Below are 72,089 nucleotides of genomic sequence, written 5' to 3' on the forward strand. Positions count from 1 at the left end.
CACTCTCTGGAGTGGTAATAGTATTTTTTACCCCTGCGCTATCCAACCCTTTCCCTACTGTTGCACTCTCTGTTGTGGGAATAGTAAGTTTTTACCCCTACGCTATCCAACGCTTTCCCTACTGTTGCACTCTCTGGAGTGGGAATAGTACATTTTACCCCTACGCTATCCAACGCTTTCCCTACTGTTGCCCTCTGTGGAGTGGGAATAGTATTTTTTACCCCTACGCTATCCAACGCTTTCCCTACTGTGACACTCTCTGGAGTGGGAATAGTAAATTTTACCCCTACGCTATCCAACGCTTTCCCTACTGTTGCCCTCTCTGGAGTGGGAATAGTCATTTTTACCCCTACGCTATCCAACGCTTTCCCTACTGTTGCACTCTCTGGAGTGGGAATAGTAAATTTTACCCCTACGCTATCCAACGCTTTCCCTACTGTTGCCCTCTATGGAGTGGGAATAGTAATTTTTACCCCTATGCTATCCAACGCTTTTCCTACTGTTTCCCTCCCTGGAGGGGAAATAGTAATTTTTACCCCTACGCTATCCAACGTTTTCCCTACTGTTGCACTCTCTGGAGTGGGAATAGTAATTTTTACCCCTGCGCTATCCAACGCTTTCCCTACTTTTGCACTCTCTGGAGTGGGAATAGTAATTTTACCCCTACGCTATCCAGCGCTTTGCCTACTGTTGCACTCTCTGGAGTGGGAATAGTAATTTTTACCCTTACGCTATCCAACGCTTTTCCTACTGTTGCACTCTCTGGAGTGGGAATAGTAATTTTTACCTGTACGCAATCCAATGTTTTCCCTACTGTTGCACTCTCTGGAGTGGGAATAGTAATTTTTACCTCTGCACTATCCAACACTTTCCCTACTGTTGCACTCTCTGGAGTAGGAATAGTAATTTTAACCCTACGCTATCCAACGCTTTCCCTACTGTTGCACTCTCTGGAGTGGGAATATTAAATGTAACCCCTAAGCTATCCAACGCTTTCCCTACTGTTGCACTCTCTGAAGTGGGAATAGTAAATGTTACCCCTACGCTATCCAACGCTTTCACCCTGTTGCCCTCTCTGGAGTGGGAATAGTAATTTGAACCCCTACGCTATCCAACGCTTTCCCTACTGTTGCACTCCATGGAGTGGGAATAATAATTTTTACCTCTACGCTATCCAACGTTTTCCCTACTGTTGCACTCTTTGGAGTGGTAATAGTAATGTTTACCCCTGCGCTATCCAACCCTTTCCCTACTGTTGCACTCTCTGTTGTGGGAATAGTAATTTTTACCCCTAGGCTATCGAACGCTTTCCCTACTGTTACACTCTCTGGAGTGGGAATAGTAAATTTTACCCCTACGCTATCCAACGCTTTCCCTACTGTTGCCCTCTGTGGAGTGGGGATAGTATTTTTTACCCCTACGCTATCCAACGCTTTCCCTACTGTGGCACTCTCTGGAGTGGGAATAGTACATTTTACCCCTACGCTATCCAACGCTTTCTCTACTGTTGCCCTCTCTGGAGTGGGAATAGAAATTTTTACCCCTACGCTATCCAACGCTTTCCCTACTGTTGCACTCTCTGGAGTGGAAATAGTAATCTTTACCCCTACAATTTCCAACGCTTTCCCTACTGTTGCACTCTCTGGAGTGGGAATAGTAATTTTTACCTCTACGCAATCCAATGTTTTCCCTGCTGTTGCACTCTCTGGAGTGGGAATAGTAATTTTTACTCCTGCGCTATCCAACGCTTTTCCTAATGTTGCACTCTCTGGAGTGGGAATAGGAATTTTTACTCCTACCCTTTCCAACGCTTTCCCTACTGTTGCACTCTCTGGAGTGGGAATAGTAATTTTTACCTCTACGCAATCCAATGTTTTCCCTACTGTTGCACTCTCTGGAGTGGGAATAGTAATTTTTACCCCTACGCTATCCAATGCTTCCCCTACTGTTGCCCTCTCTGGACTGGGAATAGTAATTTGTACCGCTACGCTATCCAATGCTTTCCCTGCTGTTGCACTCTCTGGAGTGGGAATAGTAATTTTTACCTATACGCTATCCAACGTTTTCCCTACTGTTGCACTCTCTGTTGTGGGAATAGTAATTTTTACCCCTACGCTTTCCAACGCTTTCCCTACTGTTGCACTCTCTGGAGTGGGAATAGTAAACTTTACCCCTACGCTATCCAACGCTTTCCCTACTGTTGCCCTCTATGGAGTGGGAATAGTAATTTTTACCCCTACGCTATCCAAAGCTTTTCCTACTGCTGCCCTCCCTGGAGTGGGAATAGTAATTTGTACCCCTACGCTATGCAAAGTTTCCCTACTGTTGCACTCTCTGGAGTGGGAATAGTAATTTTTACCTGTACACAATTCAATGTTTTCTCTACTGTTGCACTCTCTGGAGTGGGAATAGTAATTTTTACCCCTGCGCTATCCAACGCTGTCCCTACTGTTGCACTCTCTGGAGTGGTAATAGTAACTTTACCCCTACGCCATCCAACGCTTTCCCTACTGTTGCACTCTCTGGAGTGGGAATAGTAATTTTTACCCCTACCCTATCCAACGCTTTCCCTACTGTTGCACTCTCTGGAGTGGGAATAGTAATTTTTACCTGTACACAATCCAATGTTTTCTCTACTGTTGCACTCTCTGGAGTGGGAATAGTAATTTTTACCCCTGCACTATCCAAAGCTTTCCCTACTGTTGCACTCTCTGGAGTAGGAATAGCAATTTTAACCCTACGCTATCCAATGCTTTCCCTACTGTTGCACTCTCTGGAGTGGGAATATTAAATGTAACCCCTACGCTATCCAATGCTTTCCCTACTGTTGCACTCTCTGGAGTGGGAATAGTAAATTTTACCCCTACGCTATCCAACGCTTTCCCTACTGTTGCCTTCTCTGGAGTGGGAATAGTAATTTGTACCCCTACGCTATCCAACGCTTTCTCTACTGTTGCATTCTCTGGAGTGGGAATAATAATGTTTACCTCTACGCTATCCAATGTTTTCCCTACTGTTGCACTCTCTGCAGTAGTAATAGTAATTTTTACCCCTGCGCTATCCAACCCTTTCCCTACTGTTGCACTCTCTGTTGTGGGAATAGTCATTTTTACCCCTACGCTATCCAACGCTTTCCCTACTGTTGCACTCTCTGGAGTGGGAATAGTCAATTTTACCCCTACGCTATCCAACGCTTTTCCTACTGTTGCCTTCTGTGGAGTGGGAATAGTATTTTTTACCCCTACACTATCCAATGCTTTCCCTACTGTGGCACTCTCTGGAGTGGGAATAGTAAATGTTACCCCTAAGCTATCCAACTCTTTCCCTACTGTTGCCCTCTCTGGAGTGGGAATACTAATTTTTACCCCTACGCTATAAAACGCTTTCCCTACTGTTGCACTCTCTGGAGTGGAAATAGTAAGGTTTACCCCTACGCTATCCAACGCTTTCCCTACTGTTGCGCTCTCCGGAGTGGGAATAGTAATTATTACCTCTACGCAATCCAATGTTTTCCCTACTGTTGCACTCTCTGGAGTGGGAATAGTAATGTTTACCCCTGCGTTATCCAACGCTTTCCCTACTGTTGCAATCTCTGGAGTGGGAATAGTAATTTTTACCACTACGCTTTTCAACGCTTTCTCTACTGTTGCCCTCTGTGGAGTGGGGATAGTATTTTTTACCCCTACGCTATCCAACGCTTTCCCTACTGTTGCACTCTCTGGAGTGTGACTAATAATGTTTACCCCTACGCTAACCAACGCTTCCCCTACTGGTGCACACTTTGGAGTGGGAATAGTAATTTTTACCGCTATGCTATCCAACGCTTTCCCTACTGTTGCACTCTCTGGAGTGGGAATAGTAAATTTTACCCCTACGCTATCCAACGCTTTCCCTACTGTTGCCCTCTGTGGAGTGGGGATAGTATTTTTTACCCCTACGCTATCCAACGCTTTCCCTACTGTTGCCCTCTGTGGAGTGGGGATAGTATTTTTTACCCCTACGCTATCCAACGCTTTCACCTATGTGGCACTCTCTGGAGTGGGAATAGTACATTTTACCCCTACGCTATCCAACGCTTTCCCTACTGTTGCCCTCTCTGGAGTGGGAATAGTAATTTTTACCTCTACGCAATCCAATGTTTTCCCTACTGTTGCACTCTCTGGAGTGGGAATAGTAATTTTTACCCCTGCGCTATCCAATGCTTTTCCTACTGTTGCACTCTCTGGAGTGGGAATAGGAGTTTTTACCCCTACACTATCCAACGCTTTCCCTACCGTTGCACTCTCTGGAGTGGGAATAGTAATTTTACCCCTACGCTATCCAACGCTTTCCCTACTGTTGCACTTACTGGAGTGGGAATAGTAATTTTACCCCTACGCTATCCAACGCTTTCCCTACTGTTGCACTCTCTGGAGTGGGAATAGTAATTTTTACCTGTATGCAATCCAATGTTTTCCCTACTGTTGCACTCTCTGGAGTGGGAACAGTAATTTTTACCCCTGCACTATCCAACGCTTTCCCTACTGTTGCACTCTCTGGAGTATGAATAGTAATTTTAACCCTACGCTATCCAACGCTTTCCCTACTGTTGCACTCTCTGGAGTGGGAATATTAAATGTAACCCCTACGCTATCCAACGCTTTCCCTACTGTTGCACTCTCTGGAGTGGGAACAGTAATTTTTACCTATACGCAATCCAACGTTTTCCCTACTGTTGCACTCTCTGGAGTGGGAATAGTAATTTTTACCCCTATGCTATCCAACGCTTTTCCTACTGTTTCCCTCCCTGGAGGGGAAATAGTAATTTGTACCCCTACGCTATCCAACACTTTAGTAATTTTTACCCCTATGCTATCCAACGTTTTTCCTACTGTTGCACTCTCTGGAGTGGGAATAGTAATTATTACCCCTGCGCTATCCAACCCTTTCCCTACTGTTGCACTCTCTGTTGTGGGAATAGTAAGTTTTTACCCCTACGCTATCCAACGCTTTCCCTACTGTTGCACTCTCTGGAGTGGGAATAGTACATTTTACCCCTATGCTATCTAAAGCTTTCCCTACTGTTGCCCTCTGTGGAGTGGGAATAGTATTTTTTACCCCTACGCTATCCAACGCTTTCCCTACTGTGACACTCTCTGGAGTGGGAATAGTAAATTTTACCCCTACGCTATCCAACGCTTTCCCTACTGTTGCCCTCTCTGGAGTGGGAATAGTCATTTTTACCCCTACGCTATCTAACGCTTTCCCTACTGTTGCACTCTCTGGAGCGGAAATAGTAATTTTTACCCTACGCTATCCAACGCTTTCCCTACTGTTGCACTCTCTGGAGTGGGAATAGTAAATTTTACCCCTACGCTATCCAACGCTTTCCCTACTGTTGCCCTCTATGGAGTGGGAATAGTAATTTTTACCCCTATGCTATCCAACGCTTTTCCTACTGTTTCCCTCCCTGGAGGGGAAATAGTAATTTGTACCCCTACGCTATCCAACACTTTCCCTACTGTTGCACTCTCTGGAGTGTGAATAGTAATTTTTACCCCTACGCTATCCAACGTTTTCCCTACTGTTGCACTCTCTGGAGTGGGAATAGTAAATATTACCCCTGCGCTATCCAACGCTTTCCCTACTGTTGCACTCTCTGGAGTGGGAATAGTAATTTTACCCCTACGCTATCCAACGCTTTCCCTACTGTTGCACTCTCTGGAGTGGGAATAGTAATTTTACCCCTATGCTATCCAACGCTTTCCCTACTGTTGCACTCTCTGGAGTGGGAATAGTAATTTTTACCTGTATGCAATCCAATGTTTTCCCTACTGTTGCACTCTCTGGAGTGGGAACAGTAATTTTTACCCCTGCACTATCCAACGCTTTCCCTACTGTTGCACTCTCTGGAGTAGGAATAGTAATTTTAACCCTACGCTATCCAACGCTTTCCCTACTGTTGCACTCTCTGGAGTGGGAATATTAAATGTAACCCCTACGCTATGCAACGCTTTCCCTACTGTTGCACTATCTGGAGTGGGAATAGTAAATTTTACCCCTACACTATCCAACACTTTCCCTACTGTTGACCTCTCTGGAGTGGGAATAGTAATTTGTACCCGTATGCTATCCAACGCTTTCCCTACTGTTGCCCTCTCTGGAGTGGGAACATTAATTTTTACCTATACGCAATCCAACGTTTTCCCTACTGTTGCACTCTCTGGAGTGGTAATAGTATTTTTTACCCCTGCGCTATCCAACCCTTTCCCTACTGTTGCACTCTCTGTTGTGGGAATAGTACGTTTTTACCCCTACGCTATCCAACGCTTTCCCTACTGTTGCACTCTCTGGAGTGGGAATAGTACATTTTACCCCTACGCTATCCAACGCTTTCCCTACTGTTGCCCTCTGTGGAGTGGGAATAGTATTTTTTACCCCTACGCTATCCAACGCTTTCCCTACTGTGACACTCTCTGGAGTGGGAATAGTAAATTTTACCCCTACGCTATCCAACGCTTTCCCTACTGTTGCCCTCTCTGGAGTGGGAATAGTCATTTTTACCCCTACGCTATCCAACGCTTTCCCTACTGTTGCACTCTCTGGAGTGGGAATAGTAAATTTTACCCCTACGCTATCCAACGCTTTCCCTACTGTTGCCCTCTATGGAGTGGGAATAGTAATTTTTACCCCTATGCTATCCAACGCTTTTCCTACTGTTTCCCTCCCTGGAGGGGAAATAGTAATTTGTACCCTTACGCTATCCAACACTTTCCCTACTGTTGCACTCTCTGGAGTGTGAATAGTAATTTTTACCCCTACGCTATCCAACGTTTTCCCTACTGTTGCACTCTCTGGAGTGGGAATAGTAATTATTACCCCTGCGCTATCCAACGCTTTCCCTACTGTTGCACTCTCTGGAGTGGGAATAGTAATTATTACCCCTGCGCTATCCAACGCTTTCCCTACTGTTGCACTCTCTGGAGTGGGAATAGTAATTTTACCCCTACGCTATCCAACGCTTTCCCTACTGTTGCCCTCTCTGGAGTGGGAATAGTAATTTGTACCCGTATGCTATCCAACGCTTTCCCTACTGTTGCACTCTCTGGAGTGGTAATAGTATTTTTTACCCCTGCGCTATCCAACCCTTTCCCTACTGTTGCACTCTCTGTTGTGGGAATAGTAAGTTTTTACCCCTACGCTATCCAACGCTTTCCCTACTGTTGCACTCTCTGGAGTGGGAATAGTACATTTTACCCCTACGTTATCCAACGCTTTCCCTACTGTTGCCCTCTGTGGAGTGGGAATAGTATTTTTTACCCCTACGCTATCCAACGCTTTCCCTACTGTGACACTCTCTGGAGTGGGAATAGTAAATTTTACCCCTACGCTATCCAACGCGTTCCCTACTGTTGCCCTCTCTGGAGTGAGAATAGTCATTTTTACCCCTACGCTATCTAACGCTTTCCCTACTGTTGCACTCTCTGGAGCGGAAACAGTAATGTTTACCCCTACGCTATACAACGCTTTCCCTACTGTTGGACTCTCTGGAGTGGGAATAGTAATTTTTACCTCTACGCAATCCAACGCTTTCCCTACTGTTGCAATCTCTGGAGTGGGAATAGTAATTTTTACCCCTGCGCTTTTCAACGCTTTCCCTATTGTTGCACTCTCTGGAATGTAAATAGTAATTTTTACCTCTACGCAATCCAATGTTTTCCCTACGGTTGCACTCTCTGGAGTGGGACTAATAATTTTTACCCCTACGCTATCCAACGCTTCCCCTACTGTTGCACTCTCTAGAGGGGGAACAGTAATTTTTACCCCTTCGCTATCCAACGCTTTCCCTACTGTTGCACTCTCTGGAGTGGGAATAGTAAGTCTTACCCCTGCACTATCCAACGCTTTCCCTACTTTTGCACTTTCTGGAGTGGGAATAATAATTTTTACCCCTACGCTATACAACGCTTTCCCTGTTGTTGCACTCCACGGAGTGGTAATAGTAATTTTCACCCCTACGCTATCCAACGCTTTCCCTACTGTTGCACTCTCTGGAGTGGTAATAGTATTTTTTACCCCTGCGCTATCCAACCCTTTCCCTACTGTTGCACTCTCTGTTGTGGGAATAGTAAGTTTTTACCCCTACGCTATCCAATGCTTTCCCTACTGTTGCACTCTCTGGAGTGGGAATAGTACATTTTACCCCTATGCTATCCAACGCTTTCCCTACTGTTGCCCTCTGTGGAGTGGGAATAGTATTTTTTACCCCTACGCTATCCAACGCTTTCCCTACTGTGACACTCTCTGGAGTGGGAATAGTAAATTTTACCCCTACGCTATCCAACGCTTTCCCTACTGTTGCCCTCTCTGGAGTGGGAATAGTCATTTTTACCCCTACGCTATCTAACGCTTTCCCTACTGTTGCACTCTCTGGAGCGGAAATAGTAATTTTTACCCTACGCTATCCAACGCTTTCCCTACTGTTGCACTCTCTGGAGTGGGAATAGTAAATTTTACCCCTACGCTATCCAACGCTTTCCCTACTGTTGCCCTCTATGGAGTGGGAATAGTAATTTTTACCCCTATGCTATCCAACGCTTTTCCTACTGTTTCCCTCCCTGGAGGGGAAATAGTAATTTGTACCCCTACGCTATCCAACACTTTCCCTACTGTTGCACTCTCTGGAGTGTGAATAGTCATTTTTACCCCTACGCTATCCAACGTTTTCCCTACTGTTGCACTCTCTGGAGTGGGAATAGTAATTATTACCCCTGCGCTATCCAACGCTTTCCCTACTGTTGCACTCTCTGGAGTGGGAATAGTAATTTTACCCCTACGCTATCCAACGCTTTCCCTACTGTTGCACTCTCCTGAGTGGGAATAGTAATTTTACCCCTACGCTATCCAACGCTTTCCCTACTGTTGCACTCTCTGGAGTGGGAATAGTAATTTTTACCTGTATGCAATCCAATGTTTTCCCTACTGTTGCACTCTCTGGAGTGGGAACAGTAATTTTTACCCCTGCACTATCCAACGCTTTCCCTACTGTTGCACTCTCTGGAGTAGGAATAGTAATTTTAACCCTACGCTATCCAACGCTTTCCCTACTGTTGCACTCTCTGGAGTGGGAATATTAAATGTAACCCCTACGCTATCCAACGCTTTCCCTACTGTTGCACTATCTGGAGTGGGAATAGTAAATTTTACCCCTACACTATCCAACACTTTCCCTACTGTTGCCCTCTCTGGAGTGGGAATAGTAATTTGTACCCGTATGCTATCCAACGCTTTCCCTACTGTTGCCCTCTCTGGAGTGGGAACATTAATTTTTACCTATACGCAATCCAACGTTTTCCCTACTGTTGCACTCTCTGGAGTGGTAATAGTATTTTTTACCCCTGTGCTATCCAACCCTTTCCCTACTGTTGCACTCTCTGTTGTGGGAATAGTAAGTTTTTACCCCTACGCTATCCAACGCTTTCCCTACTGTTGCACTCTCTGGAGTGGGAATAGTACATTTTACCCCTACGCTATCCAACGCTTTCCCTACTGTTGCCCTCTGTGGAGTGGGAATAGTATTTTTTACCCCTACGCTATCCAACGCTTTCCCTACTGTGACACTCTCTGGAGTGGGAATAGTAAATTTTACCCCTACGCTATCCAACGCTTTCCCTACTGTTGCCCTCTCTGGAGTGGGAATAGTCATTTTTACCCCTACGCTATCCAACGCTTTCCCTACTGTTGCACTCTCTGGAGTGGGAATAGTAAATTTTACCCCTACGCTATCCAACGCTTTCCCTACTGTTGCCCACTATGGAGTGGGAATAGTAATTTTTACCCCTATGCTATCCAACGCTTTTCCTACTGTTTCCCTCCCTGGAGGGGAAATAGTAATTTGTACCCTTACGCTATCCAACACTTTCCCTACTGTTGCACTCTCTGGAGTGTGAATAGTAATTTTTACCCCTACGCTATCCAACGTTTTCCCTACTGTTGCACTCTCTGGAGTGGGAATAGTAATTATTACCCCTGCGCTATCCAACGCTTTCCCTACTGTTGCACTCTCTGGAGTGGGAATAGTAATTTTACCCCTACGCTATCCAACGCTTTCCCTACTGTTGCACTCTCTGGAGTGGGAATAGTAATTTTACCCCTACGCTATCCAACGCTTTCCCTACTGTTGCACTCTCTGGAGTGGGAATAGTAATTTTTACCTGTATGCAATCCAATGTTTTCCCTACTGTTCCACTCTCTGGAGTGGGAACAGTAATTTTTACCTCTGCACTATCCAACGCTTTCCCTACTGTTGCACTCTCTGGAGTTGGAATAGTAATTTTAACCCTATGCTATCCAACGCTTTCCCTACTGTTGCACTCTCTGGAGTGGGAATATTAAATGTAACCCCTACGCTATCCAACGCTTTCCCTACTGTTGCACTATCTGGAGTGGGAATAGTAAATTTTACCCCTACACTATCCAACGCTTTCCCTACTGTTGCCCTCTCTGGAGTGGGAATAGTAATTTGTACCCGTATGCTATCCAACGCTTTCCCTACTGTTGCCCTCTCTGGAATGGGAACAGTAATTTTTACCTATACGCAATCCAACGCTTTCCCTACTGTTGCACTCTCTGGAGTGGGAATAGTACATTTTACCCCTATGCTATCCAACGCTTTCCCTACTGTTGCCCTCTGTGGAGTGGGAATAGTATTTTTTACCCCTACGCTATCCAACGCTTTCCCTACTGTGACACTCTCTGGAGTGGGAATAGTAAATTTTACCCCTACGCTATCCAACGCTTTCCCTACTGTTGCCCTCTCTGGAGTGGGAATAGTCATTTTTACCCCTACGCTATCTAACGCTTTCCCTACTGTTGCACTCTCTGGAGCGGAAATAGTAATTTTTACCCTACGCTATCCAACGCTTTCCCTACTGTTGCACTCTCTGGAGTGGGAATAGTAAATTTTACCCCTACGCTATCCAACGCTTTCCCTACTGTTGCCCTCTATGGAGTGGGAATAGTAATTTTTACCCCTATGCTATCCAATGCTTTTCCTACTGTTTCCCTCCCTGGAGGGGAAATAGTAATTTGTACCCCTACGCTATCCAACACTTTCCCTACTGTTGCACTCTCTGGAGTGTGAATAGTCATTTTTACCCCTACGCTATCCAACGTTTTCCCTACTGTTGCACTCTCTGGAGTGGGAATAGTAATTATTACCCCTGCGCTATCCAACGCTTTCCCTACTGTTGCACTCTCTGGAGTGGGAATAGTAATTTTACCCCTACGCTATCCAACGCTTTCCCTACTGTTGCACTCTCCTGAGTGGGAATAGTAATTTTACCCCTACGCTATCCAACGCTTTCCCTACTGTTGCACTCTCTGGAGTGGGAATAGTAATTTTTACCTGTATGCAATCCAATGTTTTCCCTACTGTTGCACTCTCTGGAGTGGGAACAGTAATTTTTACCCCTGCACTATCCAACGCTTTCCCTACTGTTGCACTCTCTGGAGTAGGAATAGTAATTTTAACCCTACGCTATCCAACGCTTTCCCTACTGTTGCACTCTCTGGAGTGGGAATATTAAATGTAACCCCTACGCTATCCAACGCTTTCCCTACTGTTGCACTATCTGGAGTGGGAATAGTAAATTTTACCCCTACACTATCCAACACTTTCCCTACTGTTGCCCTCTCTGGAGTGGGAATAGTAATTTGTACCCGTATGCTATCCAACGCTTTCCCTACTGTTGCCCTCTCTGGAGTGGGAACATTAATTTTTACCTATACGCAATCCAACGTTTTCCCTACTGTTGCACTCTCTGGAGTGGTAATAGTATTTTTTACCCCTGTGCTATCCAACCCTTTCCCTACTGTTGCACTCTCTGTTGTGGGAATAGTAAGTTTTTACCCCTACGCTATCCAACGCTTTCCCTACTGTTGCACTCTCTGGAGTGGGAATAGTACATTTTACCCCTACGCTATCCAACGTTTTCCCTACTGTTGCCCTCTGTGGAGTGGGAATAGTATTTTTTACCCCTACGCTATCCAACGCTTTCCCTACTGTGACACTCTCTGGAGTGGGAATAGTAAATTTTACCCCTACGCTATCCAACGCTTTCCCTACTGTTGCCCTCTCTGGAGTGGGAATAGTCATTTTTACCCCTACGCTATCCAACGCTTTCCCTACTGTTGCACTCTCTGGAGTGGGAATAGTAAATTTTACCCCTACGCTATCCAACGCTTTCCCTACTGTTGCCCACTATGGAGTGGGAATAGTAATTTTTACCCCTATGCTATCCAACGCTTTTCCTACTGTTTCCCTCCCTGGAGGGGAAATAGTAATTTGTACCCTTACGCTATCCAACACTTTCCCTACTGTTGCACTCTCTGGAGTGTGAATAGTAATTTTTACCCCTACGCTATCCAACGTTTTCCCTACTGTTGCACTCTCTGGAGTGGGAATAGTAATTATTACCCCTGCGCTATCCAACGCTTTCCCTACTGTTGCACTCTCTGGAGTGGGAATAGTAATTTTACCCCTACGCTATCCAACGCTTTCCCTACTGTTGCACTCTCTGGAGTGGGAATAGTAATTTTACCCCTACGCTATCCAACGCTTTCCCTACTGTTGCACTCTCTGGAGTGGGAATAGTAATTTTTACCTGTATGCAATCCAATGTTTTCCCTACTGTTCCACTCTCTGGAGTGGGAACAGTAATTTTTACCTCTGCACTATCCAACGCTTTCCCTACTGTTGCACTCTCTGGAGTTGGAATAGTAATTTTAACCCTATGCTATCCAACGCTTTCCCTACTGTTGCACTCTCTGGAGTGGGAATATTAAATGTAACCCCTACGCTATCCAACGCTTTCCCTACTGTTGCACTATCTGGAGTGGGAATAGTAAATTTTACCCCTACACTATCCAACGCTTTCCCTACTGTTGCCCTCTCTGGAGTGGGAATAGTAATTTGTACCCGTATGCTATCCAACGCTTTCCCTACTGTTGCCCTCTCTGGAATGGGAACAGTAATTTTTACCTATACGCAATCCAACGTTTTCCCTACTGTTGCACTCTCTGGATGGGTAATAGTATTTTTTACCCCTGCGCTATCCAACCCTTTCCCTACTGTTGCACTCTCTGTTGTGGGAATAGTAAGTTTTTACCCCTACGCTATCCAACGCTTTCCCTACTGTTGCACTCTCTGGAGTGGGAATAGTACATTTTACCCCTACGTTATCCAACGCTTTCCCTACTGTTGCCCTCTGTGGAGTGGGAATAGTATTTTTTACCCCTACGCTATCCAACGCTTTCCCTACTGTGACACTCTCTGGAGTGGGAATAGTAAATTTTACCCCTACGCTATCCAACGCTTTCCCTACTGTTGCCCTTTCTGGAGTGAGAATAGTCATTTTTACCCCTACGCTATCTAACGCTTTCCCTACTGTTGCACTCTCTGGAGCGGAAACAGTAATGTTTACCCCTACGCTATACAACGCTTTCCCTACTGTTGGACTCTCTGGAGTGGGAATAGTAATTTTTACCTCTATGCAATCCAATGTTTTCCCTACTGTTGCACTCTCTGGAGTGGGAATAGTAATTTTTACCCCTGCGCTATCCAACGCTTTCCCTACTGTTGCAATCTCTGGAGTGGGAATAGTAATTTTTACCCCTGCGCTTTCCAACGCTTTCCCTATTGTTGCACTCTCTGGAATGTAAATAGTAATTTTTACCTCTACGCAATCCAATGTTTTCCCTACGGTTGCACTCTCTGGAGTGGGACTAATAAGTTTTTACCCCTACGCTATCCAACGCTTCCCCTACTGTTGCACTCTCTGGAGGGGGAACAGTAATTTTTACCCCTTCGCTATCCAACGCTTTCCCTACTGTTGCACTCTCTGGAGTGGGAATAGTAAATTTTACCCCTACGCTATCCAACGCTTTCCCTACTGTTGCCCTCTATGGAGTGGGAATAGTAATTTTTACCCCTATGCTATCCAACGCTTTTCCTACTGTTTCCCTCCCTGGAGGGGAAATAGTAATTTGTACCCTTACGCTATCCAACACTTTCCCTACTGTTGCACTCTCTGGAGTGTGAATAGTAATTTTTACCCCTACGCTATCCAACGTTTTCCCTACTGTTGCACTCTCTGGAGTGGGAATAGTAATTATTACCCCTGCGCTATCCAACGCTTTCCCTACTGTTGCACTCTCTGGAGTGGGAATAGTAATTTTACCCCTACGCTATCCAACGCTTTCCCTACTGTTGCACTCTCTGGAGTGGGAATAGTAATTTTACCCCTACGCTATCCAACGCTTTCCCTACTGTTGCACTCTCTGGAGTGGGAATAGTAATTTTTACCTGTATGCAATCCAATGTTTTCCCTACTGTTCCACTCTCTGGAGTGGGAACAGTAATTTTTACCTCTACACTATCCAACGCTTTCCCTACTGTTGCACTCTCTGGAGTTGGAATAGTAATTTTAACCCTATGCTATCCAACGCTTTCCCTACTGTTGCACTCTCTGGAGTGGGAATATTAAATGTAACCCCTACGCTATCCAACGCTTTCCCTACTGTTGCACTATCTGGAGTGGGAATAGTAAATGTTACCCCTACACTATCCAACGCTTTCCCTACTGTTGCCCTCTCTGGAGTGGGAATAGTAATTTGTACCCGTATGCTATCCAACGCTTTCCCTACTGTTGCCCTCTCTGGAATGGGAACAGTAATTTTTACCTATACGCAATCCAACGTTTTCCCTACTGTTGCACTCTCTGGATTGGTAATAGTATTTTTTACCCCTGCGCTATCCAACCCTTTCCCTACTGTTGCACTCTCTGTTGTGGGAATAGTAAGTTTTTACCCCTACGCTATCCAACGCTTTCCCTACTGTTGCACTCTCTGGAGTGGGAATAGTACATTTTACCCCTACGTTATCCAACGCTTTCCCTACTGTTGCCCTCTGTGGAGTGGGAATAGTATTTTTTACCCCTACGCTATCCAACGCTTTCCCTACTGTGACACTCTCTGGAGTGAGAATAGTAAATTTTACCCCTACGCTATCCAACGCTTTCCCTACTGTTGCCCTCTCTGGAGTGAGAATAGTCATTTTTACCCCTACGCTATCTAACGCTTTCCCTACTGTTGCACTCTCTGGAGCGGAAACAGTAATGTTTACCCCTACGCTATACAACGCTTTCCCTACTGTTGGACTCTCTGGAGTGGGAATAGTAATTTTTACCTCTATGCAATCCAATGTTTTCCCTACTGTTGCACTCTCTGGAGTGGGAATAGTAATTTTTACCCCTGCGCTATCCAACGCTTTCCCTACTGTTGCAATCTCTGGAGTGGGAATAGTAATTTTTACCCCTGCGCTTTCCAACGCTTTCCCTATTGTTGCACTCTTTGGAATGTAAATAGTAATTTTTACCTCTACGCAATCCAATGTTTTCCCTACGGTTGCACTCTCTGGAGTGGGACTAATAATTTTTACCCCTACGCTATCCAACGCTTCCCCTACTGTTGCACTCTCTGGAGGGGGAACAGTAATTTGTACCCCTTCGCTATCCAACGCTTTCCCTACTGTTGCACTCTCTGGAGTGGGAATAGTAATTCTTACCCCTGCACTATCCAACGCTTTCCCTACTTTTGCACTTTCTGGAGTGGGAATAATAATTTTTACCCCTACGCTATACAACGCTTTCCCTGTTGTTGCACTCCACGGAGTGGGAATAGTAATTTTCACCCCTACGCTATCCAACGCTTTCCCTACTGTTGCACTTCCAGGAGTGGGAATAGTAATTTTTACCCCTACACTATCCAACGCTTTCCCTACTGTTGCACTTTCTTGAGTGGGAATAGTAATTTTTACGCCTACGCTATCCAATGCTTTACCTACTGGAGCACTCTTTTAAGTGGGAATAGTAATTTTTACCCCTACGCTATCCAACGCTTTCCCTACTGTTGCACTTACAGGAGTGGGAATAGTAATTTTTACACCTCTGCTATCCTACGGTAAAAAATATTGTGTATTTTTCATTAATATTATGTTAATAGATATGTATGTTTTAACAGATATGATTGCATTTTTTGTTTTATAAGTTAAATTAGTTACTTAAAATATTTTAAGTATTTTTAAATATATTTTAGCTATTTTTTCTAAATATTATTTTAATTTTACATTAATTTTAAGAAATTCGATATTTATATAATGTATATATATATAAACGATATTTTGGGGTCGATATTTTGGTACTTACCTGTTTGTAGATAGCAATTCGATACTTTGTCTGTCGATATTTTGGAATCTATATTTTGGGTAGTCTATATTTTGTCCCTCGATATTTAGTCAGTGATCGGCTCTCCACACCACTGGAGTCAGCTATCCTGGCTGAAGACGGCTGACAGCCAGAAACCAGTCCTAGGATGCATGATTCCGGTCCAGGGAAGACATGGCTTGGCAGTTCGGGCTGGACTCTTCCTATGAGGAACAGGGTCAAGGCTGATTTGCATATGGCTCTGCCTGAACTGGGGTGGTGTGGTGAGCAAACAAATGATAGATTTAGGCCCAGATCTTTGTACTGGGGTGAATGTTTGATATTGTTCTGCATTCTGTCCATCAACTGTTGTTTTTGCATTTTTCACCCTGAGTGGGACGGGTAGGCTCAGACGTGAGTCCTGTGCTCTCCACACCACTGGAGTCAAGCTATCCTCTGTGTAGACGGCTGATAGCCAGACACCGGTCCTAGAAAGCTTGATTCCGGTCCAAGGACGACTTGGCTTGGCAGTTCGGGGTAGACCTTTCCCATGAGGCACAGGGTCAAGGCTGATTTGCATATGGCCATGTTTGAACTGAGGTTGTGTGGTGAGCAAGAAAACGATGGATTTAGGCCCAGATCTCTGTACTGGGATGAATGTATGACATTGTTCTGCATTCTGTTCTTCAGCTTTTTTCGATAAAGGACAGTGTACAAAGAAGTAATATTCAGAGGACGTCCAATATCTTCAATTATTAAGTTCTTTATTATTCCAATCTTTTATTTAAAAGGCCTCAGCCAGCGCGTTTCGTTCCAATGGAACTTCGTCTTGGCTCGATAATTTTGTGAGATTTAGTACATTGAGTCCCAGCTCATAATAGGCCGGACATATTCATATGTTCCATCTTCACGCAATCTATATATAATTAAAAGATGAAGTTTGCATCTATTTCATCCAAGAGAAACAGCGGTGCCCAAGATCTGGCACACGAGCCGTCACACAGTTTTATATAAAGCGACAAGGAAAGTTGCATCTGTAACATCAATAATTCTCAGAGGTGCTCCAAGTCCAGGCACATGTACCTCCTATGATGTGGACTGTTGCAATCAAATTCAAAAGGGATGAGTAAAGAAAGGGCCTAAAATGTATAGTTCGACCCATGGGCCCAACCGTCCTCCGAGGGTAATGATAAACCCTCAAGGAAACAATAATCATAAAAGTCCAATGGTATAGAGCCACGTCTTCATCCAAAGCTGGAGTACACCATAAAATCAAAAAATTAAGTTCATCAGAGCGGCCCATCAGTCATGTGGCCATTTGACCTGGATGCGAACACAGGACCTGTTGTATTGGGAATTTGTGTTGTGAGCAGAAAACGATGAATTTAGGCCCAGATCTCTGTACTGGGGTGAATGTATGACATTGCATGACGACCAGCCGCCTGAAACTGAACTCTGACAAGACGGAGGTCCTCATCCTGGGCTCTTCACCCTCCGCCTGGGACGACTCCTGGTGGCCTCCCGCCCTGGGCACCGCACCCAAACCAACAGACCACGCACGCAACCTGGGCTTCATCCTGGACTCCTCCCTCTCCATGTCCAGGCAAGTCAACAGCATCTCCTCGGCGTGCTTCAACATACGTACGTCCCCCGCATCCGAAGAGCAACTTCAGGAGGAAGGTCCTTCTCCTACCTGGCCGCCAAGACCTGGAACTCCCTCCCGTCCGACCTGCGCCTGACCCAAGACCACCTCTCCTTCCGGAAGAAGCTGAAGACCTGGCTGTTCGAGCAGTAGCGGCACCCCCCCCCCCCCCCCCCAGCGCCTTGAGACCCTACGGGTATGTAGCGCGCTCTATAAGTGTCATTGATTGATTGATTGATTGATTGTCCTGCATTCTGTCCATCAACTCTTGTTTTTGCATTTGTCACCCCAAGTGGGACGGGTATGCTCAGATGTGAGTCCCGTGCTCTTCACACCACTGGAGTCAAGCTATCCTGGCTGAAGACGGCTGATAGCCAGAAACCGGTCCTAGGATGTTTGATTCCGGTCCAGGGAAGACATGGCTTGGCAGTTCGGGCTGGACTGTTCCCATGAGGCACAGGGTCAAGGCTGATTTGCATATGGCCATGTCTGAACTGGGGTGGTGTGGTGAGCAAAAAAACAATGGATTTAGGCCAAGATCTCTTTACTGGGGTGAATGTATGACATTGTTCTGCATTCTGTCCATCAACTGTTGTTTTTGCATTTGTCAACCCTCTAATAGCTTGGCACAAGAGCAGTCAGGCTTAACTTAGAGGCAGTGTCCAAAGTATTTATGCAACATGCAAACAGTAATGAATTGAAAACAGAAGATAAATCCAAATTCAATCTAGAAAAATCGAATGCAATGCAATAACTTTTTTGACGCCAAAATGGCAAACATGCAATTGTTTTTATTGGAGATATGACGTTTCAAACAATTAGGGTAAGTATAGTATCATAAAGCAAAAAGTACAGCTCTCAATTATCTAGTCATGAAAGACCGAATGAAAGTCACAAGTTTAGGTCGACCACAATGGAAAGCGGGTTGGATACAGGGACCAAATGAAATGAAATGAAATGAAAATGAAATGAAATGAAAACAATATTTAATAAAGCGCACTGCTGCCAAGCGGCTTCCTGGCGCTGGGGGACCTGGGTCAGAACTCACAGAGGGGGACACAAGGGGACCTAAGAAGGGAAAGCCAAAGAAAAAAGAAAAGTTTTTAAGGCTTTACGGAAATGGCTAAAAATAGGAATGGAGCGAAGATGAAATGGGAGACTATTGCAGAACTGGGGAGCCAAGACGGAAAGACGAGTGCCCCCGGATCTGGATTTGGAAGGGAGAGAGAGGAAGAGCGGAGGGTGCGACTAGGAACATAGGAAGAAATGAGGGAAGTGATGTAAGCAGGGGCAGAGCGAGAGTGGGCGCGAAAGGCAAAGCAAGCAAGTTTGAAAAGGGATCTGAAGCGGATGGGGAGCCAGTGAAGGGATTTCAAAGCCGGGGTAATGTGAGAGGATTTGGGGAGGGAGAGAATGAGACGGGCAGCCTGGTTTTGAATGGCCTGTAAACATCGGGATTCGTGGGAGGGGATGCCCACGTACAGGCCATTGCCATAGTCGAGGCGTGAGATGACTAAAGCCAAGACTATGGTTTTAAGCGCGTCGATGGTGAAAAAGCGAGATATTTTCTGAATAAGACGGAGGGAGAGGAAACATGAAGACACAACAGAGCTGATCTGGCTGTGCATGGTTAAGTCAGAGCTGACTTTAATGCCAAGGGTGCGAACAGAGGAAGAGGGCGTGGGGGGGCCAAAAGAAGGGGGCCAATGTGCAGGGGACCAAGGGTTAGAAGGGCCACCCGTGAGGACAAGTTCCGTCTTATCGGGGTTGAGCTTAAGATGGTTGGCGCTCATCCACTCAGAGATAAAGATAAGGGTGGAACTGAACTTGGGAATAGAATCGGGAGAAGAAGACAGATCAAAGACAAGCTGGAGGTCATCTGTGTAATTATATACAGAGACCCCCAGCTTGAGAAGAGAAGAAACAAGGGGACAGATGTACAGATTAAAGAGGAGAGGGGAAAGAGAGGAGCCCTGAGGAACACCACAAGTGACCGAACAGGGAGGGGCAGAGAAACCAGAGAGATGAACAGCCTGATGCCTATCCTGAAGAAAGGATGCTAGCCAGGAGAAGGCCGCGCCCGAATGCCCGCTGCGCAGACACGGTCGAGAAGAATGGAATGGTCGACCGTGTCAAACGCAGCGGACAAGTCGAGAAGCACCAAGGCTTGGGGAAGGTTAACATCTGCCTTGCCCTTGAGTTCATCCAAGACCGCTAGAACCACCGCTTCTGTAGAATGGCCAGGGCGGAAGCCCGCCTGGTGGGAAGCTAAAAGGCCATTGTCCTCGATGTATGAGGAGAGGTAGGAGGTGACGTGGGTCTCAAGGATCTTACCCAAGTAGGGGAGAAGGGAAATGGGACGGAAATTAGCGGGGAGGGAAGGATCTAGACCAGGTTTTTTTAGAATAGGGAGAACAACAGCAGATTTAAAGGAAGAGGGGACAGCACCGGAGGCCAGTGAGGAGTTGAGAAAAGAGAGGGGAGGACCAGGACAATTAGTGAAGAGAATTTTGAGGATACGCGCAGGAACACCGTCCAACGGAGAGCCAGATTTAACTTTAGACAGGTAGTTGTGAAACAAGTCAGGGGAGATAGGGGGGAAAGTGTCGAGGGAAGAAGAAGGGGGAGTGGCAGGGCTGGTGAGGGTAGGCTGAGGCACAGTAGGAATGTCAGCTTTAATTTTCACAATCTTGTCGATAAAAAAGTTATTGAGTGAAAGACAGAGGGGTTGGGAGGGAACCAGGCCGGGGGTGGAGCGATCAGAAGTGGCAAGATTGCAAACCAAAGAGAACAAGCTTGTTCATGTGAAAAGTTACCTTCTATAGTCAATGTGAAGAGTTCGGTTCACTGTGGAGGAGGCTACAAGGAGCAGAGAGAGCTTTGCATATGGTCCTCACTGTAGTGCGAAAAGCAGGCCAGGCACCATGGACGGTGGTTGCTCTAGTTTTAAGATCCTGTCCGGAGTCATGGATGGTCATTGATGGAGATTGGTGTTAGAGTCACTACAAGCTGTCAATACTCTAGCGAGAAGTGCAGATCTCTCATTGACTGTCAACAATGGTGGTCTCTGTAGTGCGAAGAGTCAGCTCTTTGGAGCTTTGTGTCGATGGTCGGCATGGGAGTCAGAATCTTGACACGGACGGGTCCATTCCTGGGAGCGAAGAGCCCAAAACTTCAGGATTTCTCTTTTTCTTCAAAGAGGAGCTCAACTGATGCCACACCAAGGGTGGCAGGCTTGAGACATATTTTAAACAGCTACTTAAGTGAGTAGCCCAATACGTACTCCAGGTCCTTACGTAATATTTAATTCACAGTCCCTGGGTACATGTAGTGCCACTGTACTAGAGATGAACAAGTAAATTAAATGTGTCCATTTCGTGTAACCCAATTTTACCATGTTTAAATTAGAGAGCATGAGCACTTTAGCAGTGGTTAGCAGGTATAATGCACAGAGGCCTGTAATGCTATAGGCAGTTATACATTGTGAGAAATAGTGTATTGACGATTAACTTCATTTTGTCTTAACTACATTTTGTGAGCATGGTTTCATCGTGATGAAGGGAGGGAACGTTTCTAGAAGTCTATCTCCATGTTCAAAGAAAGCATAAAGACAAAGACCAACTGAGGCTTTGACAGGAAATCTCCTGTGGAGTGGATGCATTGCCCAGGGATATTTCTATGTGTGCTCAGTGTAGATCTCCTGCCTGAGACTATCAAGTGGTTCCCCAGTCGTGCTGGTGAGGAGGATGCCAAACAGACAGCCAGTGAAGTAGTCTAAGTTCTAATTACTTATTCTTGTGAATTTACATTAACTGTATGCATTTAACCTACATATATATTATGGCCATTTTATATATGGGAACTTGCTGCAATAAATATTTCCCTTTACTTTGCAAATGAATGTTGAGCTTTGTTCACATTGTATTTTGGTATTGTATTCTAAAGTGCTATTTTGAAGAGTGTTCAGGTTGTGCTCTGGTATTTTGAAGCCTTGCCCAGCTGCTCTGAAGAAAAAACTCTAAAGGCAACACAAACTAATTCTGAAATCCAGAGGGGTGAAGACAAAACCTTTGGGGTGAATATGCAGAGAGCGGCAGGTCCAACACAGATGTCCCTATTCCACAATCATTGCATCTAAAGCCTGTAATGCAGGAATTGCATTTTGTATGTTTAAGAAAATGTTCTAAACAAAGTACAAATAATGAGGAAGATTATAGATGACCCTGCATTGTTCCATGAGATAAATTCTAATTAGAATAAAAGCATATATTTACAAAAACATTTCCTCTTGGAGTAGAGTATGACAATGTAATAAAAGAATGTTTAACAAGAACCAAAAACAAACTAATGATGAGTCCTAAACATACAATTCCAATACAGATAATTAAATGCTCTTTAAACATCAATAGATAAGTTGTGAGTGGGATTTTAGCTTTGAAGACTAATTCGATAGCATTTAAAAATGAATGTGAGGATGCATTTTGAGCTAAGAAAATAGAGCTACATGGACAACAACATAAACAGCAGCACAGGCAGTGCTTGCGCTAGCTAAAAATGCTCTTGCTGTACAATATTTTCCCCTCAAATGAATCTTCATTACGCAAGTAGGTGCAATCATCAATATTTGTAAATCCAGGTCAAAGAGTAACATGGAAATTCAAATATTACTTTGACTACTCAGTTGTATTTGAAGTTTCACCTAGGCCTATCTGCAACTCTAAACTCCAATCCCATGCACCCCTGTATGAGCAGCCCAAAAATGAAGCTCCTCACGTTTGATTTCATGATGTCATGGTAAATCTGAGCAGCTCAGACACAAAAGACACTACCTACCCCTTGGCATTCATCAGAGGCAGGAAGACCCACGCTGTCAGCCTCATCACTAGGTGACATTCACTGCTGAGTGAGGCACATCAATTAGACATTACATGATTATCACACTGGAAATTTCCCACAAGTTACTTATACATTACTTTACAAAATCCACTGCAGTAAACTGGAGGTGCCTTCTCCAGCCCTCCAGTTATGCCTACTTGGGATATCTCTTGATCAACTATGGCTATTTGCTCCTGTGGATGGTATTTTGCCACACTTGCCACCCTCCATTGCCACCATCAGCGTCCTTCTGCCCCCTGTTATGGTGAAGATCTGAAGATCACAGAAGGACTGTGTAAAACAATTTTGGAGCACTACTTATTATCTGAATGCCAAACCTAGATGCAAGCTAGTTCTAAATGAATACCATCAGCTTATCCTTATTATGAAGACAGTTTTTTAAGTAAACAAATCTAATTGTCACGTAACCCCAGTAGGGAAATCGTGTCTATTGTTATAAGGATTTGCATCCCTGGCCTGCAACAGGAACATTCAACATCAAAGTGCTTTGCTTCAATATGTTCTCATTCTTAACAGAATCTCAAATCTGCAAGCAAATGGTCATGCCCAACACAGCACTGACACTATTTTCACTTCTCTAAAGCAGTCAGATCCTCAATGTCCAACTTATCTGACTAGTTTCACAACCTTTTCCAAGATTGAGTTGCTTCTGTAGTATTCTGTAGCTTCAGGGTCAACAAGTTATCCTTGTCCACCTCATGTAATTTCCATTACACTTGCAATCCAGCTTTCAATACGTATTGATCCACCCAATCTGCATCTGTTCCAGATATATGGAAACAGGCCTGTACTGTACTTTGATGAAAGTCCCTCAGTTGATCGTATAGTGCTCAACAACTTCTGACTCATTTAATTGTTGCCCTCTGCTTCCAAAATCATTGCCAACACTGTCAAATAGCGGATTTCTACTTGTATAAAAACTAATGAATAGCCTGGTTGCTCGCAATAAGGTTTCTGGTCATCCACAGTACAGAGATAGCTCTGGCTGTGCCCATGGATAGCATTAGAATGAATCTGGATCAGAGCTTATCCACTGGCCTCATCTTACTAGATCTGTTGGCACGCAGTCCTTCTAGAAAGTCTGTTCAGAACAGAAACCTCTAAAAGTATACTTAAATGGTTCAGGTATTTTCTTAGTTCCTACTCCCAAAGGGTCTCATTATCCCTGTTTTTGTCTGAACCGAGCACAAATCTGGTGTTCCTTATAGATCTTCAATTAGTCCCACTTTTTTTCTTATTACCTTCTAGCATCTGTGGTTTGCATTTTGGTATTAAAGATAGTATCCTATGCTGATGATACTCAAATCATCATCTCATCCTCGAAGAAGCAACCCTATTTTAAAACATGTTTTGCTCCCTGCCTGTATGCTGTTGCCTCATAGATAAAGATGACCTGCGTCAAGATTATTAGCGATAAAATTGATGCATTACTCAACGGACAGAAGCCCATTCATTGAGTAGAGGCCCTCAGACTAACACCAGTGCCTGTAACTTCCACCAAAATCCTGAGTTGCTTGATCAATGGCAAACTCTCTTTTACTAAACAAGTTACTTCTGTAGTCAAAACATGTTTTGGAATTTTATTTTTTTATTCACCTCTCGACTGGACTACAGTAACTCCCCTCACCTAGATTTACTCAAATATCTTAAACACTGATTTCACATTGTCTAAACCCCAACTGCAAAACTCATTTTTAAAAGGCCTTCCTCTTGTACCATCTCTTTGCGCCTTAAAACCCTATATTGATTTCCAATTATGAAACCCTCAATGTTCAAGGCACCCTGTTATGCACACAGAGCAATCTACGTCACTTGGCCAGGTGTACGTCAAAGGCATTTTCAACATTTGTCTTCTTTTCAGCAGTCTCAGAAAGGAGCTCATGTTTGGGAGACTGCTCTTTCCCTTTTTGAATAGCCAAACTTTAGAAATGTCCTGGTTCTGGGCATACAAGAGATCACCAACTAGTTTATTTTCTACAGGAACTCAAGACCCTTTCAGTGCCAGGACACCTGCTGGGGTAATTGAGCACTCTACAAATATCTCAATTATCAAGTATTTGCTGACCAATAGTGAGCAAACATTCACACTTAATCCCACACTTCCTATCCCAGCTCTTACTGAGGCATGATCATCTGATTTATCCAGGGTGCCAGAAGAAGAGCTGTCCTCAGCTTTCAAGGAAAGTCTGGCAGTTGTTAATTCACCCCTTGTTAAATTCCTACTTGATGTAGTAGCCTGCAGATATAAATCCACACATATAACAAGGAGTCCATGGTATGAACAGCTATTGTGTTCTCTCACATTGCAACAAAGACCTTGTACAGTCTCCCCACACAACTCTGAACCATCACCTCACATTCCAAAATTCTAAATGGCCCTCAAGACTTGATTGTTCGAATAAGCCTCCTGAACCTGCAAGTTTCTGAATACTCTATTGGGTGATTAGTTGCACTTCATAAATCTTGATTAATTGACTATAGGCCATAGCCCCAGCAAGGAGACCAGCAAATGTTTTTCTTCCAGAACACCACACAAGGATACTCCTCACATGTCTCCCTGCAGAAGAAGCTACAGAGCACATCCATACATCACACACTCACTCTTCATTCAACTGCCAAACATTAACTTGACTCCGGGTGGCCCAGAACATACCAGAGTGGTAGCTGAAACAAAAATTTGGGACTTAGGAGCACATGCATCAAAGTTACAATTTGTGATTACCAAATAGCGATTCTTAAGAAATCATTAATTGATAATCTCAAATGCCTATGCATGTAGGAATTGCCAAAACATTTCCGATTTCTTAACATTAGCAAATAGTATTTCAGAAATTGTGAATCACTATTAGTTATTGTCACTACATTCATTCCTACAGGCCTGTAGGGCTATAATAATGAATGGCATTGCATTCACTAATTGTAATTGCCAACTGGTAATCGCAAATAGCAAATGCACATCCAAGGGACCTCCTGAAGCACCCCACAAAAAAGGTAAGTGTGCACATGTAAAGCACCCACATGCCCTATGGCTCTTTGAAAAATGAATTTTCATGCATTTTTCAAAGCATGCACATATTTCCATCAACTTGCAGTTAATGGCAATTAGCGTTTCCTAAATGCACAGTTCGCATTTAGGAAAGGCTACATGCATCAGCATTAGGGAATCACAGATTGCGATTCCCTAAATGCATTCGCAATTTCGGTAATCGCAAAAAAATTAACTTTCAAAATCTGAAATATTTAGCTATACTGAGTGTCTCGAGGTCAAGCACTTCCAGTGTTGAAGTTACCTAAGTCTTGCTGCAAGTAGCAGGTGCTTCAGGATTCGCGTTCCAGCTATCAATATTTCTGAATAAAATATAATGGGGTGATCCAGTGTCCCTCAGAACCTGGGCGTTTATAAAGTATACTGCAATTGGTTCTGTCAGGTGCACAATTGCTTTACAGTTCCATCAATAAATGTACAGAAGTAAAAAGGAAACACACATCAATTGAATTGATCAAAATTATTATATTGTAATTTCTTTTTTTTTAGTTTTTATGTTTTTTGTCACAAAATAATGTGGTTGTCACAAGAAAACGTTCATAATTGGACAAGTCGACGAGTGACTTCTATGTGAAGAGGTGATTTAAAAGTGACAAAGTGTTTTGAGTGAAGATAATATATAAAGTGCTGTAAAAGTGTGTAAAATGATGGAATCAATAGACATCTGTCCCTAGATATATGAATCTCCAAGAAGCCTATTAAATATTCAGTTATTTCGTATGGGATGGACAACATAGGGTATGGATTGTCGGGATGTGTCAAAGTTTTGACCCAGAAGTGTGCGTGATTACAAAGGAGTCACAGGCGGGTCTTCTTCATGACAAATAGGAGGCCAGAGAAAGAGGTCTGTGGTACCACTTGAAGTCCTATCTGTTTGTAAGTACGTATAATCTACTGTCCATTGGATTCTTTAGGAGCAAATGCGGGAGTGAGTTCATGAACAGTCATCGTTCTGAAGGACAAAAGCCTTGATTCATAGAATTAGTTTCCACCTCGTGCTACCTGTCTCACTCCTGCCTTTGCTCCTAAAAAGTCCAACCGGATGGTGGATTATGCTTACTTACATTTGTCACTTTTAGCTCACCTATTCACATATAAGTCACTTGTTGCCTTATCCAATTATGAATGTTTTCTTGTGAAAGCCATAATATTTTGTGACAAAAAAACATAAAAACCAAAAAAGAAAGAGAAATTACAATATACCAATTTTTATTTCTGTACATTTATTGAAGGAACTGTAAAGGAATTGCAAAGGTCTGTCAGAAAAGAATTGGCATCCAGGGACTCATATGTAATAAGGGCTGTGGTCTGGGTTCCTGAAGGGCAGAATTTCTTGTTCTCTTGCGAAAGGGAATAGTTGTGTATGAAGTTTTTCTAAATACTTTTTCCACATCCCCTTTCTCCTGTAATCTACTACCTGCTTGGAGCAGGGAGGAAATTGCAGTGGGCAAATGCTGCAGTTCTGAGACTGGAGATGGGGATCAGAGGCGTACAGAGGGATCATATGGAGTAACCAGCAGGGGTGGCTATTCCGCTTTGGCGGATGAGCACCGCCCCCTCCAAAAATGGCAGGAAAGGGGAAAAAACACTTGTTTTATTTCCCCTTTCCTGCTGAGTTTTGGGGACGGGCCTGGGGGGGTGAAGGCACTGGGGGCAGTGGTAGTCCACTCCCTTCACTGCGCATCATGGAATGGCTGGCCATCTTAGGCTGGCCAAACCATCATGCATAGTGAACCTTTCTCCAACCCCAGCTGCATTGCTGGGGTAGTAGAGAGCAGACACAGACTCGCAGTCTGTCCTGGAGCACTAATCAAGGGCGCTCTGGCCAATCATAAAGCTGCTCTCATGAGCAGAGCAGCTTCAGGATTGGCCACAGGGCAGGCTTGGAGCCTTTTCCTGAAGAAGAGGAGTGCTAGGCTGAACATGGCCAGCTTCAGGTACGTTTAAAAAAATAAATATATGATTTTATATTCCCCTCCCTCCCTTTACAATCCCTATACCCCACTCACCCTGCCCACCCACCCCGGCACGCGTAGTAAACTCCGGCTGCTACTGGTATCCAGTATTCAAGGGAATTTTGCCTGCTCGCCTTGTAGTGTAGTATGGGCCCTAGGGACAGTCTGTGGTTCTGCCCACAAAACATGCTACAGTTTTGCAAGGTGTAAATGGCCACTCAATGACACAGGGTCAGTGTCTTCAGCTCTGGGATTTCTGGATCTGCAATTTGCTTGCCAACAATAATTTCAGGTGTGAGGACATGGCGTCATGTGGAATTGTTCATAACAGAATGATACCAAGGTTTCTTTCTTTTTTGCAGCTTTAATAGTGCAAACTCGACCCAAGATAGAACTTGAGATAACCAAGTAGCATGTCATCGGTGGATGGGAGACCCTGAGGTGCAAGGAGATCAACAATGGCATTTGAGAATGGGGGGCCAAGGGCCGGGGGGCCTGCATATGAGGGTGCAGCATGGGATGTTCTTGGCCTTGGTCCTAATCTGGATGTTGAGGTGGTCCATGGTCACCCTTGGGTCATTAGAGTGCGTAATCAGTCAGAGTGTGCCTCTGTGGGAGATGGCAATGCCTTGTCCTTGAAGGTCGGGCTGCTCCTTGCAGGTGATACTGCAGCCGCCAGTAATGACGACGTCAATGTCAGGTCCGGAGCAGAGGTTGGTCCTGGCAGGTGAGGTGGCATCCAGGGTAGATGGCGTCAGCTATATTACACAAGGACACATTCATTTTAGGGACCCACAGGAGATTAAGGGCCTCATTTTAAATATTTAGATGTAGGGCAGTGCTACAAGCCATTCCGCTGCACTGACCTTCACAAAAAAAAGGGCAGGAATGTGCTTAATCTATCAGAAAAAGATCATTCCTGCCTTTCCCCCTGCACTGGTGCACAAATGGCTGCCATGCGCCAACACAGGCACCCTAGGGCCACTGTGCAAGGGTGTATGCGTTTTAGGGGTGATTGTTTTTGTGGTAGAAGGGAGTCTTTCCTGGATAAATATAATCAATGGAGGTTATTTCCTCTTTCTATGTGTGCTGCAGCATGCAACAAACATAGACAAAGGAAAAAGCTAGGAGAAATAATGTCATTTTTCCTCGTAGCACCTCCCCTAAGCCACTCTTGGGGAGGTGTAGGCTTTTGACATGCTCCCAGGTTTATGAAATCTCAGAAATCTTGGAAGGTTTTAAATGCTGTGGCAGTTATATGAGAACGCCCACCGTAACTCCCTCGGCATACATCCCTATTGTAGTGTGAGGTAACACAGTGACTTGTGCTGTGTCCCTTTATGTGGCCTTGTTAATATTTCCCTGCAGTGTGCGGTGCCGGACCATCACTAAAAGTGACGTTCCAGCAGCCAAGGGGTCTTCTAAATGAGGTCCTTAGTGATTTGCCAGGAATCTTATCATCACACCAGTCCACTTCAAATGAGGGATCATGTTCTCAAATCCAAGACCCTTCTTTGCCACCTTGCTGAATTTGTGGATAATGTACTGGTGCCTGAACCTACAGGTGTCTCAGAGAATGTGAATGATTTTTGACATGTGTCTCTTTGTTACTTCTTCAAAAATCCAGCCTCATTGGTTAGCTCCTTGTACAAATGTTAATAGTTCCGCAATTGAATCGCGTCATTGCATGTGTTTATAGCCCTTAACAGATTAACTTTGCTCTTTAAATATGTTAGTGTGGGCACGTGAATGGAGTCTAATCGTTCTGTGAAATCTTGTCTATAAAAAAAAAAAATTCCTGCAATAATTCCTGCATGTGGTACTCCTCCTCGAGGCAGATTCCTAGTAAAAACGCAGAAAGGAACATTGGAAATATTATTTTTCGAGTTGGGCCTGGAAAAACAATTGAATTGCGAATTTGTTTTTCTAGTAACTGATGCACTCCATGATGACTGAAATGTTGACACTCATATCAATTTAAAGTTTGTCTCTCCGTCTGCTTTCTTCTAATGAAACCCTTAAAATGGCTACTTTGCTTTTCATGACAGCATTGGATCCAATCAACCTGCTATGGCCCGCGCGCCCATACACACATTATTGTGGTGGTATGGAAATAATTGGCATATTTCTTCAAGGGGATTACTTTTCAGTGTGGGTGATGCCAGAATGACAGCAGGGGCGTAGCTGTCGTTAGTGCAGCAGGTGCAGTGACAACGGGGCCCAGGGGTGAAGGGCCCGCTGCATGCCAATTATAGTGCTATTTTACGACACAACCCGGGGACAGAGGACCCATTTAGCCTGATTGGATTAGGGCCTAAGGCGCCCCTGCTACGCCGCTTTATGACAGCAGCCATATGCTTTCCTGTTTGATGATTTCTATCCGCTGTAGAGGGAACTTTCCTACGAAATATTGTTCGTTAATGTGTTTATTTGGACAATTATATCGCTACTAGGAGTGCGATGTAGCAGGATTGTCAAAACGTTGTTTTCTTTCAGCTTGATTCTGCAGCCTCTCCCGTGTAAATGTTTTCCAGTGTGTATGTTTGCTGCCTCCATAGGACTTTGCTCGGCGAACCTTATGGCAGCTATGTGTGGGCTCAGTAAACACAGGCGCTGCCAGGATGACAGAGCCAGCTGAAGTCTGACAAGCCCGCGATGCAAATGATGAGCCCCGCGACGAGCGAGCCATCATTCTTCATCTGTTCCCATCAGAAGTAAATCATTTCCAGCCTACAAACACAGAGTAATTACATACCGTGCACATGCCGGGGACGCGCGCCACCAGGAGGCTGCTCCATCAGACGAGAGGACGCGCGCGGGGAGAAGGCGGCTTCCTCAGCCATGAATGAACGAAACACCCCCGAATAAGTCACAATAAAAATAACGCGGGAATGCTGGAAACAGGTGCACTTATGCAGTGTTACAAAAGTGGCACACGGTATATTAACGGCAACTCATTCAGACATTTAATAGAATCGTAGAGTGACACATGTCACATACAACACCATCATCTTGGGAGCATAACATTAAATTCCGTAGTCGCAGGTGCTGTAACAGACATATAAGAGTTGATGAGTGAATAAGCACCCGCATTATGATTTCAATTTGCTCAAATGAGCGCACATGCAAGAGCATGTGGTGTCGACAGAAGACGTTAAACTGAACAGTCTGAGAAAGCTGGAGCACCAAGCCAGGCACATACCAAAGACACCGAAATACACTGCATGGCGCTAGGGCCTAAAATAGGAAGATTAGTAGAATCAATACTTCTAAAAGGTCATAAGTTGTACTTCTCTTTTGTTCAGCAAGTGTAACTTTCCAGTAGATGTAAAACAACATTTTGCAGGGAAACCTTTTTTTTCAACGATTAGCTATTTTTTCATTGAAGAGGGCGTAAACCTACACATTTTAAGTGCATTTTTTTAGTTTGGTATTTTCTAGTAATTTGTGTTTTGCAATACCATATTCATTTTTGAAATTTGTTTCACTAATATATTGGCCATAACTCACATAAACCTACAATAATTTTCGCAAGACATTAGTTTATGAATAAATTAACATTTCATTTTCAACAACTGTGTTCCATGTTAATGGGTAGGCTAGGGTTTAACATGCAATATTAGCTCTACAGACAGATCCTCAATTTTGGAAGTGCAGTTTGTTCTTAAAAGCTTACTTACTCTTTGTGAAAGCCCAGCATTATCAGTCATGTGTCATGGATAGAACAGGATAACATGCTTCTGGGCAAATTTATCGAGACTTTGCGCCATCTCAGAATAACGCAACAAGTCTTGATTTTGGGGCATATTTACGAGTTCTGGCGCATCTCTGCATATCAGCAGAGATGCACCAGAACAAATACGTCACGCAAAACTACCCTTGCGTCACGGCAGATGCGCCGCATTTACAATGCGGCGCGCCGTGGCACAAGGGTAGGCAGATGCGTGACGAATCTTGTGACGTAAGGGCGGCGCATCGCTGGAGTCGCGTCGCAATGGCGACGCAATTCCAGCAATGCTCAGGGCCGCCCAATACTTAACATGCTGCGTCAGTCCTTTCGCCTGCTACAAGCAGGCATAAGGAATTAACGTAGCATCGTCGCGGAAGTGCCTGCGTGAAATCTTGTAGATTTCACCCAGGCACTTTTGCGAGGTGCACAGGCGCCGGAACGCCCACCCTGCGTGGGACTGCTCCCATTATAGCGCTGGGCTTTATAACGTGACGCATCTCCCTAGATGCATCACGTAAATGCCTCGCAGGGATGCGCCATGTTTACGCCGCTGTTGCGTCACGCAAGGCGGCATAAACGTGGCGCAAGGGGCTTGTAAATCTACCCCTAAGTATTTAGAGATCTTTTTACTAAAAACTCAGGCAATGCAGTGCAGAAATCGAACTTCCCGTGCCGCTTTGTATTAGAGGGAGAGAGCAGGACAGTCTTCTATCTACAAACATATGGCACTGCCTTTGTCTCTCTCAATTAGGCTGCCTTGTGCACTGTATATAACATTTTACCATAGTGTACGTGTAATGTCAATTAGAAATACTATGACCCGACAAACTTTCAAATTTCTTCCACTTTGGATGTGTGCTGTACGGTGCAGCACACATGCTATGTCGGAAAAGTTTGGAGACACAAAAGCATTTCTCCAAGTTAGAACGACTCTCAAAAAGGTGTTATTTTTTGCTAAAAAACTTTGTTTGTAGATAGGGCTTTCAATCAAAGCTCATGAGTGCTTGCATGGGAATACCAAAGGACAACCCATGGAACAGCCCACCTGACGGAAAGTAAGGCATTATTTTCAGGCAACCTTCCAGAGCTGCTGGAAAAATTCCAAATAAACATTTTGTGCTGGTTTGAGTCACTTTTATAATCCAAACCCCGTTCAAACATTTTGGTAAATCTGCATCTTAGTTTCCAATACCAAACATGTTTGGCACTAGAAGGTTTTCCTTAAAGTAGCACACTTAGGGGTATATTCACAAGAAGGTGTTATAACTACTGCAAGAGTAGCGTAACACAACTTTCAACATCGCAGCCCAATGCGGGAAAAAACCCTGTGCCAACATCTAATTCACAACAAGGCTGTATCATGCGATAACCACTAGCTAACGTGGCAAATGTCTGCGTGAAAATCAACACCACACTGCTAAAATGCGATACACGAATGCTAAAATACAAGCGATGAGGCCAAACGCAGTACAAAAAGTAGCAAAAAGCAGCCACATGCCTGCACATCCCACGTGTCTGGCTGGACAATGCACCATAAAAACCACAGAAAAAAACACCAGAAACAATACAAAGCACATGGCAACATGGATGCACCCTGACCCAGCGCAGTGGTCAACTCGAACCCCTCCACCCCCACAGACAACCAGGAAGAAACAAAGGGGAAAGCCAAGGAGGAGAGGGAGATGAAGACGGGGTGCATGGAACAGGAAAACAAGACCAGCGTCATGGAGATGACAGAACACTAACAGCAACTGACCCACTAGCAGACCACCTGAATTGCAGTCGGAGTGCAGAGGAGACCTATCTATGAGGCCAAAAGGCGATGGCATGACATGACTACCTAAACCAGGAACTAACCCACTGCCAACAGGAAGGTAGCAAAGGTGACAGGAGGTGGCAGTCCAGCGGCCCGAAGGAGTCGGAGGAAACCGAGGCCACAGTCATCAGTGTGGAGATGGTGCAAGGAGTAGGGAATACGGTCACAGCTCGAGAGGACCTGACACAACATCAATAGGGAGTGCCACAAACAGGAACTGGGTGGACGGGGGAAGATGGGCACAATGGCATACATGCACAATGAGGCGTAGCACACTGCACACCCACAAACACCCAGGATCATGTCCCAGATCCTCTTGGCACACTACAGCACACACATATAGCACAAACAGCATACCCACATTGATGACAATGTGGAACAATGCGCATAGCAGACACTGCAGAACAGAGGACAAAACTGGCTCTGCACAGCACAGAACAACACCCATGGGCACGCAAATAGCATTCACACACCCATGTTGGCTGTGCGTACGATGGCCAATCTCCCTACGATTTGAGTGAGTGATAACAAAGCTACATGTCCAAGCTCCAACTAGCAGCCTGCGGTGACATTTCTGCATCCGATGTACACAGCACAATGTAATGTCATAGGGCCCAGGGCCCACATGCATACTACAAGACCACAGGGACACATGCAGATATCATGTTGAACTGGCTACGGGCACATGCGCCCGGCCCCTTTATTGGCAGGGCCACATGTACAGTGACGCCTGGGCTGGATGTGTGGTGAGTGTAAGCCATTCCGCATGGAATGTCTGGTACTGGCAACCCCTTGAACATTGGACACCAGTGCAATGGAAACAGAAAACACATGCAATACAGAGTCAACTGCTGAGCAACATGGAGTGAGCCAGAGAAAGTCCAGAGGACAGCCAACATGCAAACAGAAGTGTCTGTGAGTTGTAATGCACTTGGCTTTGGACACTGGAGATGAGTGCGCTCATGTGAATAAAAAGTCTCGGATTGTGTCCCTTCGATATATTACTGATGCAGATGCAGTGGGGTCTGTTAGACCTGCATCATCTCTACCATCAACGTCTCAGGGCCCCCACACTGACATACCTGCCCAACCGCTTCACAGCACAAAACACAATTAGTAACGGACAATGACCTGCGGTGCACTTAATCACTGGCACCTAGTGTGCTGAGCAGGATATCAGTCCGATGATGGCATACACGACAGATCAGAGCAACTCCGTAAGTCTGTCAGGACCACCGTTTCGACTCTTAAAGATGGCGCTTGGAGGTGGTCCTTGCTGAGGTGGCATGTGCCCCCTGTGGTGATGTGACATCCGGCCCGGCCCGGACTCTCTTTGGTGTGTGAGCCATGGTGGGACACATTTGACCCCGGAGGCACAGAGAAATGGCGTTGATGATCCCAAGGCCTACGGTTCAGGGGCCTTCAGGGGCCATAAAATCTCCCTGGAGAATTTGGGTCCCGGACCTGACCAGCACAGAGTCATTGGCCCTGGATGCACAACGGCTGGCACAGGCACCCAGCCACAGGACGTTGACTTGTGGTGCAGTCAGATGGGCCATGCAACCTGAGCTGGTCACCATCAATGTCCGAGGTGTATTGTGGAGGGTTGTGAGGGACAGTGGAAGGTGTACTCCAGGGTAAGACGCCGAAAGGTTTGATTTTATCAGTAAGCAGCAGATGGAGGTGTGGAATGCGTCAGCCTCATTGCCACCACCAATTCGGTCTCAGCTACATGAGGATGAAAACTGCCCCCTAGTCCATAGGCTCAGACGCCACCAAAGTTCGACCAGAGAGTGTCCATGAATGTCGGGGAACAGACTTAGCGGCCCCAGAGCTGAGAGGGAATGCAGACTGCGATGATGCCGGGACACTAATATGAACTCCGTCATTGTCAAATCAAGACTCCGTGACCTACTGGACCGCAGTGTAGCCAGAGGCATCGGTCAGCAGTGGCCGACAGCCACGTGTCGTTGGCTCACAATGCACAGCTCTAGAGACACCAAGGCAGTTGTCTGTAGTGTGCGAACACCTCCTCAATGATGATCTTTTACTCTATGCCAAGATGCAAGGTGTCATTCACTTACCATCTCCTTGCATCCAATAAAGTGTTATCTGCCTTTGCATACTCGATGTTCAGTTCCAAATCTGTGACCTATTCGAGTGCAGCCTAGGCCTTAAGCAGTGTAGGCCAGAGGCAGCAGTCAGCACGGGCCATTCGCCATGTGTCTCTGGCATAGGTTGGTGGCCCCACCGGCCTGTGTAGTTCAGGTTCAGTGGCACCATGTGTTCGGTCACCTCCGTGACTGTGACCTGGCTTTCGTCCGGACTGAGCTGCATCTTCTTCTTGCTCCTCTTCGTGCGACCTCTGGTGTGGACTCTGCCATTTGTGATTCACGACTAGCTGCTAAATGTGAGTCCTACTGGGCGGCAGGCTAGTCCTGGTCCTACATCCATGTGCCGCCGGCTGGCGTTGAACAGGGTTTGTGGCAGCACATGTCCTAAGTAGCCCATATGGAGATTTGCCTCACTGATCTGGGAGGTCTGGTGCTGTGGTTGCTGGTCCAGACTTGGGGTCGCCGCTATTCATTAGCCAGGACAAGGTTTCACATATGAGAACCCAATGGGCCGCAGAGGATGCCGGTAGAATATGTAAACAAGAAAGGAGTAATGTGGGCAAACATCGGGGGAGAACAGTGATCTGAAAGGCTGTCTAGGTCATGGGTCTCTGGCTTGGAGGTTACACCGGCAAATGGTTGTCCATCCTTGACACACGCCGGTGTCTTATGCTGATTAGAGTAGCCTGGCTGCGCAGGGTGGGCCCTGACAGGTTTGTGCACCAGCGGGCCAGGGTACGGCAGGTGCACAGGATCTCAGGCTACTCCACTAATGAGGACGTCATCAGCCTTGTGGTGGGATGGGAGGTGCCGGCCTAGAAGACATGTTGTGCTTTCCAGAAGCTTATCACAACCATGGCTAACTGCTTTTTACTCACACCCCTATGCTGGACTGGCGTACGCTGGCCCATCTCACTCTGCTCACTCTTACGGGGGGATGTAACAGGCCACATTTCGGCATGGACCCCCACTGGCTGGGGTGACATGGTTGCGTCCACTGTCCAATAAACTCCATTCACCAGAGGTGTATGTCGCCATGGATATGGGTGTGTTCTCCATACTGCCAGCACTTTGCCTCTACTCTTGGCATTGTGTACTTTCCCAATCATGGTTCTACTGCATCCTTCACACATGCCTGCTTGTCTCCTCTCCCCACATTCGTCTATTGTGTGGCTGAGTTGCCATGACGTTGATAGGTCATGTTCACGGCTTGCCCAGGTTACCATTGTAAGTTGTTCAATCGTGTCTGGTGGGTAGGCATCTTGTTGTGCATGTTGGTTGTGAAACTGCGACGTGTGCATTGCCAGGTATGTGGATTGCGTGGTTGTGGATTTGAGCTGAGTGGGGTGTTAATTGGAAACCTGCCAAGGAGTTGTGCATTTCCCTGGGTACCATCCTGGGAAGGCTGGTTGCTGATTGAATGTCGGAAGGTGAAGGGAACTTGCACACTGGCTGTGTATTTGGATGTGACATTGGTGTAGGACCCACGGTGTTCTGATGTTGCCTGAACATAGATGTGTGACATGTGCTTCCTGTTGCGCTGATTGTGTGCTGTGTCACCAGGGGACACAGGTGGGATATGTGTGCAGTGGATGGCCCCCAACATGTGCATGCATCCGGCTAGGGCGTATGGTCCTTGCTTGGTCTCCAGCAGTTCATGAGCATTGCATGGGCCTACGGGCCTGGAGTGCCAGGGTGATGGTGATGTCCATGACAGGTGTTGGGGACTTGGATGTGGCTGACTGTGAGACTCCGCCAACTCTGGTGGGTGTTGATTCGGGTGTGCCAGGGGCCACAGGTGCAGCACGGCCAGAAGCTTGCTGTGGGGTGGGATGTTGGTTGTCCGCTGATGTGGTGCGGTTAGCCTGTTGGGCGATGATGGCCAGGATGCATAGGATGGTTGTCCCTTTCAGCCTTTAGTGGATAGTGACATTATCAGGAGTTGTGCCTGTGAGGCAGTTGTGTTTCCTGTGGGGCTGCTGTCCTTGTATGCACTGCCTCTGTGGTGATCCGGGTGGGGTGTGCCGGGGGTGTTGTGGCACTCTTGGTATCTGAGCTGCCTGATCAGTAGCTCTATGGCTTCTGTTTGTCTTCAGGCATGGCTGGTGGTGCAGTCTGTGGACCGACTTTACACTAGCTCAGAGCAGGTGTGGATTTACTGCTGCTAAAGCGCCTTATTGCGTGTTTTGTGTTCTTATCGCTGATATGGCTTTTCATTGTGAATGTAGAGGTGTGGTGCTGTCGTGGGTTTTGTCACAGGAACTCCTACTCTGCATCTCATTAGTGATAGTTACGGTGGTCCTCTGTGGCAATGTTTTCTTAGGCTGCTAATGGCGGAAAACTGGTGCTTTGGGCTGGTAGCACCTGCTTGTGAATGCTAGGGTAAATTTATCACAACTTTGGCTGCGAAAAAGTGCCATTAATTTGGCGATAGCTCCTTGTGAAGATGCCCCTTAGTGCATCTAGCAGTTTTGGTCTACTTTCCATTTAGGGGACAATCCATGTTTGGTGCTTGAGTGTTACAGCACTGTTGTGTGAAAAAATAAGACCTCCCTGAGACAGGTGCTAATTGGGAGACATGCATTTATTTCTCCTGAAATATAACATATTGCATGTGTGGTGCACTATACAGCACATACCCAACGTGTGAAATGTTTTACAGTTGGTCTAGGCATAGGATTTTTATACCGGAAGGATATCCCTACAGTACAAAACCTATGCTAGACATCATACACATCCCTTTGCATTATGGTGCAAAGGGGTGTGCATGGTACTGAAGTGTAGTGTATGTGCTGGTACACAGGAAGAGAGCAGCAGTAGGACACATTTAGGACAAAAAAAGGCTCTGCGTTGCTCACGCCCCACAGGGCAAAGCAGTGCAAGAACTTTGATTGAGGCATTGCAGTTCTTTTAAATATGCCAAGCAACTTGTGTGCTATTTAATGGCACTCCTCAGTCCTTGAATTCCAGGAACCTGGATTGGTATGCAAACTTTCAAGCTTGCCAATTTGTTTTTTGGATGGGTACAAATATACAGCATATGAACTTGCGGTGTGAACTTCAGCCAAGCTTAAGCTGTGCCCCTGAATTTCAGCCATGAACTTGTGAATATCGACCCATAGATTATCATGGTACAAGAATATTGATGATAACATGTTGGTAGACAAAATATTGAATGATAAGTGTAGATAGGCAAGTACGGATTTACTATTACAATTCCATATCTCTGTGCCTTCAAGTTATGCGTACTGCGCAGGTATATGTGGCATTAGGTACAGAAATCTAAACTTACCTAGAAATATTTTCTTTACTGTGTCCCATTGATATTCTGGGGTCATACAGGATTCAAGGGGACTCAATCCCCCAACTTAAAATGTGCCTCAGGGTGTATTTCCACAGTGGTGAAGGGAGGGGCGGGGCCTGAGGTGTTGTGTGCGAACACGCCCTGTGGCACGTTTTAAGTTGGGATATTAATTCCCCTTCAATCCTGAGGGCGCCTGGGGGCCAACTAGCCCACCAGGTACCTCCAGAAAGTGCCAGAAGCCTGTGTTGCAAAGAGGTGGCCCAGACCATGACCCTTTTTACACCTCTTCGCAATGCAGCTCTGTGGCACACACTGGAGGTACCTTGTTGGCTAGTTGGCCCCCAGGAACCCGCAGGATTGAAGAGGAAAACATTTTCCAACTTAAAATGAGCCACAGGGCCCGTTTGCATACATGTCACCTCAGGCCCTTCCCTCTCCCTTCACCACTAGCCATACACGCCTGTGGCACATTTTAAGTTGGGGGATTAAGTCCCTTTGAATGCTGATGGTCCCTGGGGTCTAACTAGCCCACCAGGTACCTCCAGTTGGAGAACCAGGCCTTATGGGCCGGGCGGCGCAGGGCACGCCTTAATCCCCGAGTTCACCTGCCTTGTTACTAAAAGAGACACAAGACACTCCGTTGAGCGTGGAAGCCAGGTTTATTAGCTGCAGCTAAGCACAGTTGTCCTAAAAGTGCCTGCAGAGTGTAAGTTCTAAGGAGACTGCCACTTCAGTCCGTGGCGTACAATCTCTTATACTAAACACATTTACAATATCCCACTCCCCGCACACACAAAATGAACCAATAGGAAAAGTTGGAAAGCAAGCTATCAGGTATCCCAGTATACGCCTCTTTCTCGGACCCCGTGTGTCACCCCTCCCAACAAATTAATCAGTGATGGTGTTCACAATCCCCTCTCGCAGGTGGCAGGACATGCTGGTGTGTCTCAAAGGATAGTTGTGTAATTGGAGCATATAAGGAAAGTATGGCGAAGGCCAGTCGGATAAGATAGTATAAGGGAAGAATAGGAGAGGGCAAATAGTCGGCTGAGACAAGGATCATCCGAGTCACACATAGATTAACGAACTCGGCCAGACCCTGACATTGGGTTTCATGAACAAGGACAATAGAGTTGCTTTTTAACTGGAAGGACACGTAGCAGCTGGAAAAGCAAAAGCATTGCGTTCGCCGTGCCACCTGAGTGAGGGTAACACAAAATGGCGACATGACACAAAAAGGCGGCTAGATACGGCCTGAAATCTGAAATCGTAGAACCTCAGACCCTCCTTTTGCCATTACTCAGGCAATACATCAGGGACTTAAGTCAATCTGAATCGATATCAATGGCCATGAGGTCCTCGAGCTGTTGCTGTAACATCATTCTAATGTTCTCTGTTTTTGGTGATGCAGGCTTCGGGACACACATAGCGGCACAAAGACCACATATTACAGGTCCACACTGCACACAAAAGCAACAGGAGAAAATAATAGCTAAAACCATTCCAAGGAAAGTTAGTATCTTCCATCCCCATGTGAACAGTAGTCCCCAAAACCATCTCATCACAGACCAATCTCCCGTGTCCTGATGTATAGACTCAGAGATGGTATGTAACTTAGAGATAGCTTGGTATACTGTAGGGGCATTATCAGGAATGTAAACACAGCAACTAGACCCGATCAATTTACAGACTCCACCCCTATCTGCAAGGATAATATCTAAAACTATCTGATTTTTTAAAGTCATAAGACGATCCGCCTGAAGCTCGGCTGTCACATTACTCAAGGCTCCGAAAGTTTCTTTTATGGTAGCCTCAACAACACTAGCTAGGTGTCTGATGTCTCTGCTATTGGCCATTGGGCCCCAGAAAGGAAGCAACCCTTTGATGAAGTCAGCTGCCTCCTGTCCTGCTGTTTCCTTCTGGTCAAAGACTCCCCTACTATGTCTCTTTTTGTGATGATTTGAAGGAGCGGTATATGTTGGGGGAAGAAGAAAAGCCACATAACAAGTTCCTGAAAAGTAAGTAGGAAGCCATGTATAGGCTCTATCATGACAGATGAAATATGCGCCTTGTGATGGCACTAGTGGTGAGGGAATCTGAGGTGTATAGACATAGGTATAAGAACAGATACTCCTCTCTGGCTGATTCTTAATATTCTGACCATTAATTTGTAAGCAAAAATTACCTCGATGAGGTACAGTCCAGATTGGCGGAGAGCTCCTTAGTTTAGCCTTTTCTGTAAGGCTAATGACATATAGTGTTATGTTCCATCCATCATATGCTCTCTTCTCATCTACAGGAAACTTACTAATCTGAGCAATCTTAGCCATAGTCACAATTCCCTTATTCAAAGTACTATAACTAAAGTCTGCTCCACCACCATATGGACTGCCATGAAGATATCACAGCTGATTTTGGTAAATATTAGAAAACATAGCCAGATAAGCCCAGGCGGAACCTTCATAGGAAAACGAAAAACCAGATATGGCATGCCTCTATCTGTATTATGAGACATGAGCCCACAGACCCAGCAATCAGTAGTATTCATTACTAACTGGTGTTGGTGTAATAGCTGAATGAACAACTTGTTGAAGTATTCGGTCCTCCTGATCTGTTTGTGTGCTGAGAGTGTATAGAACCGGTGTGGGGAGGCAGTAACAGAAAAAGATACGGAGACAGAAATAGGAACAGGTGACAGCTGTAGGACATAAGCAATCCAGCTTCCAGACGCTAATAAAGTACATAAACATATCAGAATGCATAAAGTTATCCCTCATGGACTAACCATTAGTTTTTTAAAACGCTGTTTCATATTTACAGTCTGATCATTAATTTCCACTATTACATCCATTACTCTAAAGGCGTTGCTCACAATAATCTCCCTTGATCACTTACCTGTGGTTGTTACCATGACCTGCAACTTGATGGATGGTGGAAGAAAATACATACACAAAATGTCCTTTCAAAACAAAAAAGGATAACCAGAAAAATCGTAAAAAATTCAATTATCCTCGACCCTTCTCGGTCGCAAATTATATTGAGTCTTATTGGGGATCGTCTGGTCCTTAAACAAGGTTTCTGGATTCACAGTGTTCAAACGCAGATGTGTCAGGACCACCTCCTGTAACACGTCGTTGTCTTCTTTCTCACTGTTCATATGGTCCAGGCGTGCACTACTAAATGGTACAATTCTTGGCACTGTCTCACATTCGTTGTCCGCTATACCCTCTCGAACCCATTGGTCAAAAGGCAAGGGCAGGGGTATCTTTTTACAGTGCACGCCGTGGACCCAGTTTTTTTTACCAAAAACCTTTACTGCCGTCCTTGTGGTTAGTAGCACTTGACGTGGTGGGCCCCAACGAGGTTCCAGATTCCGCTTCTACTGAAAATTCTTCACGCAGACCCAGTCCCCAGGTTGGATGGAATGACCTGGGTCTGTGGAGGCCTCGGGCAAAGCGTTTTGAACCTGTTGGTGAAGAACACGTAATTTAGTGGTGAGGTCATGCAAATAATCAATCAGCATTGGGAATGGAATGTCAGAATATTTCTTAGGCCGAGGCACTCCCCAAACATTTGCTGGTTGCCCAAAGACGACCTCATACAGACTTAGACCTAAACGGGAATGAGCAGTAGTTCTTGTAGGCAGAAGTGCTAATGGTAAGGCATCAGGCCAGGCGAGACCTGTGCTCACCTGAATCTTTGCTAGTTTGAGCTTGAGAGTTCCATTATAACACTCTACCAATCCCGCTGACTGAGGATGGTTTGCAGCATGAAATTTCTGTTTGATACCAAGACCTGCACATACTTTCTGCATAATCTCGCCCACAAATTCACTTCCATTGTCAGACCAGACAATGCACGGCAAACCAAACCTCTGGAAAAACTCCTTTAGAAGAACTTTAGCAGTAGATTAGGCAGTTTTGTCCTTTAGGGGGTAGGCCTCTATCCATCTGGAAAAGGCACAAACCACCACCAGAACATATTTGAGGTTATTGCAACAATCCATATGAATGAAATCGATTTGCAATACCTCAAAAGGATACGTAGGGGGAGCAAAATGACCTGCTGGAGTCGGGGTTCCCTTTCCTGGATTATGCATTAGGCAAACAATGCAATGTTTCACTACGTTTTCTGCACATTTTGGAGTTTCCTCATTCTGCCATACTGGAGCCAAAACTTTACAAATACCCTTCGCACTAATATGGGCAGGACCATGCCCCATAGTAACTACAGGTAGCACATAGGCGTCTGGTAACAGCCATCGTTGATGCTCTGACAACTCCGTCCAACACCCTGTCGCGTCCAACATTCCTGTACTTTCTCTCCACGTACTCAACTCTTTCTCAGTAGCCTCTCCTTGAATCATTCTCACACTTTCTATTGTGTCCTCACACATTCCTCCTTCTCTGATCCATCTTGCAGGGCCCGCAACATACATTCGACTTGTAACATCTCTTGCTGTCTCTTTTGCTACCTCATCTGCAAAAGCATTCCCCAGACCCACATCATCGATAATCTTTTTGTGAGCGCTACACTTCATTATTGCTATTTGTTTAGGCAAAGCAAGTGGGTCAAGAAGATCAGTCACAAACTGGCCATGCTGTATTTTAGTCCCATGGGACGTAAAGAATCCTCTTTCCTTCCACAAGCGACCGAAACTATGAGGTACACCAAAAGCATATTGGCTATCGGTGTAGATGTTTACTCTCCTTCCTTTAACCAAAACACATGCTCTTGTTAAAGCAATTAACTCAGCTGCTTGGGCTGAATTCTGTGGAATATCCTGGACAAAGGTATTGTTAGCAACGCAGCACGGAGCTTTGGAAAGACTCGCTTTCGGTGCATTAGACAGCTTCTGACGCGCTTTTTAAAATATTGTTGTTTAACCTTTTAAAACTGCATTCTATTTTCTTTACATATAGCGCTCACCCGCACTCTAATTTTGGGAACTCACCGCTATTTGAGCGGGTCACTTAGGACTGCAACACACCTTGATCAACCATCTTGGGGGAGGCAGGGATTTACCGCGGCGCCATTTTGGTCAGCGCCCTAGGCTTTACGCAGGATTACACACCCCTATTTAAGACGAGCATACCTGCCTGGCCAGCCCTGGACAAAGGTATTGTTAGCAACGCAGCACGGAGCTTTGGAAAGACTCGCTTTCGGTGCATTAGACAGCTTCTGACGCGCTTTTTTAAAATATTGTTGTTTAACCTGTTAAAACTGCATTCTATTTTCTTTACATATAGCGCTCACCCACACTCTAATTTTGGGAACTCACCGCTATTTTGAGCGGGTCACTTAGGACTGCAACACACCTTGATCAACCATCTTGGCGGAGGCAGGGATTTACCGCGGTGCCATTTCGGTCAGCGCCCTAGGCTTTACGCAGGATTACACGCCCCTATTTAAAGACGAGCATACCTGCCTGGCCAGCCCTGGACAAAGGTATTGTTAGCAACGCAGCACGGAGCTTTGGAAAGACTCGCTTTCGGTGCATTAGACAGCTTCTGACGCGCTTTTTAAAATATTGTTGTTTAACCTTTTAAAACTGCATTCTAGTTTCTTTACATATAGCACTCACCCGCACTCTAATTTTGGGAACTCACCGCTATTTTGAGCGGGTCATTTAGGACTGCAACACTCCTTGATCAACCATCTTGGGGGAGGCAGGGATTTACCGCGGCGCCATTTCGGTCAGCGCCCTAGGCTTTACGCGGGATTACACGCCCCTATTTAAGACGAGCATACCTGCCTGGCCAGCCCTGGACAAAGGTATTGTTAGCAATGCAGCACGGAGCTTTGGAAAGACTCGCTTTCGGTGCATTAGACAGCTTCTGACGCGCTTTTTAAAATATTGTTGTTTAACCTTTTAAAACTGAATTCTATTTTTTTTACATATAGCGCTCACCCACACTCTAATTTTAGGAACTCACCGCTATTTTGAGAGGGTCACTTAGGACTGCAACACACCTTGATCAACCATCTTGGGGGAGGCAGGGATTTACCGCTGCGCCATTTCGGTTAGCGCCCTAGGCTTTACGCGGGATTACACGCCCCTATTTAAACCTCCCAATGACGACGCGCAGCGGAGACGCGCAGCTGGACCGCCGGACTCACGCCGGAGTCCAGCCAGAGTCCTGCCCGTCTGGGCTCGTCCGGGCTCTGATGGGCCTGGTGCCTGGTACTATGCTCATTAATTTGGCACCCAGACTTACGTACTCCCGGGATGATCTTATTGGATTTGCGCAATCTACCTCTTGCGGCCCGCAACCCGGTAGATAATGGAGTGCTTGCACCACCACGCGGCAGGGTGGACCAGCTGGCTCTTCCGCAGAAAGGTAAGAATACCTTGCTGTTGGGTTTGTTGAATTGCAGATCTCTCCCGAGGCACTCAGTTGAAGTTAATCTCCTCATACAAGATCAGGACCTAGATATCCTGTTCCTATCGGAAACTTGGATAACTGCCAGTTCCGACGCCTACATTGTGCAAGCCCTCCCGCCAGGATTTCTGTTGTTTCATCTGGACAGACCTGAGGGGCGAGGGGGTGGCATTGCTATTCTATATAGAGAGACTTACGTATATAGGGCCCAGAAGGGCTTAGTTGCTGACTGTGAGAGCTGCCATTTTTCCTTACAGATTTCCCCCACTGTGGCACTGTCAGGTTTATTGATCTATCGGCATCCAGGATGCTTGGGCAACTTCGTAAGTTCCGTAATGGAAACTGTGACGACGCTGGCTTCATCTACAACAAATTTTATAGTGTTGGGAGATCTGAATCTCCATTTTAACGACACCACAGATTTAATAGCCTGCGACCTTCAGGGTGACCTGAAAGCATGTGAGCTGCCTTTAATTAATGCAGGAGCCACGCATGATAAGGGTCATTTATTAGACCCAATGTTTTTGAATATCCCCCGTCTCTTGGCCAGGCCAGCACATCCTCTCCCAAGGTCCGACCACTTTTTGGTTTCGGCTGAATGGCAAGTCGAGTTACCTCCTACTTCCGCCCATCAGGTTTTCCTGGTGGACAGAGCCTGGTCCAGATTATCGATCAATGACTGGACCTCTAAATTGGTAGACTCGCTTCCCTCTCCCGAGTCAGACCCGATTAAAGGAGATGCCAATCTTAACCAATGGTTGACTGCCTCGCTTAATGCCCTCATTCCTAAAAAGAGAGTGCAAAAGAGGAAGACAAGAATCAGATCCGCTCCCTGGTATACTGCCGAGCTTCGCTTGCGCAAGAAAGGATGTAAAAAGTTGGAGAGGGCATGGAGAAAGAAATTGGAGACAAATAGGCAAGAGGAATATCTGGTAGCTATGAGGGGTTATAAAAATGCCCTCCGGCTGGCAAAAGCCCAATTTTTTGAGGAGCGCATAGATCTGCCTCTAGCTCATCCAGGGAAACTTTCAAAGTGGTGCAAGAACTCCTTAAAGTTCCCGAACCTGTGGCCACACATGATATACAGAAGTGTAAGGAGCTGGCAGACTTCTTTCACACAAAAATAGAAAAGATACTTAGTTCCCTGCCTCAGACTATACGACCTCAGCAGACTCAGGAAAAGAACTCCTTAACTCAGCCTAGAGAGTTATTTACCTATCTAGATACTTTCAGCCCAGTTTCAGAGGCCGAAGTACTGAAAGCTCTTGGATCTAAGCATGGGCGAATTTTGCGAATCTCGCGTTCGCGAATTTTGCGGATTTGCGACTCGCAATCCGCAAAATCCGCGAATTCCCGCGAATTTGCAGATTTTTTTTTTTGTGTTCGCCCGTGTTTCTGCCAGTTCGCGAGGGTTTTTACAATTTCGCAATTTGCGAACTTACCTGTCGGGTCGCAAGTTTTGCGAACTTGTTGTTTCTACGTGTCCAGCCTGTTTGGGACACTCTTCTTCATCACTGCCACTCTCTGTCACCACTGCCACTCTCTGACTACTCATGCCACCCTCTGGCCCACCCATGCCACCCTCTGTTTCATCACCACACCCTCTGGTTGTCCAGTGTACATTATTTTCGGCAAAGCAAAGCACACCTTCCCTGCCTCAAGTGACCTGAATTAATTTGGGGCTGATTAATGTGTCACAGAATATTTTTTTAGCTGGCACCTGCTTCCTTAGTGTGCCCTGATTAGTGATCTTTTGCACTTGCTAAGTGCTTTCATTGTTGCAAAATTAGTTACAACACCTGCCCTGCCCCAACTGACAATAATGAATTAGGGGCTGATTAATGGATTTTAACTTCCAGCCTGGCTCCTGCTTGTCTCCCTTAGCTGTAATTCAGGACCTTTGTGGCATATGTGTAACTATTCTGAGGTTCAGAGCAGGGTCACATAATAGTTGCAACTGGCAACTGAACTCTTGAGGGGCCCCTCAGGAAGCACTACAGGAAATGGCTACTAATGATGAGCCTGAACTTTTGAACCTGGTAAGTAGTTTCAGTTTTGCTAAGATCGTATTTCTGCAATTTAGCACTTATTCGCGGGGCGCGAAGTTGTACTGGGAAGCCGCGAACTCACGCGAACAGTGCGAGCAGTGCGAGCAAAATCCGCTGCTCGCGGATTTGCGGATTTTGCGGGAGATTCGCGAATCTCGCGGATTGCGAATTTCCCGAAAATCCGCAAAATCCGCGAGCGAAACGGATTTTCCGCCCATGCTTACTTGGATCTATGAAAAGTGGCTCCCCTATGGATCCAGTCCCTATGAAATTTTTAAAACAAGTAGCATCCTCCATTGTGACTCCTATCACTGATTTGATGAACGCTTCTTTTTCCCAGGGCGTGGTGCCACCAAGCTGGAAAACAGCAGTGGTCAAGGCACTTTTAAAAAAAAAAAAACTTGGACACAGCGGAATTGGCAAATTTTAGGCCTATATCTCTGCTGCCAGGTCTTGGCAAAATTGCTGAAAGGCTAGCGAATTATCAACTGTCAGGTTTCTTGTAGTCGAATGGACTGCTCTGAGACTCGCACACCAGATTCCGTCCAGGCTAGAGCACTGACACTGCCCTACTGGCAGTCGTAGAAGAATATAGACGCATTATGGACTCAGGAGGATCAGTGGCAGTGATCCTCCTGGACCTTAGTGCGGCGTTTTACACCGTTAACCATCAGGTGCTGATGCAGCGACTGTCTGAGGTGGGTGTGGCAGGGGCCGCTCTGAAATGGCTTAAGTCATTTCTCGACGGCCGCTCATATCAGGTTTGGGAAGGCAGCAATCGGACTACATCTATCCCCCTCCAGTGGGGGGGTGCCACAGGGCTCCTCTCTTAGCCCTACATTGTTCAATGTATATATGGCCCCCCTGGAGGATGTGGTGGCCCCTTATAACATAAAGATCATCAGCTATGCTGATGATACGCAGTTAGTGGTCGCCTTATCACAACTGGTAGGAACCCCGATTTGCTGCACTCATGCCTGTCGGAAGTTCATACCTGGATGGATGAATCAGCTCTTAAGCTGAATGGCTCTGAGACAGAGATAATGTTGCTAGGGAATAAAATCCCTCACTCCCATTGACCAGCTGGCCTAGTTGCATGGGCGATCTCCCTAGTACGAAAGAGGAGATTAAGAGCTTGGGGGTCTGGTTGGACCAAGATCTCTCGTTCAGGACCCAAGCCAAAAAAACGGCAGGAGTTGGTTTTGCCCTGCTACGTTCAGCCCGTTAAATCTTCCCTCTCCTTCCTTTTCCATCTAGGAAGCTGTTGATTCAGGGGCTGATAACATCGCGACTCGATTATAGCAATGCCATCTTTCTGGGTGCCCCTGAATCCACCTTCAACAAACTTCAGCAGGTCCAAAATGCGGCGGCCAGACTGCTCATGGGTACCCCCAGAAACCAGTCAGCTAGACCTGCCATAAAAGCACTGCACTGGCTCCCAGTGCGGGAGAGAGTAAAATTTAAGGCCCTCTGTACAGCCCACAAAATTCTGCAGGGGACAGGACCCCTATTCTGAGAAATTTAGCCGTGCCATACAGAGCAAACAGAATGTTGCGTTCTGACCAGAAACACCTCCTCCTAGTCCCTAGAGTAAAGAGGGCACGCACGGTCGGGAGAAGATTCTCGGTGAACACAGCGAGGCTGTGGAATTCCCTACCTTTAAAACTGCGCGCTGAGACCTGCACTTTGCGCTTTCGCAAATGTCTGAAAACACATTTGTTCCCTGCTTGATTGCACCTGACTGACTGTTTGTATCTGTTGGTGTCCTGATAAGCGCTGGGAGGCCCCAGGGTAACTGCGCGCTATATAAAATTTTAAATAATAATAATTTTAAATAATAATAATACGTGCTGTCTCCACTACAGTATGCAAAGCAGTGACAGCATAGGCTGCAGTTGTTTCTCCATTCGGAAGCTTGAAACAAGATCCATCCGCCCATAGGATCCCGTCCGGATCCACAAGTGGTGTATCTTTCAGATCTATTCTGCCTTTCGTCTCCTCCTCTGTTCGGAGAAAACAATCATGTTGTTCCTGAATGCCTTTGTCATCAGGTACTGGCAACAATGTCACTGAGTTCAGAGTATTACACCGCTTGATATGTATATGACTAGCCAAAAGCATTAGTTCATATCCAGACAAGCAAGTACTCGTAAGGTGTTGTGGCTTAGTCCTATTCAAAAGAGTATTTACTGTATGTGGTACCATAACAACAAGGGTGTTGTCCAATACCAATCCAGCAGACTGCCGAATAGAAATTGCTGCCTCTGCTGTAGCTCTGAGACAACTAGGCGATGCCTTGGCTACTGGATCCAACGTAGCCGAAAAATAGACACATGGCAGTTGTTTGTCTCCAAATGGTTGTGTTAAAACTGACAATGTACAACCTTCTCTTTCCTGGACATAGAGTGTAAAAGGCTTATTGTAATCCGGAGTACCTAACACAGGTGCAGAACACAAAGCATTACGCAAATCAGAAAAACTCTTTTGGCATTCATCGGTCCAAGGGAGAGGTTGTGGCGTATCTTTCAACGTAAGCGCCAGCAAAGGCTTAGCTAACAAAGAAAAATTCAGAATCCATTGCCTACAATATGAGGTAATGCCCAGAAAGGCACGTACCTCCCTCTGTGTGGTTGGCTCAGACATTTGTGCAATCGCTTGAATTCATTCTGGGGTCAATCGTCTTCCCCCCTTCGACAAGAGATGACCTAAGTAGGTAACCTCTTGGCGACAATATTGCAACTTAGAAGGGGCCACTTTATGATGTAAATCAGACAAATGACGCAACAAAGAAACCGTCACTTCCTTACAAACATCCTCTGAATCAGCAGCAATCAGCAAATCATCAACGTATTGGATCAAAGTAGCACCTGAAGGCAAAGTGAACGCATCAAGCTGAGATTTCAAAGCTTGACTGTAGATAGAGGGACTTTTACAATAACCTTGAGGAGCACACTTGAACCGGAAACTTCGGCCTCCAAGAGAGAAGCCAAAAATACCTCTACTTTCTCCAGCAATGGGAATACTAAAGAAAGCATTCTTTAGATCAATAACAAAAAACCATGCCGCTGAGGCGGGTATCATAGTAAGCAAAGCAGTGATATCTGGAACAACAGGAAACTGGGGGACAACAATCTTGTTGACCTCCCGAAGATCAATTACAAAATGATACACAGGTGGTTGAGAAGGATCACTACGTTTAAGAATGGGGAGAACAGGACTGTTACATACATTACCTCTCATTTCCTCAACCACGCCCTTCTGAACCAGGTCATAGATAATAGTAATCAAGGCTCGCTCACTATAATTAGAGATCTTGTATTGTGGAATACGTGGCAGTTTAACATTAGGCTTGATAGTAACCACATAAGGAGGAATCTGTAACAAACCAACATCATTCAGAACTGTAGCCCAAAGCGTAGCAGGAAGAGACTGCAACTCGGGTGGAAAACTATCCTTCGATAAATATATGGGAGAAACCAATTTCTTACCCAAAGTAAGACGCACACCAGAGGGGGAACAATACAACGTTGCATGAAGATGTTTCAACAGATCCAGACCCAACAAATTCTCTCCACAATCGTTAAAGTGGAGCTTCCAGATCGTAAGGACCAATCGAAAGAGGCAAAGGACAAAAAAATGGGTTAGCAACTGGGGCGCCAGAGAATCCTACAGAAACGTTCGTTAAGACAGACGAAGGTACCCCAGGGAGTTTTGAATGGATCATAGAACTTCTCATTGCACCAGTATCCAAAAGAAATGGCTCTGCAACACCCAAAGCAACTACCTCAACATGAGGCTCTCTTTGTCCATGGCTGTCCTAACTAGAATGAAAATCCTGAGCCTCACCTTCAACACAATAATCATCATGGTAATATTGCGCAGACTGAGTATTCTGCTGATCAAAATAATTTGAAGAATTCTGAGGGGGAGATGAACGCTGTCCTTGAGGCAACGCACCTCGCCCTCTACCCCTAGGTGCTGATTGAAAACCACCTTGGCCTCGCTGTCCTTGAAACCACCATTACGCTGCAATAAAACCAGGCAGCTATTCTTAAAATGGCCTTCCTCTTTACAATAGGCGCACTGATTGGGACCCAGGAAAGGTCACGGAACAAAAGGCTCATTTTTCTGCAGCAACCTCTGAGACTGAATAGGTTGCTGGAACTGACGCTGACCAGAACGAGGAGAATAAGCCTGCTGAAGAAGAAGTTTCGTTTTTAAATCCTTAGTCTTCTTCTCAGCTTTATCTTTTTCCTCCTTGTCCCTATTCTCATAATATTGAGCAGTAGCCAATATTTGAGCAGATGAAGAAACAGCCCAAGAAATTTCTGAATCTTTTAACTTATGAGATAATTCAGGAAGCAAATTGAAAAAAATGTATCCACAAATAATCGCTGTCCCCCTTCAGTACTCAAGTCCTGACCACTATGGTCAATAAACGTCTCTTCAAACCGAGTGAAGAAATCGGAAACACTCTCATCTTTCTTCTGCTTGCACGCAGCCAACTTATCCCAGTTGACATGTAAGGCAGGCATCATCGTCTTCATTAAAGTTATAATTCTGCCAGGCAACTGTGTAATCAAATCATCTGGCTTAGCACCACCCACTTGTGCTGCATCTGCGGCAACTATAGCATTCCAAGTACCATCTAAAGGTTGGTCGTGGTCCTTTCTACGAATCCGAGCCCACAATGCTTGTGGAACTACATTACCCATCAGCATATCAATATCGGGAAAATTCATAAGACATGCATCAACAGTCTGAGACAACTCTTTATAATAACCAGCAGGGTTTTTACGAGGGTCCGGCAAAGACTGCTTAAGTGCTAAAACTTCAGCTCACTTCCAAGGAACATGTACCCATACACGCTGAAAATGAGCAGGGATAGCTTGAACATTATCTGCTTGGGGAACCTCTTCCCCCCAAACTGGATGAACTTCTCTCATAGGAAGGAAAATTCTTCGTTTTCTGTATAACTGCAGGATAAGGTTCAGGAATAGTCCGGGAGAATATAGGGTCCTAAAAGTAATAGGTCTGTATGGCATCCTGAACATTAGGACCTACTATAAGTCCCTTATCGAACTTATCCTGTATCTCCAATAAACCCTGAGGAGTTAGATCCAATTCCATATTCTCCCATCCTTTAATAAGCGTGTCACACATAACATTAAAAATGTATCTCTGTGTAGGCGCATTCCATTGGAGAAAGGTACTCAATATATAGGGTACACTATATAATGGACCATTCATCATCCACCTATGAGCAAGGGAGTCAAATACAACCCATTCCTCAGAATCTGGGAGTTGACTACAGGACTGTATTTGAGAAAAAACAGGAGTCCTATTAAATAAACCAAAGAGGGGGAGAAAAGACCAGAAACAGTGTCAATAGACCTATTACGAATCGGAGAAGTGGGAAGTAAAACTGGAGATGAAGTATTAAGCAAAGGCAGAGAAGGGCTACCTGTTACAAGAGATACAAAAGGCAAAGGAGACTGAGGTACAGTTGGTTGTGGCAAAGGGGGTGCTGGTGGTATTACTGGAAGAGCCAAGGGTAAAGGAGCCGGAGCACCTGGCTGAACAACAGGTTGCTGTGCAGGTGGCAATAATACGGGTGCATTAGCGCCTAGCGCATAAGCCAGAGGCAATTTCAGTAAATGCAACATTAAAGGATCTTCTTCAAGATCTTTACGTTGTGGGGGTAACACAGGATAGCACCTATCTATTGCCATCTGATGCTGTCTATCCGAGACCTCAATCACTTGATCAGTCTCATCATCTTTAAATTGCTGGGCAGCCTGTATAACCATCATATTTTTCATTTTCCTATCTCTTTTAGCTTGTTTAATTTCTCTCTGTTCGGCTTCCTTACGCCAAAGGCGGAAAGAGTCAAACATTGCCGGCCGGGCTTTTCTTTTAAACAGAATCCATTCCAAATGATCTAATATGTCAGGCTCAAAGCTACCATTTTGTGGCCACCGTAAGATAACATCTTTCTTTGTGTATCGGATCCATGCATCGTTAAAAGCAATAGGACCAACACCATGCTTAGAATAGAGCTCATAAGTGGGAGTTCCAACCGGAGGAATCAGACATGATTCCTCAAGCCGGGAATCCCTAGAACAGCAAAAACAACAAAGTTTCCTAAGTCCGCTCAGACCAGGCATTTCAACCACTCTGATCCGTTCACTACCTTCGAGGAGTGAAAGCAAAGAACACTTTACAAAAGTACTCACCCCTCGGCTTCGACTATTGCAACAGGCGAATAACAAAAATCAAAAACAAAACAAAGAAGTGGGCGCTACCCACGAATACTTAACTAGATGGTCTTCTCACGCCAACGGAGGTCCATCTAACATCTCGCGATACCAATCATCACCAGAGGGTCCAAGGCAGGGCGGTAGTCAGAGCAGCAGTCATCAGCAGCCGTCGGAAGTAGCCGCGCTGCAAAAGACCTTCGGTCCACTTCGACATACAGGGGTCGCTTGGTGTGGCTCGCAAATCCTCCAGAATTTTCTTGCGGGGCTTCTCACGACCCTCGGGCTCAACCTCTACCACTGAAACCGCCACACGTTGGGTGCCAGTTGGAGAACTGTGCCTTATGGGCCGGGCGGTGCAGGGCATACCTTAATCCCCGAGTTCACCTGCCTTGTTACTAACAGAGACACGAGATACGAGGTTGAGCGTGGAAGCCAGGTTTATTAGCTGCAGCTAAGCACAGTTGTTCTAGAAGTACATGCAGAGTGTAAGTTCTAAGGAGACTGCCACTTCAGTCCGTGGCGTACAATCTTTTATACTAAACACATTTACAATATCCCACTCCCCGCCCACACAAAATGAACCAATAGGAAAAGTTGGAAAACAAGCTATCAGGTATCCCAGTATACACCTCTTTCTCGGACCCCGTGTGTTACCCCTCCCAACAAATTAATCAGTGATGGTGTTCACAATCCCCTCTCGCAGGTGGCAGGACATGCTGGTGTGTCTCAAAGGATAGTTGTGTAATAGGAGCATATAAGGAAAGAATAGCGAAGGCCAGTCGGATAAGATAGTATAAGTGAAGAATAGGAGAGGGCAAATAGTCGGCTGAGACAGGGATCAATCAAACCAGACATAGATTAACGAACTCAGCCAGACCTTAACATCGGGTTTCATGAACAAGGACAATAGAGTTACTTTTTAATTGGAAGGACACGTAGCAGCTGGAAAAGCAAAAGCATTGCGTTCACCGTGCCGCCTGAGTGAGGGCAACACAAAATGGTGACATGACACAAAATGGCCGCTAGATACCGGACCAAATCTGAAATCGCAGAACCTCACAGTAAGCGCCACAGAGCTGCGTTGCAGAGAGGTGTAAAAAGGGCGTGGCCTTTGAACACCTCTATGCTATGCAGCTCCCTGGCTCATAATGGAGGTATCTGGTGGGCTAGTCCCCCGGGGCTGGCCTTCTCTGTGGGGGACCGTGGGGGGAGCCCCAATGCCCCCATGGTCCCGTCGGCTCCCCGAGTCCTGCTGGAGCCGGCATTGCTTTTCCACATGAGGAGCTGCTGACGTGCAGCCCCCTGTGTGGAAAAGCAATTCTACTTTGCTTCATTGAAGCAAGAGCACGTTTCCCTGCTCTCGCTTTAATGAAGCAAAGCAGTTTTTTGTGACAGTGCTGGAGCCACGAGCCTCCCACCCTGTCATTGCAGACAGCAGTGTCCCAGGGGTGGGCACACTGGGACACTGCAGAAGCCGGCCCTGGGGGGTGGTGATCCCCAGGGCCATCACGGGCCAAGTAGGGGGCTCCCTCCCACCATTGGCTAAGCCCCGGGGAGGGGGTGGTCCCCGGAGGTTGGGGGGCTCGAGCCCCCCCCCCCACAGGCATTATTGAAAAAATAGGATCCGGGGGTGGCGGTTCCCAGGGCTGCGGGGGCCGTGTGTCTCCCACAAATATTTGTCTAAACGCCCCGGGGGTGGTGGTCCTCGGGCATGGTGGGGAGAATGGGCCCCACCCATCACATTTTTTTACATACTCCATGGGACTTGGCCCGCCCAAGGGCCAATTAATAACGGAACTACTGAACGGATTTACACCATTTAAGAAAAAAAGTTCTTTCTGAAACAAGGGCTCGTAGTGTAGTTCCTATATTCCTGATAGGCTCTGTGCATTGAAATAATATACACTATAGTTTTGACATAGGACTTAGGTCAGTATGTCTCTATCGTGTACATTCAACTTAAATACTTTTGTGTGCGAGCTAACTCAGAGGTCACTAGAAACTTCTCGAATGAACAAGAAGGGATTAGTTTCCGACAACCGCATAAACATGACAACTTTTTTTCCCTGAGAATAGGAACAGTATCTTCAAAGTCGTGGAAACAATAGATAACCGTTTCACTCAGTCAATCGTGCATGCTTCGTTTCTACAGAGTTTGCACAGAAACAGAGAGACGGGCGTTTCAATAAAAAGGGTTTATTGAACAGTCTTATTTCTTGTGCAAGAGATATGAACTGCTACAATCGTAAGACATAATGCGAAGTATAAAATGTACAGTGTTAGCAATAGGATGAAATAGTACTGTAATAGCATGTTGTGTAGCTATAACATATATATTCATTAAAATACATACATAAATAACACATACTAAAATACTCATCTGGTGGTAAGTAATCCTACCCCAGTGTACCTAACCTAAGTCTAGTACGAGGGAAGAAGTAGGTGCTGTCTTAGTCTGGTTTAGGTATGCCAAGAGTTGTTAAACGTTTCTCTAGGTTCTAATCAGCTCCATACCATAGAATGAGAGAGGTTGGTATCTCTTTTCCGGGACTCGATCTCTAACACCCTGCAAGGGGAATCAGAAATACTGGAGCTGGATTCTCAGCGAGGAGGATGGCAGTGTCTGGTCAGTGCGTCAGTTCGGGACTTGGCTTCCTTCGGAACTTGCTGTGGCAAGCGGCGTGCAAGTAGGTAGTCGAACCGTATCTTGCCATTGGAAGGGAAGGCATATTTAACCTTGAAGGTGTTTAGGAATGCCAGTATGGACGTAAAAGTCGGGCATAAGAACGTCATGAATGAATCTCTAAGGAATAGATGATCATGAATAATAAATGAGTTCTTGGAGAAACCAATATCCAGGCAAGGGGAAGTCCTAAAGGCTTAAGAGTGTGGTTTTCCAAGTACTCGTTGTGATGAAGATGATCGGATGTAGTTGACCATGCCTGTATTTGGTTAGCATGAACAATGCCTAAATAAGGGCTAGATTTCTATGCCTATATAAGGCCACTGGGAATTGTACCTATAAGGGCATGGTTCCGGAAATCTAGATACAATATCTCAATCGACACACAACACCCACTCCACTTTTGTATATACAACGTTATTATATCCTAAACATGTTAAACATATCTAAAACTTAGCTACATATGGATGGCTAAGAATATGTCTAAAATACATTTGAAAAAATGAATTTAAAGCTGTTGAGATGCATAAATTGCAATTGTGCTGTACATATCAAAGCAATGTTTCATTCTAAGCATAAGTTGGCAATGAATACTAAGCAAATGAATATACATATGCATTATACATTTATGAAATGGTTCGTAAATACAGAAAAAAAAGGTCTGAAAACATTTCATTTCAGATTACATAACCAATAGGTGTAGACAAGGTTATATATTGTCTCCGGAAATATTCAAAGAATTCTTGTTCTCTATGAATAGTTCTACTAGAAGCAGATTACTTGTGCTAAAACATAAAAAATACAAATTTGGAGAAAAATGTTTTATCATATGAAAAAGTTATTTGACTTGTAAAAAATGAAGGCCACATTCAAAGTCTCTCAGAACACTGTGTCCCAAATTTAAAAGTCAGTGAGAAAACATGAAATCCTCTATTCCTGTAAACAAAAAGTTGTCTACCATTGTAGGTGAAAGTTGGATTACCTCGTTTAGGAGATTAACCGCACATACATGTGAAGCATCGCCTTCAGCATTGGTCGCATCAGCAATGTTCGTATTGGATGTTACCTGCGTGCATGTTGTTTCTTCTCATACCTCAGCAGTAGCAATTTGCATCTGTGATAGCTCAATGAATGCCATCATCAGGATTGGTAGCTGCTGTGTACAACACAGAGCAAGGGACGTTACCGGGTCTAGCAGAGTATCGATATCTGCAGGCATGACTGATGGGAGTGATAGACAGATGTCTAGCACACATTCTTCACCGCAAAGCAGGCAGCGTAGAACAGGTAAGATGCAATCTTGCCAGATTGGTCTGAATGACATAAACCATGTTGTATTTAATTCTCGTAGACAAGGTACACCTAGAATTTGAACGATGCGCTCACAACACTTTATCTCCAATAGAGCTCTCTCTATGGTGTTTGGAGTGGCACTGGTGATTTGGCTTGCCATATCGTAGCAGTAGGAGCAAAAATAGGATCCCTGCAACAAATCCAAAAAGTAGTGGTAGTCCACCAAACACAGAGTGCACAACGCTGGGAAATATACCAAGGACTACTTGAAAAGGTGCTAACAGTCCTGAACACATGTTCTTAAATAGGTGTACAATACCGCTCGTATCAGACATCTTTAAGACATGTTGCAACATTTCTGAGAAATGTGTAGGGCAGTTTGTATTCAAAAGGACATGTATCTCGGCAGAATTCCTTGCGACTTGTAGATCATAGGTCTCTTTGGTCGAGGTCAGTGACACAGTTTTTTGTAAAAGAATGGCTTCATTCTGCTTAGAGTATCAATTCCTATAGAAGAGATATTCAGTGAAGGTCATATAGCCGACTCCCTGGCTGTCTTGATATGTGGAAACAATACTTGCATACAGCAAGTGACCCTGGATGAAACAGTCACTAGATATGGAATATATGGCAACATTGCAGGTGACAGGATACGTTTGTAGTGAAACCATTGCAGGCCCCGTGTAAATTAATACCCTGACAAAGGAGAGAACCACTTAGTGTGTTTCCACAATTAGAAACGCTAAGAAACACTTCACGTCCCCCACTCCAACATCTGTGTGTGCATGGTAAATCCAAGGATGTCTTGATGTATTCTTTACCCAACCTTTCTTATTTGCCTGCTGGTATGTGTTTTAGGCAATACTGAAAATGGAAAATAGTAACAGGCAGAGTGATTTTACCATCTATGATCCACTCAGTGGCTGGCTTTCCTGCCACTGTGAATGGTAGTCTTTCCAGTTTTTCAATGTTCAGCACCATGTAGTCTGCTCCCCTCTGTGCCAGTTTGATCTGTTTATCAGTGAGATTGAATTCTGAAAACAGTGACGTAGTGTTGATTAAACGCCAAGGCACATAGACTGCATGCAACTTTTGTAGCGCCAGCCTAACAGCATGATAGAACGTAATTGAGACTGACTATGTTGAAACATGACCAAGTCTTGTTCCATGGTGTCTATGGCAGAAGACACAATTTGGTCCAATGAATATATCCTGGACGACAGAGTCATTAACCCATTGTCTACTACAGAGAGAGATTTCTCTCAATTAATACGATCACTTTCTCATCTTCTTTCTCCAGTCTCTGCTTGGGTAATCTTCCATATTTCATTATATGCAGCATATATACCGGGCATATATGAAATGTTTTGACATGGTTTTCTTGCACCTAGCAAGAATTCCCTAAGGTCTGCGCCATCTTTAAGTAAAGATAAGTGTTGTTTTATATCCTCAAGTGTAGATTTCTGTAGCCAATCAAGGTATAGTTTCCCTACACTGTATGTTGTTACTATCCCAGGTTGTTGCCTTTGAACATATCTTGGGTCTGGCCTATTGATAGTGAAACCCTGTGTTTTATTCAGGAATCTATCTTGAAAGTTGTTTGTGTCTTTGGGCCGGGGCAACCATTTTTTCCAATTTGGATCTGATCTGTTGTGATGCTAAATATTATGTACGTCGACTTCCTCCAGTGTAGTGCTATTACTTGCAGGTATAGGTATGGTTGGTGTGTTCATGTCTTTGATCTTGGCTAACCCAAGGCAAGATATTTGTTCGACACTGTCATTCAAAAACATAATTTGCTCAGGGATTATACAGGCTCTAAACAAAGCTTCTACCCCCTAGACTTGACAATCTTTTGTACCCCAGACAGCTTTTTTCTCAATATTGTCTTTCCAAAAGTTTAAACCATGTCTAGACAGTTGGGTAACACAGGCTGCAGAACAAATCTGTTTTGTATTTGTTAAATTTGTTTAGTTCCTGTCTTGTTCACATTATTAAAATAAAATCATTCAGCATTGGATATATTGAACCCTGAAAAATATGGGAAATTTCATTGCAACAGCTTTTGAGCTACTCTATGGAGGTGTAGGACAATGTTCCCAGTGGTTATACATATATACATTTCTAGGTATTGTAGATTTGTGCAAGAAATGATGACCATAATGGTTATAACAATACATTTGTTCATAGTCTGATGAACCATTTAAATATTCATGATTTGTGAATACTGTTGACATTTCCAGATCAACATCATATTATTAACAGTCTTGAAGTCCCAATCATCAGAAAATGTACTAGAGGTAATATAGTCACTTAATGAAATCTTCAAAATGATGCCTACCACAATGCAATAGTCCATGTGGCTATTAAGCATCAAGAGCCAAGCTCATCTAAATAGTAAGCATTTGAAGAAAAAATAACATACCACTTTTTCAAATAAGTGATTTGGAAGGTGGCAACAGCTGGACGCATTATCAACATGCTAGTATGTTTTCTGTCACTTAGTCTTCTAATCATCTGTAGAAACTTAGGTGCAAATAAATCTACAAATCATCCCTTTAGAACTTAAGACACTTGTCAAAACAGCAAGCACAAATACATTTTCATTCTTTATGTATCTCTAACCATATTTCCCACTTTTAGGTCTAAAAATGAAAAATGTTAGGATGTCAAAGTCTAAATGTACAAAAACTGAATTTTACAGTTGTCTAGCATTATATCATTTTAGCAACGCTCGAAAATAAGGCAAGTTGAAACAGGTTACGCAGATTAAGAGTGCAAAAAGAACATTTTTATGATCTAAGAAGCGTTTCAATGATGAAGAAAAATGTGCGTATGCAATTACCCATGAAAGCAATTCTAAATACCTCACATATACCTTGAGAGACGTAAACTTGGTTGGTACAGAAAAATACAGATGATTCAATACATTGAAAACTTTAAATTCTGAAGCAACTAGATATTAGTTATTAGGCCTACCTATGGAGGTTGTGGCATTTTAATCATGCTGTCCTGATATATTATAGGTCATGTCAGTTCTGTCCCAAACTATACCTTCTGGTATAGGAACGGCTGTGATGTTCACTGCTGACAAGTGTCTTTGTTCACGATAGGATGATTTGTGTGGCTGGAGAGGTAAGTTCACTTTTTTACCTGCTGTGTCCATTTGAATATATCTTCCATTTATCAGCATACCCATAGTTATTACGAGAGCTAACCAAAGTAGAAAGAAGAATATTCCCAAAACAATCCATAGTTCAATCCATGGTGAAACCAGATACATCTTTTTCAGGTGTTGAAAAAAGTCTGTTGCTTGTTCTTTGAAAGTTATTTGTGCTGGCGTTGTTTCAGGTTCGCTGGCATCCTCAGAAAACGTATCAAAGTTAATGAAATAGCCAGAGGCAGTTCTGTCAATGGTTGGAATTGCATCAGGATTTGTTAAAATCGCTGGAACCACTTGATCACTTGTTACTTCGTTGTAGGCAGGTGCATCAGGACGAACTGTTATTTGGGTCACAAAAGGAACAAGTTGCATAGCTTTGTTGCATAGTCCTTCTTTTCTCACTGTAGAATCTTCAAGGGTGATGAGTCTCTCAGATTGAACCTACTGGATTGTAGCTAATGGAGTGCGTCTGCTACATTGGCGAAGACCACTTGGCCTACTGCTTAGTATAGGCCACATAGTGTTGTTTAATAGGGGTCAATAAACACAAATTTTCTCTCCTTTTTACCAGCAAGAGGTGGCAGTAGAACTGTTCTTGATCCGTGTATTGCTAGGACAGGTACTGGTTGTCAGTAAGAAGGCCCAAATTCCTTCTTGTCTGCGATCTTTTCTCTGACTAGATCACCAAGCTTTGGGATACAGACAGGCCTTGCTGGGAGGGTTGTTTTTTCCCCAGTGGTGGTCGGCTTTAGGAACACATTGCTTTGTTTCGATCTTAGTTCATTTAAGTCCTGTAAAACAGCAATACGATCTTTGATATCAAATATTTTGTTTTCCACCACTGTACCATGACAGTCAAGGTCCAGAACCAACATTCGTGTCCCAAATAGGACCTCATATCAAGTGAACCCCCTAGAGAACTTCTTGGCAAATTGTTAAGAATTCATTGGACCCCATAAAGATGTTTGACCCACCCATCACCCGAACCTAATACTCTAGCTGTTATAGACTGCTTTATGTCCCAGTTTTTTCTTTCCAGTACAGAATTTCCCTCAGGATGGAATGGAGAAGAGTACTGCAATGCTACGCCCAAACTGGCCATGGCTTCTTTGTAAGCTCGAGAGCTAAACGCAGGGCCCTGGTCAGAGTGTAGTGTGCCAATTGCATATGTACCGATAAAGACTCGCAAATCTTTTATAACAGTTTGAGCGTCAGCCGAGCACTGAGGCCACATCCAAAGGAACCTTGAACACAAATCCACTGCGACCATGATACATTTATAGTTACCATCCCTTTGCAATGGACCGCATTGGTCCAGGTAAACACATGCTCATGGTTAATCTGAGATTAACAGGGGCGTATGCACAGGACATTTCACAGTAGAGCCTTTCATCTTCTGGCAGATTTCACTGTCCAAGACATAATTTCTGGTCTGTTTTCTAATGCCAGACCACCAGTATTGTTGTTTTAATATGACACTGTGGCGGAAACACCTGCATGAGCAGAGGCGAGCCCTTCATGTGCTGTAGGATTAGCCCTAATCTATGTTCCATGTTTGGAAATACCCTATCCCCCATTCCAGGGATTCGAGCAAACTGAACATTGTTCATATCAGTTATATATAAGTATTTGAGTGGAAACCATTTAGGTAATGCTGCACCACTGCCTTTGCTTGAAGCATTGACAGCCAGTATTATTTCACTGTCTATTTTTGCTTTCTGAAAGAGTGATTGCAGCTACGGAAGCCATTTGCACAGCCCCCTTCACGGCTTCATCAGCCAATGAATTCCCTTCAACGTGAACGCCATCACGTTGATGACTAAGCGTGTGTATCACATGAGTGTTTTATAGTCCGTTTCGCAACTGAACTACTTGCTCTCAAAGGGTTTTATACTTGATTGTACCACCTTTTGCATCTTGAAACCATTTTGAAGCCAGTTCTGTAAATATTCATTGTATGATTGAACACAGTATAAAGAATCGCACACTATGTGTATTTTCAAGTGCCATTATGAATGCTTGTAGTTCTGCTTGCTGAGCTGTAAAATCTTCTAGAGATTGAATTTTTGTGTCCAAAGGTTTATATTTGACATCGCGCATACGATTTTTAACGATCGCACATGCAGCACTATAAGCTTGTTTACACTCTCCGTAGCGAGTTGCTGATCAGTCAGTATAAATTATACATTCATAATCTTCTAGAGGTAGAATTTCAGTAGGCAGGGGACATTTGTGTTCGTATTGCAGGAATGCTTGTGTTTTCAAATAAGGATCAAAAACGTATTCAACATCAGTTGCAGCTAGAGAATTAACCCATTGCATCCATCTTGGATGTAAAGCTTTTGCATTCAGAAAGCTGGCTTTTGTAACTGCCTCTAATGCTGGTATCCGGAGTTCAGACCATAATGAGTTTCCCCTATGCTAGGGCTCTTTCTTTTGCTACAGCTGTTTGAACTGCTGTCAGAATGTTTTCTCTAGATGTATATTTCATTTCTGCTTCTGTATACAACTGTGATTTGTATGCCATTGGTACTTTTTCACCTTCATTAAAAGTTAAGTTGGTGAATCCGCATTGATCCGGATTGATTCGGATCATTAAGTTGCGTACGTTTACATGTGTTTGTAAATGTTTTGTTGCTAACATGTCTGTTTGTAGCAGATGCAAAATTTCTGTGTGTTCTTTTGTCCAATGTGTGATTTTAAAATCGTAGATTGATTAAATCGTAGAGAGGTTTAACCAGTTCTGAATAGTTTAGAATGTAAGTTATTCCAAAATTCATGTATTGTCTGATTTGGAAACAGGAAACAAAGGAATGTTCATTGATGAGGTGCAATTTTCAATCACACCTTGGTATTCAAGTTGATCTAAGATCTCCTGTACCTGTTTTTTAATTTCTGGCTTACTTGGATACTGCCTTTGTGCAGTTGGTTGTTTTTTTAACTGGATTTTATAGTGAGGTGAGTCCTCATCCCATCCCACATGATTTTTGTATAATGCTGGGGCTTGGGCGACTGCCCATTTCCTGACATAAGTATATTTTAAATGTACTGAACCATGGTTGGAGAAGGCTGGCATAACGATGTCTTCGCCATGTGGGCACTCTCTGACAAATTTTAGTGGCCAGTCCTGTTCTGCTAGACGTAAATCATAACCCTTTGAAAGTCGCTCCCAAAAGAGTGCTTTCACTTTTCTTGGTATGTCTCCCTCCATCTGGAGTGTTATTTCATATAACCTATGTGGAGAGCTAACCCTGGTATCGGCAGTTTCAACTTGAATGTACTCTGTCTCCAGAAGTCCCTTCAGGTTCTGGCGAGCTATTGTTACTTCTGCTGCGCTGTACAACATTGTCTGAAACCATTCTCCGTACTTCAGTTGTGTCCTCAAGATCCTCAACATGTCTGATCTTTAGACCTGCTATTTTCTTCTTGGAGAATTGAGGATTTGTTTTGTTTTTCTGAACGTGTTGATCATCTTTGGACTTCACGCATTCTTCCTTTTGATCTGACCGTCCTCTTCTCTTGGATGTCTATGACGATATCTGAAAGGTAGGAGAGGAACGTGTATCAGTATCTGTCAGGTTTTCTCAAATTATCCCTATTCCTGAGGTTATACTTCCTTTCAGAGGGCTACTTTTGAGAGACCTATTACGGGGTTGAGAATCTTTCTCTGTTGAATATTGTTTGTTATTTTCCCACTTCATTTTAGAAGAGGTTAGAAGTGTTTTTAGTAAAGGCCTTTTCAGGACTTTTAGACAGTTGTAGTTTAACTGTATAGTTCTATTAACCTTTGGATATTACTATGTAATTGCTTCAATGTAAGGGTCAGGTGCATAGTCGGCTAAAATCGGCCATGTTGCTACTGGTCTACCTAGTGGACCGAGCCTGGTAATGTGATTTAAATGTTTTAGGGCGCCTTTAAACCAGAGCTCATGCTCCTGGTATGTGAGTGGAATTTCAATATCCTCGAAAGGAATATATTCCTCGGGTGGTTCATTTTCTTTGTAGAAGTGAAACAATGTGTTACTGGATTTGATTCTGGGAATACTATCCATGAATAGAATATCTCTGTCTGGTGATATTCATGTGCCTCCATCTAAAAAACTGCTCTACCACCTCTTGGTGTTAGGCTATGTTTTATAAGTTTTAGAGTGGTGGCTCTCCTTAAATTTGGAGGAATGATTATAGCATTCTCATCGGTTTAAGTAAAACCTGTGTGATTAAAAGCTGGTACGGCATTGTTGCCTGTAGCTCCACCAGTTTCGGTGTTATCGTCCTCGAACATTGTTTAATGAAAATTGAAGAGCAAGTTTCAAGGGAACAAAGTTAAGGTGCACAATATTTTGGAACACTGTTTCCTTCAACGTTGAACAAACCAAAAAACGAATACATAGGACTTTCGTCCTACTCAGCTATGGCGGATATTATCCCTACCCACTCCAGACGTCTAATGGAGTTTTATGAGTAGGGGTCTCTTAGAAAAGCATGACTGAGTTACTTCAGTATCTAACGTTAAATTAGTGCCTTACGAAACTTTTGGGCGCCATGTAGTGTAGTTCCTATATCCCTGATAGGCCCTGCGCATTGGAATAATAGACACTATAGTTTTGACATTGGACTGAGGTCAGTATGTCACTATTGATTACATTAAACTTAATTACTTGTGTGTGCTAGCTAACTCAGAGGTCACTAGACACTTCTCAAATTAAAAAGAAGGGAGTAATTTCTGACAACTGCACACACATGATAACTTTGTTTCCCCTAGCATGGGAACAGTATCTTCCGAGTCATGGAAACAATATATAATCGTTTCACTAAGTCAATCATGCATGCTTCGTTTCTACAGAGTTGCACAACAATAGAGGGATGGGCGTTTCAATTAAAAGGGGTTTTTGGCCAGTCGTATTTCTCATGCAAGAGATATGAACTGCTACAATCGTAAGACAGAATGCGTAGTATAAATTGTACAGCGTTAGCAGTAAGATAAAATAGTCCTGTAATAGCATGTTGTGTAGCTTAGACACATATTCATTAAAACACATACATAAAAAACACAGGCTCAAACACTCATCTGGTGCTTCTAAATAATCCTACCCCAGTGTACCTAACCAAAGTCTAGTACGAGTGAAGAAGTAGGTGCTGTCTTAGTCTGGTTTAGTTATGCCAAGAGTTGCCAAAAGTTTCCCCAGGTTCTAATCAGCTCCATACCTTAGAATGAGAGAGGTTGGTATCTCTTTTCCGGGACTCGATCTCTAACACCTTGCAAGGGGAATGAGAAACACTGGAGCTGGATTCTCATTGAGGAGGATGACAGCATCTGGTTAGTGTGTCAGTTGGGGACTTGGCTTCCTTCAGGACTTGCTGTGGCGAGCCATGTGCAAGTAGGTAGTCGAACTGCATTGTGCCTTACCATAGCAGGTGAAGGCATATTTATACCTTGAAGGTGTTTAGGAATGCCAGTATTGACGTAAATGTAGGGCATTAGAACATCATGAATAAATCCCTAAGGAATAGATATTCATGAAAAATAAATGAGTTCTTGGAGAAATCATAATCCAAGCAAGGGGAAGTCCTAAATGCTTAAGAATCTGGTTTTCCAAGAACTCGTTGTGATGAAGAGGATCGGATGTAGTTGACCATGCCTGTATTTGGATAGCATGAGCAATGCCTAAATAAGGCTGGATTTCGATGCCTATTTAAGGGCAATGTGAATTGTACATATCTAAATCGACACACAACAGGCTAACTTTTTGCCAAATCTGGTGCAATTCCATTCAGCAGTTCGGGCTGTAGGCGTGCCTAAAGTTTCCTATGGCTATTAATATGGAGAAAACTCTAAAGATAGGTGCCGACGGGAGCACCCCACTAGTTTTGAAAAGTTCGCGAAGATTCATCAACCGGCGGCAAAATTATTTGGAAAAGAACAAACGCTTTTTGAATAGAAACAAGGTTCTAATTATAACTACCTACTGGCGGCTGCCAGTAGGTAAAATATATAAATATTCACTGAAAAACCCATAGGTTTCAGAGGCGTTATCATTAGTTGGACATTTTACTTGTATAAAACCAGTGAAATTCCCTTGTTATAGTTAGTATAGCTAACTATAACTTGCGAGCCCAAAATGCACTGCTGATGACATCACATATTACATCACTCATGACATGGTCAGTGACATCACTGATGAAATCATCCAGTAAATGTGTGCTTTTCTGAAAAATAAATATGTTTTATAAATGTATATCTCAAGGTCAATGGAAGAATAAATAGGTATATAAATGTCTAAATGGATGATTTGTTTTGTAAAATTGATTGTATAACTGACTGATTAAGTGTATCTTTGTGAATACATGGGTTAGTGAATAATGTTTAAATATGTAAATATCTATACCTGTCTCTCACTTTGTGTATAAGTGGCTGCAAGGGTTGGTGAGTAGCTACATGCGTGTCGATACAGGTTATTAGTTGTTTTTTTAAGTATCAGTATGGGTGTCCGAGTGTCTGTATGGTTCGCTGGGGGGTATTACTTAGTGCATAGATGCATTAAGTGTGTTAGTGAGTGAATAACTGTCTCGTATGTGTAAGTTTCTGTAAAAGTAAGTGTGGTGGTGTGTATACCTGTATATGCAAGTAAATGGATTTTTGATACTTTGTTTGCATAAGTGACTATGTGTGTGTGTAACTCTATGGATGATTGTCGCTGTGTAACAGGATGTATAGGTGTATGACTACATATGATGAGTGAGTACATGTATGAGTGCCTATATAGAACTGTAAGTGAATGACTGGATGTGTATGTATGTTGGAGAATGAGTGGATGTGAGTGTAGATCTTGGAATTACTGAATAGGTGTGTTGTAAGTGGTATTGGTATGTCCATTGTTTTGAAAATGTTAGTTTCTATTTTTGAGTTTGTGTATATCTAAGGTTATATTAGGGTGAGAGGAGGTCTGCCACTCTATCACAAGGATGATGTCATCAGTGATGTAATTTGCGATTTTTTCAATGAAAAAAATGAAAGTACAACCAAAAAAAGTGTGCAACAGGAACAAAACAATAAAAAATAAAATTAATGGCGTGAACAACGGTGCTCCTGTTTCCTGCGGATAATGAGGTCTATCGATTATTCACCGTAACATAACAATTCATTGCAAAATTTGCAATAAATGGTCAGATCCGCAAAATCGGGTTTGATGTTTGGGTGCGGACTGCTTGCTAGAGGTAGTGGTGCGGTCGATGTGCTTGCAACAGCAGGGGGAGGGTTGACCTGCAACCTTTGTGTTGAAACTTTTGTATAGTTGTTAGGGTGCAGAGTATTAACATGGCGCACCATGCTAGCTGTCCCAAAGAAGTATTTCTTTCTGGGGTCGCCCCTGGAGGGGGTTGTCTCACAGATCTTACAGGTCACTTTTGGGGCATTGACATTCTTTTCACCCTCAGGGAAGGTAAAACATTTCCAGATGAGAGCCTCTTTTCTTTCTTGCTGAGGCTGCTCAGGAACAAATTCTTCCTCAGAAGAGTGGTTGGGAGAGGACTCCACAAGTGCAGCCATGGTGAGCTTTCCTTCTAAATTGACGAGCTCCACAGAAGAGATGCTTCTCCTGAGAAAGTCAAAGAAGAATGATTAAAATGGGAGGGGTCTTTCAATGGTTGGAATAGGAAGTGTTATGAAACAATCAAATCTGTTCTTTTAAAGTCACATGGCTTTGCAAATGCTTATAGTGCGCATATGGACGACGGACCGCTGCGATTTGCGTAATTGTTTTTAAAAGTAATATACGCTTATTAATAGTACAGAAAAACAATTTTCGTGATTATCTCTGGTAATGTCTACCCTTAAAATTTACATTAAATACATAGATATATCTTTTTAAACATTATAAAACTTTCGTGGGGTACGTGTATGGGGCGCCGTACAAGCGTACATGACGTCACACGGAAACGCCGATGCAACGCGAAACGTCAAGACGTATTCGTAACGTATGCGTGCGTATGCGTACCGTACAATTACAGATTCAAAGGATGGTGCGAGCAACGTACGCGTACTGTACGTTTACAACAAAAAAAAGCAAAAAGAAAATATATAGAATTTAACTTTTATATATTTAAGAAAATGTAACATAAAAATAAAAAATGTGAATTTTTTTAAAAAGTATTTTAGAATGAAAATATAAAATGTAGTTTTAAAAGTAAAATAACAGAAAATAATTATTACAACAATGTAGGAAATTAGTATAAAAAGAAATAAATATAATAATTAATACATTTAAAAATTGGCATTTACAAAACCTATGAAATTCACTGAAAAAACCATAGGTTTTAGTCACGTTATAGTTGGGAATTAGCATTTAAAAAACCTTAGAAATTCACTTAAAAAAACATGTGTTACAGCCACGTTATAGTTAGGAATTGGCATTTAAAAAACCTTAGAAATTCACTGAAAAAACATAGGTTTCACACAAGTTATAGTTAGCTGGTCATTCCACTGATACAAAACCATTGAAAATCCCACTTTATAGTTAGTTCCGCTAACTAAAACACACGCGTCCACAATGCACTGTTGATGACGTCACAAATTACATCACTCATGACATGGTCAGTGACATATTTAGAGTACGCGTGCGGAAATACGTAGAATTACGAGCAGGAGCTGCATGATGATTGGTTGTGAACTGTCTGTGAACACTCAATACCAGGAAGTGTTGGCAGCCCTCTTGTTTGTCGCTAGAAGCAAGTCACAAGAAAATAGTAAAACAAAATTGCGAAGTAAGGGAAGGGGGCAGGCTAGAAACATTCTGACCCTCTAAGCCTGCTCAGGGGGTTGTACATGGATGTTTAGCCTGTTTTATGTATTTATTTATTTTTAAAGAAAAATAGTGGCGTACAGAAATCTGTGGAATTACGAGCACGAGCTGCATGCTGATTGGTTGTCAACAGTCTGTCAGCACTCTAAACTAGGAAGTGTTGGCAGCATCGTTTATTTTGAAGTACGCAATGGTCACGGGTCTCCTACATTCTTCGGGGACCGCCACCTTCCTGGGGCCGTAATATTTAAAATAGGGGGGTCTGTGATGGCAGGGATTTCCCAGCTCCGGGTACTTCCACTTCTCAGGACTTTTAAATGTTGGGAGGGGGTCGCACAGCCTCCTTACTGGAACCCTTGATGGCCCTGGGGACCATCATTTCCCAGGGTCGGCTATTGCAGTGTCTTGGGGTGCCTATCCCCGGGACACTGCTGTTTGCTATGGTAGGGTGGAAGCTCCGCGGCTCCCACTTTAGCACAGCAAACCGGTTTCCTATTTGAAAGAGAGAGCTAGTTAATCTGCTGTGTCTTTCAAGTAGGAAAGCAGATTGCTTTTTGTTAGAGAGAGTAGCATGTAAGCTGTTCTCTCAGAGAAAGCAATGCCGGCTCTCAAAGGATGCGGGGAGCCGGCTGGGACCATGGGGGCATTGGCGTTTACTCCACGGTCCCCAATGTTATTTTTTGAGTCCCAGGGGATGGGGTCCCTTTGCAGCTCCTTAAACATTTGTTGGTATAACTTTTCCAAAATCTTTTTTTGTGTTGGGGAACAGAGTATTACTCCAGTGACTTTGTCATCCATGTATCTTTTTTACTTTTTCTTTTTTTGAATTCCACTTTATTTACAGTATGTTTCAGCGTAGAGTCCGTTGCAGTGTTCTTAGCCTTTTTGTTCTTTTGTTGACTTACCAGTTTGTGTTTAAGATTCAGTGAACTATTTGTGTTGCTTTCCTTTGTGTATCTTTTATGCAGCCTTTTTTTTGTGTTCTGTATCTAACTTTATTTATTCAGTGCTTCATCCAGTCTTCTAAATATAGGAGTACATCTGTATACATGTAGTTTACTCCTTTCCTTTGCCTCTCTCAACCATAATTGAGAACGTAATGAGGTGAGTCAAACTAAGGCAGTGCTGTTGTTAAGTTTGCAAAACAGCAGGTAGTATAAATAAATAAATAAAGCTCTTGACACGATGCAGAGTGACACTGTCTTTATTGTGTTTAATTTTAGAATATTTTGAAAATAATATACCCTCATGTACAAAATATTGGTTTATTTGTAAGATATTTAATATAAATCATCAGATACGCTGATATTACAGTGAAGATAAAATTAAGTGTTTATGTTTTTGTACAAGGACAACATAAGAAATTAGGTATGGAAAATCAACAAAACTTGAAAGACGGTTTCGACATTAGTAACAGTGTCATAGAAGAGCTAAACATAATTTTTATAAGTAGGAAGAAAGAAGAGGAAGATATACATGCTGTAGATATCAGGTGTGATTTTCTAAACTAAACTTTAAATGCTGATTTTGTGGAAGAATTAGATGAGATTGACTATGATCACATGAATTTGTGTAATCAAGAAATTGTAGTATATCATCCCAAGCATAGTCAGCAGAGCTTAGCGTAAAGAACTATGTAGGAGTCTCTAAGTTCCTTAGCATACATTTTAGTTGTCCATGACGATGGTACCAGTACTCATTACTACAACGCTAACATGCCATGAGATTAATGAGGTGAGATTCCAAAATATATTCTTTCTGCTGTACTTTATGCATACATTTGTTTGCTGAAACATTTTGCAGATGTACACGTGTTTTCAATACATTGTTTTGTGCATAAGAAGTCCAGACAAATCACTCTCAAACAAAAGATGGAACAAATATGGAATACATTGTTGAAATCTTGGATTTTCTGCATATAACATTGATGTCTGGTATTCAGATGCAGGAATCTGCACAGGTCGGTCATCATGTCGTCCTTTTTTCATGTGAACGATCTTCCAAGCTTTTTTCGCAGACAGTAATGGGACTTCCCTTTGCTTCTTTCATTTGGAATAACTCTATAGTATTCCCCATCACTTCTTTAGAATGAAGTGAATGAATACTGTAATGTTTGTAGAATTCTTCAGTTATGGAAACTTCCAGTTTTTCAATTTGTCCAGATGGGAAGTCAGTGTCTTCTACTGTGATTTTTTCTTTTCCCACATACACATTTTTGTGATATAATTTTTTTTATGGCAGATAGAACAGAACGTTGCCTTTTCACTTTTCTAAGATCTGCTAATTTTTGCCATATTTTCTTATTCTTAGTTGGAACGCCATTGACAAGAATAACTAAATGTTCACACTGTACATTTTCTACACCAATTGTCTGTGTGTTAAGTAAATCAAGATTGTATTGTATGCTTTCTGTAGTGCTAGCGCTCTTGGTGGAGTGAAGAGAAATTTACAGTGAAAGCTGAATAAAAGTTGTGAACTCCGCTGTGTGTAATGTAGATCGAAGGTACTAATTGATACAAATATTAACAAATGCTATTTTGTACAGTTAACACAATCTGAGGAAAGAGTACAATCGTCTCTATGTTAAGAAAGCAAGGATAGATCCAATGGTGTACTTAATGTACAATGAAAGCTGAATTGAAGTTGTGAATCCGGCTGTCTGCAGTGTACATTTAATGGTGGGCTGTATCATCTGTAATCATGATTGAAATTAAAGA

This window comes from Lissotriton vulgaris, chromosome 2_1 (assembly GCF_964263255.1).
Source record: "Lissotriton vulgaris chromosome 2_1, aLisVul1.2, whole genome shotgun sequence".
Taxonomy (NCBI): domain Eukaryota; kingdom Metazoa; phylum Chordata; class Amphibia; order Caudata; family Salamandridae; genus Lissotriton; species Lissotriton vulgaris.